The sequence below is a fragment of the Nyctereutes procyonoides genome, unplaced genomic scaffold (assembly GCF_905146905.1).
Source record: "Nyctereutes procyonoides isolate TBG_1078 unplaced genomic scaffold, NYPRO_anot_genome, whole genome shotgun sequence".
NCBI classification, from domain to species: domain Eukaryota; kingdom Metazoa; phylum Chordata; class Mammalia; order Carnivora; family Canidae; genus Nyctereutes; species Nyctereutes procyonoides.
Window position 1 is genome coordinate 26,580,507 of NW_026575049.1, and position 69,356 is coordinate 26,649,862.

At 52.2% G+C, this 69,356-nt stretch overlaps 2 protein-coding genes and 4 non-coding genes across 7 annotated transcripts; 5 read left to right on the forward strand and 1 right to left on the reverse strand.

Moving 5' to 3' along the window:
* Positions 1-1,930: 1,930 nt before the first annotated feature.
* SYNGR1 (synaptogyrin 1) lies at positions 1,931-29,258 on the reverse strand. 2 transcript variants are annotated; one of them, XM_055327890.1, is made up of 4 exons: positions 29,102-29,258; positions 11,436-11,673; positions 9,994-10,139; positions 1,931-5,718 (listed from the first exon to the last, which is right to left on the reverse strand). In XM_055327890.1, exons 1-4 carry the CDS (start codon positions 29,198-29,200, stop codon positions 5,497-5,499), a joined length of 705 nt encoding a protein of 234 aa, XP_055183865.1. In that variant the 5' UTR covers positions 29,201-29,258; the 3' UTR covers positions 1,931-5,496. The 2 variants fall into 2 exon arrangements, with proteins under 2 accessions (XP_055183865.1, XP_055183866.1); XM_055327891.1 differs by lacking the exon at positions 1,931-5,718 and adding an exon at positions 8,006-8,307.
* Positions 29,259-56,275: 27,017 nt separating this feature from the next.
* Positions 56,276-62,787, forward strand: RPL3 (ribosomal protein L3). Its single transcript, XM_055329231.1, has 10 exons — positions 56,276-56,513; positions 57,429-57,621; positions 58,090-58,258; positions 58,794-58,929; positions 59,820-60,006; positions 60,621-60,781; positions 61,275-61,376; positions 61,805-61,900; positions 62,336-62,455; positions 62,687-62,787. Exons 1-10 carry the CDS (start codon positions 56,511-56,513, stop codon positions 62,729-62,731), a joined length of 1,212 nt encoding a protein of 403 aa, XP_055185206.1. The 5' UTR covers positions 56,276-56,510; the 3' UTR covers positions 62,732-62,787.
* On the forward strand, positions 56,953-57,016 carry LOC129512287 (small nucleolar RNA SNORD43). The gene has a single exon (XR_008665019.1). It is a non-coding gene; the product is annotated as a small nucleolar RNA SNORD43 (small nucleolar RNA).
* On the forward strand, positions 58,745-58,793 carry LOC129512242 (small nucleolar RNA U82P). The gene has a single exon (XR_008664986.1). It is a non-coding gene; the product is annotated as a small nucleolar RNA U82P (small nucleolar RNA).
* On the forward strand, positions 60,060-60,152 carry LOC129512240 (small nucleolar RNA U83B). Its single transcript, XR_008664984.1, has one exon. It is a non-coding gene; the product is annotated as a small nucleolar RNA U83B (small nucleolar RNA).
* On the forward strand, positions 61,625-61,718 carry LOC129512239 (small nucleolar RNA U83B). The gene has a single exon (XR_008664983.1). It is a non-coding gene; the product is annotated as a small nucleolar RNA U83B (small nucleolar RNA).
* Positions 62,788-69,356: the final 6,569 nt, after the last annotated feature.

Below are 69,356 nucleotides of genomic sequence, written 5' to 3' on the forward strand. Positions count from 1 at the left end.
CCCACTTCCTAACCACCACTCCCCACGGCAGATCCGAGTCCTTTGGATTCAGATTTTAGTTTTTTAAGTCCTTTGGCAGGTAAGGTATGAGACAAGTACTTTGGTAACTTCAAAGTGGAGGAAATAGGTGAATGATGATGACACAAACAGAAAATGCAAATGGAGGGCGGTGTGACTGTTAAGTAGTAATAGTGATGAGGTGATAAGTCTTGTTAATAGTGATTGCACATGCGCTCAGCTGTCTGGTCGGCTCGCAATTGCGCTGGTCTTCTTGGAGACTGGCGGGGAAGGGGAACGTCGGGGAAGGGCTGTTACGGGTGAGGCAGCCTCCCAGCGGCAGCCGAGCTCATCACTGCAAGCAGTTGCAGCCCCCGGGGCCTCCTTAAAGCAAGAGGAGGGAGGCGGAAGCCAGGAGCACTGCAACTCCCCCTCTGCACTTTCTCCCAGAATCTCAGCTCTTCCGGAGTCTCCTCCAGGCTCCTCCCACTTCCTATGGACCAATCCTTTCGCTCCATCGTGGAGGGAAGCAATCTGATTGGCTTAGTCACGGAGGTGGGTGGGGCCTTTAAGCACCGCCTCGGCACCCGGGGCCTGTGACGCATCAGCCAATGAAGGGGCGCCCCGTAGATCGGATGCTCACCCCTGTCCAGTCGGAGGCCCCGCGGCGGGGACTAAGGCGGGACTTGCCGCCGGCCAGGGCGAGGGGGCGTGGCCTCGCTGTGACTGACAGGCCGTTACGGAGGCCGGGGCTCCTGGACTCCTCCGCGACCCACGCCACGCGGGCTCCCGCGCTTCTGCTGGGGCGTGGACCTCACACCCCGCTCCGCCCTCCTTCCTCAAGCCGTCGCTTACCCATCTGCTCTTGCCTTAAACACATCTAGGTTCCCTCCATTCTCCCTGTGCCCATGGGACCTTCCTGTCTGAACAACGGGCAGCAGCTTCTTGGTTGCCATCTGACCCCAGGAGTGGTCTTTTTCAAACACACACCGGGAGGTCATGTGCCCTCCAGTGGGTTCCACATCGCTGGGTCGGAACCACACCTCCTACGGCAGCCTCGAGGCCCTGCGTGGCAGAGCCCTGAGTCCCCGTGGCCTGTCCCCCCTCCTCTCCTGCCTCCCGCCTTCCACAAGGTCTTCCCGGGCCCGACACCCCCGCATTTCAGCTCCTCTCTTCGGATGGCTCCGCAGCCCACCCCCGTGCCACTGAACACCTGCTCATTGGAGAGAGCTCAGGTGAAGGGCCACCTGCTCGGAGGGTCTGTATCTGAGCCCAGGTCAAAACGGCACCTTCTGACGTTCTCAGCACTCGTCGCAACTGATGTTTTTGTTTGCATGTTGGTTTAACGTCCACGCGGCTGCTGGAAAACCATGTCTGTGAGGACAAGGGCTATCTACCTTACTCAGTGCTGACTCCTAGGGCTCAGTGCAGTGTCTGGATAAACATTGTGCCAGTTTAGGGCCACTACCTGTAAATAGTGTCCTGCAGGGACGCCTGGGTGGCTTGCTGTTGAGCATCTGCCTTCCACTGGGCATGATCCCCGTCCTGGGAAGAAGGCCCGCTTTGGGCTCCTTGCGAGGGATCTGCTTCTCTCTCTGCCTGTGTCTCTGCCTCTCATGAAAAAAAAAAAATCTTAAAAAAAAAAGTGTCCTGCAAACATATGCATACGTGTGGATGGTGGCTTGGGTGCTTCTGGGGATTGAGAGAAGGAGTGGGATAGTGAATGGTGACAGGGTATGTGTGTACATCTGTATGCTTGTGTGCACACACTTAAAGGTGGGGGGGGATCCCAGTGGCTTCAACTGTAGTGATTTTACTTGTATTGAACAATAATGAACAAATAAAGCATGTGACAGATCAGGGGAGGGAGGGAATGGGCCACCCCAAGCCACACGCATGAACAAAAACGTTGCAACACGCCGCAATCAGCTGGTGGGTTTGTCTTCACTTTATTACTATGTCACCAGAAGTCACCACCTTCACTTGGTTCACCACAAATGGACAGATGTCATAAAGGAGGGTGCCGCGGGGCCACTGGATTCACTCTTGAGACTTAACCAGGTGGTGAGGGAGTCCAGAGTAGGGGCCCAGGATGGGGACCACCATTCACTGCACGCACGCACACACACATAGATATAATTATGGAGCCTTATATTATACATCTTATATATAGAAAATATATATATTTATACTATACACAGGCAGTTACGCTGCGGGAGGGCAGGGACACCCAGACAAGGGCTGTGGGCACCAGGGGTTGGGGAGAGTCACACCAAGGGTTCAGCTCTGGGAGATGGCGGGATCAGCCCCTCCTCCCACAAACTCTTGGGAGGGGTGCTTCCCCTTCCTGCTCCTTAGAGAATCAAAGGGGTGTTGGGCCAAGGTTGGGGGGCCCTTCAGGGCTAACAAGTGGGGGCTCTTGGTTACATGGGGAAGCCTTGGGGGACCCCCAAGTCTTTGAAGATCAAAAACCACCAGGGAAGGTTGGAATAGGGGAGCGGATGCCAGTCCCCAGGGAATTAGTCATTGATTGTCACACCGCCAGGTACCAGAGGTCATATCCAGGCAGACAGCGGGTGACTGTGTAGGATGAGTGTTAACTCAGAGGCAGGAGACCTAGATCCCCAACCTCTAACTCGGTGCACGACTGTGGACAAGCGACTGTCTTCCCGGCCGACTCTACCATCTCTAAGGGTCCTTGCCGCTCTGAACTTGTGTGGAACCCAGTTTTCCTGGGCCCTCGCTTGTGCTTGGTGGAAGGAGGGAGCCCAAACTCGGCAAGTCAGGCCATGGGGGAGGGGGAGATTCTCCAAAAAAAGCCTTGGAAGCAAGGGAGAGGCAGAGGGAGGCAGCAGGTAGAGAAAAGAGGACACCATTGGCCCGCGAGCACAGGCTCTAAGTCTGGGGCCCCTGGGGGGCTGTCCTCAGCCAGTGGAAGCAGGACATCCCTACCGGCCGGCCTCCCGGAAGGGGCGTCAGGAGCCCTAGGTCTCAGCCGAATCCTGCCCTCCCACATCTCACACTCTCCGTTTCTCACTCCATCACTGGCTGGCCCCTGCCAACACCCTGCCTGATGGTGGGATCATGTCTGGGCTGTACCCCAGGTAGAGCGAGTAACACAAAGTGAGAAGATTCCGTGCCCCTCACTCCTGGCAGGGGTCCTATAAAGTCTCCGGGTCTGGGGTGGCAGGGAGAGTCTATAAGAAACACCCAGGGGTTGGGGGAAGCGTAAGTGGTACCCTGTCCCCCAGCTCAGTATCACGAGCAGCTGGTCCATTCCCAGGGAGAACCGACGGGCAGCACCCTGGGGTCTCCTGGTGTCCATCAGCAGGGGAGGTGTCTGATAGGGAGTGGGTGAGGGGAAGGACCGCTCTCAGCGTCCTGCGTGGGCACAGAACTCATTTTACCAGCAACACACCCACAACCGCCCACACCCTTCCCTGCTTCCAAAACCTGGTCTGGTACAGGTTCCATCCCATCTCCACCTGGGCCACGGGGGGGGGGGGGGCACCAGACACCACAGAGCCCCTTCCCCAGATGTGGAAAACTGAAGTCAACAACAACCAGCTGTTGCTCAGCTGTCTGGGGTTCTCTCCTGCTGCTGCTGCCCCTCGGGAGTCCTGGAACAGGCGTAAATTCAGATCCATGCTCCACTGCTAGCTCCTTAACACTCACTTCCTGAGCCTCAGTTTCCCCTTCTGTTAAGGGGAGGGATGCTACTTCTCTACCTAGGAAATTCTTTCTCCTTCCCTCACTGCTGTGCTGACTGCTACCCATCCTCCTGGCCCCTCCCAGGGGCGCCTCATCCTCTGCCCTCTGGTGGACCCTGGGTACAGTGGCTGGCATGGGGCTCATCTCTGTATGGCCAGCGAGCATCTCTCCAGAGTCCCTGGCACAGGATAGCTGCTGAGTCAACAGGCAAGTGTGTATCCCTTGCCTCGGAGGGTTCTCGGGGGCGGGGCACGGGGCGCTGGTGGTGGGAACATCCAGCACGGCGCCAAGCCGCGACCCCCTGGGGCTGGACAGTGGACGAGGGGCCCCGTGTCTCCCCACACCTCTCTCTCTAAGGTCTCCCCATCCCTTGAGGCTCAGGAAAGAGCCCACCTGAGCAAGAGTCCCTCCCTGCCCCCAACCGTCCTTGTGCCTTTGGAGACACCTGCTATCATCTCCACTGCAGCCTACCACGAGCCAGGGGCTCTCAGTGTTCATCCTGGGAGCAGTTTGTCTCACGGCAGCGGCTTGAAGGCTGGCCTTGCTGGCTCCAGAGCCCCTGCCCTCTCTGTTCTCATCAGGCCTCCTGGAAGGCCGGTGGAAGGCCCCTCTGCGTCCTTGGCTGTTCCAGCCCCTGAGCCCCCTGGCTACCCCTGACTGGGGGGAAGATGACACAGTGTCCCGGATCAGTTCTGTTTCCTGGGAGGTCACAAGAGCAGGGCAGGGAATTGGGCCACCTGCTGGGTGGCTGGAGCCAAGAAACCCAGGCAGTGAGCCCAGCTCTGCCACTTTGTTGCTCCCTGTTCTGGGCCTCCCCGTCCACCCAGCCCTGGGCAAGGACGATGGTCAGTCCTTTGGGAGGCCAGAAAGAGGGTGCTGAGCTCCCGGTTGGGCACGCACAGCCCGGAGCAAGACATGGGGAGACAAGCGAGTGAGGCAAGTCCCTTTGGCCTCCCACCCTGGAGGGGTTGAGGGAGAGGCTGGGGGGATGTGGGGAGGGGGCCTGGAGGCAGGGCTCTCCCACCATGGGGAGCAGCAGAACAGAACAGGCCCCTGGCTTGCAGCAGAATCAGGGTATCTCATGGGCTGAGGTCCCCAAGCTCTCCCAGAGTGACAGAAGCACTGACAGTGGAGTCCTGGGCTTGGGATGGGGAGGGCAGGGAGGACAGGGGCCAGCAGGTACTCTGCAGTCAGTCTTGGCCCCAACTCTATTACTGGCTGCCTGAGTGACCCTGGGCAAGGGGCCTTGACCTCTCTGGGCCTTGGTGTCCTCAACCATAAAATGGAGACAGCCCCAGCACTCGTAGTAGGACTGGGCAACAGCCCCAGTGTCCTGTACCTGTTCACATCTACCCTGGAGCCAAACCTTCCCAGCATCGTCCCAGTCTATCTTTCACACCAGTTCCCACCTCTGGTACCAGTGGGGCTCCTCTGTACCTCGCCTTCCCCATCCTGGGACCATCTGTCTCTCACCACTGGTGTCAAGCACATAGTGACACACAGTAGGCACTCGATGAATGCTCCATGACACAATCGATGAATGCAAACACCCCCAGCCCCTGCTGGACAGACTTGCACACACATGTAGACGCACCCCCAACACCTTACTGCCCCACCCCATCCTGAGCTGCCCTTGACCCCAGTGGAACAACCCAGAGGCTGCTGAAGAACTGGGCAGGGCAGCTTGGGAGGGAGCAGGGTCTGGGTGTGGGCAGGGGGAAAGGGGGGCTGGCGGGGGGCGGCTGGGACCGGGGCAGGGACAGGCGAGGGGTAGGTGGTCACTGCAGCTCAGTAGCCCTGCGACTGGTAGCCCTGGGGCTCAGTGTCAAAGGCGTTGGCCGGCTGCTGGTAGGTACCGCCCATGCCAGCAGGGTCTGGCCCGGCGCTGGGCTCCACGTAGGGGGCGTAAGGCATGCTGGAGTCCTGGCTGGGGTCCATGTAGTCCTGGGAGAAGAGGGCCGAGTCGGCGCCAATCTGGTACCGCTGGAAAGCCAGCACAGCCTGGCCCGCCTGGGGACGGGGGCCGGCGGAGACAAGGACAGACGGGAGGGGGTGGTTAGAGGAGAGACAAGAAAAGCGGGTTAGTGGCAATTAGTTCACAGGACACAGGCAATAGCGGTTAAATATCCTCGAAGCACCGAAGATGAAACCCAGCGGGACCCAGGGCCAGTCTGTCCTGCAGCCAGCCCTCCACACACCTGGAGCCACCCTGTCCATCCAGCCAGAAGGACCTTCAGAAGTCACCTGCCCCGTGTCCCCCATCCCCAGCAGTCACTACGCATCACTAAAAGTTCTTCGCTGTGGAGTGTAGCCCAAAGGCCACCACATCCTCCTCAAACTGTGTTCTCAGGGCTGTTATGTGGCACGGGGAAAAATATTTCTTGGTGGGACAGAGAATAGGTGGTATCTCCTCAAAGCCGGCCTCTCTTGCAGCTGGGTGTAACCACGTAACTAAGTTCTGGCCAGCAAATCGCCCCCAGTCCTTCGTCCTACCCTTTGGCCTGACGCCTGGAATGCAGATGTGGCAGCTAGAGCTCTAGCTGCCACCAGGGACCACGAGGTCCATGAGCCGAAATGTAGGGACAGAAGAGGCCCGGGTCACTGTAAAGACTTCTGGAGCCACTTGGCCAGTTCTGGGCTGTCTTCTCACACCTGGGCTTCATTTACACCGCAGCTACTTACAATTTCAGTCGCTGCTGAACTTAATTCTAACTGAAACACTTGGTCAAACAAGTTTGGGAGTAAAATAAGTTTTAAGACCATAGGACTTGTCAGAGCCTTGATTGATGCATGCTGGGATCCCCAAGGGAAAACTATGGCAAGCAGCATTTGCCAACCTTATCTGACCTGTAGGGGAAAGACTGGTCTACAGTGTATGTACGTAGGTGGGAAATTCTTTTTGAGGAACATCTACTACATTGTTATTAAGGATGATGATGACCACACCAAGCTAGGGAATAAATTTTAAAGCATAGTTTTTAGGTTTACATTGAAAGCCTTCTCCAAAGATCTTTTCAGCGGGTAATCCAAGATGGAAAGATGCTAATGCTCCACATACCCACTCTTGGGATGGGAGGACTGAGGCTCAGTTAAGGGAGGCCTCACGGCAGACTTAGTGCCAGAACCCAGACCTGAACACAGAGGTCCTGCCTCTTTCCAGGCCACAGCCCTCCTCATCTCCTTCCCTTTCATCAGACCCCTGAGAAGGCAATAAACCAACGAGGAACCCAAAAAGGCCATCTGGTGAGAGGCAGGAGAAGTGGGCTTGGCATTTTAATTCTAGAAAGTTCCAGAAGCCCAGTGACTAGGCACTGGCTTTTTATTTGTGTCGTTGGTAAAAGCTCTGAGCTCAGGCAGCCCTTCCTGAATGGCGGCCGTGTAAAGCAGTGCAGGAGCCCGAGAAAGGCAGATCAGGCGTAAAGGGGTCCAGCTGAGGAAATCAGGCTTCCCTTGGCTAGTCAGTGCAAGAGGCCACAAGAGCCTGGTAGGGGCTGGGGGGCAGGGGACCCTGCTGGACAGGGGTGCAAAGGGGAGGCTGGGAGTTCTGCTCAGAGCCCAGGGACCTGGTGGTGCGCCTGGCCTCGCTTCTTCAGAGCAGGACATACTCCCCCATGCAGCAAGCCGTCTGCACTTGTATGCCTCTAGTGTTAGGAAGCTCACTCTCTTTGTAGGTCGCCCTGGGGGCCTGTTGCTCTCATACCGCCTCAACTCCTGCAGAGAGTGGAGGGATAGGAGCTTCCCGCCCGCCCAGGCAGCTGGAGGCTATGTAGAATTGGGAGGCCAGAGTCTTTTGGAAGAACCAAGACTCATGGCATGAGAATTGCCCCCAGAGTAGGGATTATGGGAGTGTGTCTGACTCCTGGGAATAAATGAATGCATGAAAGAACTACATTTATTGAGCATCTCTGTGCCAAGCCCTGTGCCAGCCTTTGTTTCATCCATGCGATAGCCCAGAGAGGTTGGTCCATCAGGTAGTGGACTGTGCTCAGGGATGTGGGGTTTGCCTAGGGTCACACAGCATATGAGAGCAGAGCCAGGTGAGGAAGCCTCTGACGTCCTCGGCCAGGCCTCCCTTAGCAGCTAGCCTCCATGGGGACCGTAAGGTCAACCTTCACGCTGCAGCAAGGGACTCACACTGTGTCTGCAGTCAGCACCCTGGCAGCCCAGAGATGAGCCACCTCCAACCCTCCAATAGCCCCCGGCAGTCTGTTTGAGGGGAAATTTTGTTTGTCTTCCCCTCTCTGGCCTGTGGGCTCCTGGGGCCAAGGACCCCGTCTGATTCATCACTAGGCACAAAACAGCTCAATAAATGTTTACTGAATGAATGGACAGGTGAAACATAAAGGAGGCAACAGATGAGTAAGTGGCGACTCAGAACTGGCTTCACAGGCCAGCCTTCCCCTGCGCTGCACGCCCTGATTCTGGCTGCTCCAGGCAGCAGGCCACCCCCACACCCTGCCACTGGGCATGATACAGGGCGGCCCTGCCTCTGGAAGCCGGGCAGGCCTATGGCTGTGCCGAGGTGGGAAACAGTGTGCTGTACTCCTCCTGGAAGGTAAGGTCCTTGAATCTCCGTACGGCCAGGGCTGCAGTCAGGCTCTGCCAGGAGAGAGCAGGGGTGAGGCCAGTGGGGAAGGGCTGGGGAGAGGCAGATGTGCCAGCGGGGAGGCTGGGTTCGGTGGCCAGTGGGCTCCTGTCAGGCGGGCTTTGGGACCTGCCCCTGGAAGTCCTGATGTCCAATCACCCACTCCTCCTTTGTGAACCCACCCCCACCTCAGGGCTCACAGCTCCAAACCTGTCCCTGCAGGGCTGGGTGGGCTGGGTGGTCCCCACACAAGGACACCTTCCCTGGTCTGAGATGCCCTGGGGTCACTGGATTCCTCCAGCCCAGCCTTGAGGACACGGGGGTGGGAGGGTGGGGGTGGGGAGGAGGGGTGCTGGTATGACCACAGCTGGTGAGCTGGGGCCTGAACCACAGGTGCTCTCCAGATTCCAGCTCCTAATATTACATGGGGTAGGGGGGTGCCAAGAGAAAATGGATTTTCAGGGGCCCTCAGAAAGAGCAGGAAGTTGGGCAGCCCAGGTGGCTCAGCGGTTTAGCACCGTCTTCAGCCCGGGGCGTGATCCTGGAGACCTGGGATCGAGTCCCACATCCAGCTCCCTGCGTGGAGCCTGCTTCTCTCCCTCTGCCTGCGTCTCTGCCTCTCTCTGTCTCTCTCTCATGAATAAATAAATAAAATCTTTAACAAACAAACAAAAAAGAGCATGAAGTCACTGCAGGGCAAGCCCTGGAGGGCAGGGGGACAGGGAGGGCTGGCTGTAGCTCCCTTTGCAGGATGGGCCCCAGGGGCTCCTCACCACAGGTGGCACCTAGGACTGCCGGAAGGCCTGCAAGGAAGGGGGAAGCCTTGGGATGGGGGCCTGGAGCCAAGGTAACCCCAGATATCTGCAGGAGGGAGATGATAAGAGAATACATCAAGGCGGCCTGGAACCAGTGGGGAAGGGGCCCAGCCTGGTCCGGAGCCTGCAGAGGGGAAGAGGTGCCATCTGGCCAGTTGGGCTCAGAGACATTCTTTGACCCACACAGTATTTTTTTTTTTTTAACTTGAATAAATTACTGATACATAAAGATCAGATTTCACACAGAAATTCAGACTTCTGGCTTCTCTGGAAAACAGGAGACCTGGCCTGTGTGGATCCCCATTTCTGCTTTGGGACAGGGGCCGAGGGTGCCCTTTGTTGGGGTAGGTACCTGCCACCTGGCCCACTCATCATTCCTCATGTGCTGCCCACCTGCCCCGTGGGCATCTGAGTTTGTGACACCCTCCCTCCCCAAATTCAATCTCCTGATTTTACAGATGGGAAGATGGAGGCCACCCCACGATGTGGCCCAGGTTTCCTGACGCCTAGGCCTGGGCTCCTTCCCAGCCTCGGAACTGCAAAGCCATATCTTCCCGTCTGGGTCCCTGCTTGTGTCTGTAACAGGTTATAGAAAACGCCCACGATCCAACTGCCAGAGTGGTTGGGAGGGACGTTCGTGATCACTGGAGGGGTGCTATGTGCCAAAGTGAGGGTCTACTGGCCCTAGGTGACTGTCCTTGCTGGCACTGGCAACAGCCTCCTTCCTTAGGAAGCAGCTCATGTGAGTGTCAAAGAGAGAAACGGGGGCCGTGTGGGCCCCAGGAAGCAGAATGGAGTCCCCAGCTCAGCTACCAGGCCACCAGCTCAGGACCCTAGCTGGGGTGGGCGAGTGCGGGTGTATGGTGGGGCGGGCCGTGTACTCACCCATGTGAAGATGGAGAAGAAGGAGAAGGTGATGGCGGCTCGGGCCGCATCTGTCCCTTCATTCATCGGGTTGTCCTTGGGCTTGGACACCTGCCACTGGTTGGCCAGGAAGCAGAAGCCCACAAACCAGAGGAAGGCCCAGAAGGCTGGGGTGTCCACCGGGCCCAGGCAGAAGGGGCCAGGTGTGAGAGAGGGTGAGTGGGGAGGAACAGGGAGAGGTTCGGGAGCACGTCTCCCATGCTCCCCAAACCCCAAAGGGAGAGGCAAGGGCAGGGATGGGGCAGAGAGGGGAGCAGAGGGAAGGTGGGTCAGACGCAGAGTGGGAGAGACGGCACAGAAAGGGGCCGGCCGTGCAGACAGCAAGGCCAGGAGTAGCCCCGGGGAGAGCCAGAGGCAGTGAGGGGAGGGAAGGCAGGAGAGACAGAGAAAAAAAGTCAGTCAGCTTGGGCGGGCATTTCTGTCATCTCAGCCAAACACAGATTTCCCAGCTGAATCCCTGCCTGGGGACCGCAGACCACCCTGCAGCAGTCTGGGAGGAGCTCAGATCTGAGGCCCCGGCCCACCCACCCACTGCAGCCTTCCAGAGAAGTGGGCAGAAGGAGGCTGCGGGGGGTGGGGGGGTGTCTGAGCACTGCCTTCTGTGCCTGCAGCCTCTCAAAGTCCAAAGCCCGAGGTTAGGGAGGGACCTCTAGAGCCGAGGCCTGGGGAGTTTAGCAGGGGGAGGTTCGTGGCAATATCTGTGGGCACCCAGAGTCTCCCCAGAGCTGCTCAGATAACGTGTGTGCCAAAGGGCTGGGGTGTCTAGGGCCCAACATCTCCCACATGGGCACTGCTGGGGAACCCAGCAGCTCCGTGGAATACACTTTGAGAACCATTCGTGTCATTCTAGCTTTCCAGTCTCAGGGACTGGCCTCACTGTTTACAGTCAGCCAGGCTCATCCTGAGAGTCTCAGGCCCGGTACTGGGGGTGTGTGTGGGGTCCCAGCCAGAGACGTGAGACCCGAGACCTCCCTGCCCCTCAACCAAAGCACCCAGTGATGATCAGACTCTCAGAACTCGCAGGGACAGAGGTCGGGTCATCTCTGCCAAAGGCTGTTTCCGTAGGACAGGGGCAGCAAGTCATGTCAGGTCCCCACCCTCCCTGGGCCTGGACAGCGCAAGGCCAGCAGCCCTGCGTCACTTGTCACGTGGTTCCCCCGAGGTGGCCCAGGCCTCTGAAGGGCAGGAAGCCATGTCCCCTCCCTGCTGGGGAGCCGAGGGCTGTTCCAGGGACTCGGGCCAACCCCCGCTCCCCCCACTCCCTGCTGCCAGCCACGTGACCCCCGCCGGTCCCCTCACCCACCTGCGCCTCCTCATCTGGAAAGCGGGAGAATGCAGGTGGGAGGACAGCCCGCGGCAGGCTCTGCGGGGCCAGGGGGCGCCCACTGGGGCGGGGGACTCACCTGAGACCCCAATGTCAGACAGGACGGCCTTCTTGCGGTCCTTGACACTGCTGATCTGAGGGAAGTACACGTCCAGGGCCAGGTAGAGCAGGCAGGTGAGGAAGGCGAGCACGCCCACGGTCACACCGTAGCTGCAGGCGCTGGGGTTGCGGTTGTAGATGCAGAACGTCTCACCTCCCGAGTTGCTGTTGAGGTAGCCCTCGTTCACGATGGAGCCGAACACCACGATGGAGAACACCTGTCAGGGTGGGGACAGGCCAGGCCGGGCTTGGAGAAGGGTATACGGTTGGGCAGCCTGCTGCCTGCCCTGACCCTTGCCCCAGTGAGCCCTCTTCACCCCACATGGCCACAGGGCTGCAGTTAAGCAGGCATTTCAGCGGGGAGGCTCAGAGAAGGCAGGCGACTCGCTTAGGGTGGCACAGCACAGGAGGGGACGATCACCTCCTTCCTCAGCCTTGGGCACTAAGGACCCTCTGAATACAGGTCCGGCCCTACTGCTCCCCCACCCAGGTCCTGAGAGGTCTTCCTGCACCCTGACACCAAGATTCCTCCGGGACTGGACCTGGCCTCCTGAGTGGTGTCATGCCCTTCTGGGAGATGGACCTGCCCAGCCCCAGCCTGTGCTCCCCACCCCTCTGTGGAGCCTCAGATCCTGTCCCTGGGTCCAACTCTTCCCTGTTGCCCAGGCCCTGCAAATGGAAGGTGTGATAAATGAACAAGTATCACTAGGGATGCCTGGGTGGCTCGGTTGGTTGGGCATCTGACTCTTGATTTCTGGTCATGAGCTCAGGGTTGGGAGATTGAGCCTCACACTGGGCTCCCGGGGGCTCAGCCAAGAGTCTGCTTCAGATTTTCTTCCTCTGCCCCTTCCCTTGCTCATGTAATCTCATGTGCACGCACGCACACTCTCATGCACGTGCATTCTCTAAATAAATAAATAAATAAGTAAGTAAATAAATAAATAAGTCTTTAAAAAAAAAAAGTAAGGGCGCCTGGGTGTCTCAGTTGGTTAAGCCTCGGACTCTTGATTTTGGCTTGGGTCATGATCTCTGGGTCCTGGGATTAAGCCCTGTGGCCAGCTCTATGCTCAGCAGAGAGTATGCATGGAGTTTTCTCCCTCTGCCCCTCCCACCACTCATTCTTGTTCTATCTCAAATAAATACATTAATTTTTTAAAAAAGTAACACCAGTCACAATCCTGCCAATTACAAAGTGACGTGCACTATCCCCACTGCGGTGCAGGTGGGACCTCAGTTAACTCAACAACCCTCTGTGACAGGTCTATTGCAGCTGGGTAGGCAGCCAGACAAGATGGCTCCGGCTCCCAGACTTCACCACCCGGTACTCACACCCTTGTGCAACCTTCTTCCCCTTGAGTGTGAGCTGGGCCTTGTGATTCACTCCTAACCAACAGAATATTGCAAACAAGTGATGGATAACATCTCTGTGAGGAGATTACAAATACTTTGGCTTCCACCTTGCTTACCCTATCTTGCCACTCCCTGGTTGCTCACTCTAATGGAGGAAGTGGCCATGTTTTGAGCCGCCCTATGGAGAGGCATGGAACGTGGCATGGAACTGAGGGAGGCCTCCAGCCAATAGTCAGCAGGGAATGGAGCCCCTCAGCCCATAAGGGATTGAGTCCTGCCAGCACCACATAAGTGAAGTTGAAAACGGATCCACGCTCAGCCTTCAGATAAGACCACAGCTCTGGCTGACAACACCCTGTAACTCATGAGGGACCCTGTGGCAGTCACTGAGCAGGTGCTGACATCAGAAACTAGGAAATGGCAAGTGTTTGTTGTTTTAAGCCACTTCATTTTGGGATGTTTCAATATACAGCAACAGTTAACTAATCCATCAGTATCATCGACATTTGGCAGATAAGACAGTTAAGGTGCAAGTATTGATTAATGTTACCAGAGTCATAAAAACTGGTAAGTTTTTGGAGTCCAGGGCACAGATCCTAAATTTCAGGTTTTGGGGTGCCTAGGTAGGTCAGTCGGTTAAGCCTCTGACTTTGGCTCAGTTCATGATCTCAAGGTCCTGGGATCAAGCCCCATGTTGGGCTCCCTTCTCAGTGGGGAGTCTACTTGTCTCTTTCCCTCTACACCTCCCCCTGCTGTGTGTGCTGATCATAAGAGAGAGAGAGAGAGAGTGCACAAGCAGGGTGGAGGGGCAGAGGGAGAAGCAGACTCCCCACTGAACGGGGAGCCTGACATGGGGCCAAATCCCAGGACCCCAGGATCATGACCTGACCCAAAGGCAGATGTTTAACCAGATGAGCCACCCAGGTGCCCCTAAATAAATAAAATCTTAAAAAAAAAAAAAAAAGTTCATGCTTTCTCCTCCTACCTTTCTCCTCCCCTGAAACTGAGGGTGACGAGGCCCAGACTCAACAAGTGGAGCCTCGGGTGTGTCCTGGGGATTTTTATTGTCTGTTTTCACTTCTTTGTATTTTCCAATTTTGCTAAAGTAAGAAACTACCATTTCAGGCCCATTTTCATCCTCAGCTAATGTTCACGATAGGCAGTAACTCTGTCGCAGGTGTGGGGAAAAAATATGAGAAGCATTATTATTTTTTGAATCTCATCCTCCCAAGATGTCTTTATTTCTTTTTTTTTTTTTTCAGATGTCTGTATTTCATGTGGGTTTTGTAACATACTGGAACTGCTGGTATAGTAGTGACGTATATAAAACAAAAACGTCTATATTTAACACAAGGGTTGATTCAAATGTTTTTTTCCTAAAGTAGACATGACCAAAAGTTTGGAGACCACTGGTTCATGACACTGTATGTTAAGAAGAAGTCTAACACAAATTCAGCACCCACGCTGTCTCATGGCCACCACTGCCCACGCCAACCCAGCCCCTCCTCGTTCCCCTGGGTGCCGCTTAGCCCCCAGTGGGTCTCTCGGCTTTTTTTTTTTTTCTCGGCTTTCAATGTAACCCTCCAAAGAAGAATTCTAACCCAAATGTCCATTGATGGATGAATGGAGAAACAAGTTGTGGTATATCCACATAATAGAATAGTTTTCAATCATTAAAAAACAAACAAACAAACAACAAAACACATGCAAGCTACAACTGGATGAACCTTAAAACAGGTGAAAAAAAAAGAGGCGAAAGGAGTCAAACACACAAGGTGGATGTGACATGACTTCTTTTAAGTACTGTGACTTTAATCGGCAAAACAGAGACAAAAAGCAGACCAGAGGTTTCCAGGGCTGCAGGAGGGGAAAATGGGGAGTGATTACTTAATGAGCATGGGGTGTCTTTTATTGGGTGATGAAAAGTTCTGAAACTAGAGAGGGGATAGTTGCACAACACAAATGCTACTGAGCTGTGCACTCTCAAATGCGTGAATTTTTCTGCGATTAAAAAAAAAAAAAGGTTAAGATTGTGGGGCTGTGTCCTAGTTCAATCACAAGCATGCAGGTGGGCCACGGTGGCCCGAGCCACACTTCTGCCAATCCAGACCTGAGTGTGTACGCACAGCCACAGTCCAGCCCCATGCAGGCATGCTCGCTCTCAGCGTGGCTCCGTCACAGGCTCTGCGTCCTCACAGTCACCCCAGCAAGTGCGGAGGGCAAGTCGTGCAGCTGGGAGTTGCTGGCTGTAGGAAAACTGATTCTCGGAAACAGTAGGTGGCACTGTTGTCAGCTGTACAGGCTGAACTTGAACCCCAGCGCCGGCTCTTGGGCCTGTGCTCTTTCCCACCTGACCTGCTGACGCTCAGCCTTAGGACGTGGGCCCTGAAGGGAGGGTAGTCTTTCCAGCCACCTGAGGGGCCCTGACTTCACAGCAATTGTCTACGGGATTCCTGGGCTCCTGACAATCTGGACGAGCAAGGCAGATGCTGGACACCAGGAGAGGAAGGCAGGCTCTGATGCCCAGTTGCCCGACCTGTGCACAGCACAACTCCCAGACTGCCACTCACGCAGCCCCTTGGACCTGTGCACCAACAGAAGTCCAAGGTTCCTACCAGGAACCTGCTAGGTCAGAAATTTGAGAACCAGCTCCAGGTGTCACCGGACATCCCCAATCCAGCAGAATGGAAAAGCCTCTTGATCAGAGGGCATTCCAGACACTGGAGGAGTCACACAGGGTTGCTGGAGTCAAATCCTAGGCCTGCTGCTTATGCTGTGAGGCCTCATGCAAGTGACAACCTCTCTGAGCCTCAGATTGGTCCTCTGCAAAAATTAACTTTCCCTGCAGGGCCACTGGAAGAACCACAAGCAAGTACCCTGAGCAGTGCAAGGGTTAACTCCTTTTTCAGGAGGCCTCAGGAAAGGAAGAGCACCAGGGAGACCCTCTGAGCAGCACTTTCCGACAGACTTGCTCCATCAGGGTGGGAACAAGCATGGACCCCCCTGCAGGCCAGAGGAGGTGGGAGGGGAGGAAGCAGGCGGGCGGAAGTCAGGGCTTTGGGGACAGCAGAGGAGGAACCATTAAGACAGGGCCCTCTTGGGAGAGAGAGAAGCAGGGAGTCCCTGGAGAGGCCAGGAGGCTCGTGCTGGAGAGAGTGTGTCCCCAGGAGGGTGAGCAACAAGATCGCAACATCCTCCAAGGAATCGGAGGGGCAGGTGTGTGCCAAGGTCAGCACAGAGAGAGGACGCTCTGTGCCAGCTCTGGTTCTCCTCCCCATCCCATGGTTCGGGCACACAGGGCACTCTGTGGTCAGGCACTCCTCGCGGGTCAGTCACCTTGGGCAAGTGACTTGCCTTCTCAGTCCCCTCATCCATAAGGCACGGCAACCAGAGCACCTAAACCACTGGCGTGCTGTGAGGAATGGATGAGGTCACACGTGTGTGGGCCTGCATGCATCAGGGAGTCAGCGTCCCCAAACGCCAGCCTGACACTGAACAAGCGGAACATATAATGAAGCACCGGCAGTGGTGATGCAGGGAGGGAGGAGGCAGTGGTCAGGGAAGGGAGGCGAAGCAGCAGTTTTTGAGCACAGATGAGAAGCAGCCAGCCTTGCCAAGATGAGGGGAAGCGTGTTTTGGGCAGAACAGAAAAGGCCAAAGCCGAAGGTGGAAGAACCCGGCCGGAGCCGGTGACCAAGGAGTGGGGTTGGAGAGGTGCATGACCGGGGAGGGAGGGAGGGAGGGTATGTGGGGGGGTGGGGGACTGGGCAAGGCCGGGTGGACCACAGTGGGCCACAGATACAGTCTGAGCTTCCAGGGCTGGCGGTCAAGGCCCCGGGTGTACGGCCCCCCTGCTTCTCCTGGGCCTCACCTCCCTCCAACTGCCCACCAGTCAGTGCTCCCCCACCCCACGCCCAGGCCTCCCTTGCACCCACCCACCCCTGGCACCATTCCCTCTCTGAACCTGGTTTCCACCTGCACAGGTTATGTTCTGTGGAGGTGGAGGCAGCTGTCACCCAGGTCCGCAGGGCCTGACCCCCAAGGCCTCCAGGGGCAGGGTGAGTTCAGGAGCCACTTTGGGCCTAAGAGCAGGTGGGTGACTTGATAGGACTTAGGTTTGGGTGCGATGGAGAAAAGTGTGTAGGGCCAGGGTGAAAGCCAGGAGACCCCCTGGGGGCTAAGCGGCGCCCAGGGGAGCGAGGAGGGGATGAGCTGGCATGGGCAGTGGTGGCCGTGGCCGTGGGACAGGGTGGATACTGAATTTGTATGGAAGGTAAAGCCACCAGCATCTACTGATGGGTCTGCCGTGGAGGATGAGGAAGGGCAAAGTGGGGCTGGGGGCCGGGACAGAGGAGCACCTGCCACATTCCCTGCAGGCTGCAGGGCTGGGCCAGGGCAGGGGAGCCTCACCTGGCCCTGGCCTGAGAGTCTACACAAGGAGAAGCGTTGCCAAGGACACACAACTGGTCCCTGTGGTCCCCTGACTCCCTCCAGGCTCCTGAAGGCCCAGCTTAACTTGGCCATTTAGCTGCTGTCCCTCCACCCATGTGGGAAGGAGCGCCCCGAGCAGGGATGGGCCTCTGGTTTCTGTTCCCTGGAGCCCCATCCACAGTGGGAGGGCGGGGGGCTCCCTCAGGATCTGTGGGGTGACCAAAATGCAAACCCCTAACTCCATGAGGCTCAATGTCTGGGGGCCTGCCCAGGGCTGCAGGTGGTCAGGGTGGCTGCAGACTCAGACCCAAGTCTCTCTGAGCCCCGAGCCAGTGCTTCCAGGGCTCCCAGTGCTCCCAGTCAGGCAGCCTCCAGGGGGACTCGCTAAGGCTGCATCTGCAGCAGGGAGCACTTGGAGCCGCCGCAGGAGATTATGTGGCTGTGGCCCAACTCCTGGGGCCTAGGGGATCTGCCAGAGGGATGGGACACAGGTCAGTGGCGGCAGAACCAGCGCCCTAGACACAGGACAGGGTGGCCTGGGGGCGGGGGTCCCGGAGAGGCCGCTGGTCTTGGGAAGGCCCAGGAAAAACAACCCCTTTTCCTGGAACTAAAGAAAATGCTAGAAAAAAGATTTTTTTTTTTTTTTTTAAGGCACAAATGTAAACGGGCCAAGGCTGTTTTTTTGCTGCCTTTATAATCCAATCCTGGGTCTTTTTAAAAATGGATTCCAGATGGCCGTTGGAACAGAGCTATGTCAAACTCAAAAAAACAAATCAGGGGTGCCTCAGGATCTCAGGATCTTGGGGGTACTGGATTCAGACAGACAGAAACAGAGACCCCAGAAGTGCCAGACCCCACCCTGGCCTCACCTCTCCCCCTCCCCGACCTGGCTTGGCCATCCCAGGTGGCCAGGACTCGCACAGCCACAGGCCGTTTGATAATTCTGCACCTGCTGTTCCCACCTCGCAGGACACCCTTCCCTACATTTTTCATCTTTCAAATAGGATGGAACTCCTTCTCACCCTTCAAAACTCTCCTCCACCCCGATCCTGCACACACTCCTGCTTGGGACTCACTTCTGGGTCTGTCTCCTCCAGGGGACCCTGAGCTAACCCACAGCCTCTGCAGGGGCTCTGCATCGACTGGGAGTGCCTGACAAAAATCATGTCACCTAATCCTCACCAAAACCTCTAAGGAAGGGCGCCTGGGCCGCTCAGTCGGTTAAGTGGCTGACTCTTGACTTCAGCTCAGGTCATGATCTCACAGTCTTGGGATGGAGCCCTGTGTCAGGCTCCATGCTGGGAGTGGAGGCTATTTAAGATTCTCTCTTGTTCTCCCTCTGCCCCTTTCCCCCTCCAATAAAAATAAAGTATCTTTAAAACCTTTAAGGAGGGGCACCTGGGTGGTTCAGTGGTTGAGCATCTGCCTGTGGCTCAGGGTGTGATCTTGGGGTCCTGGGATCGAGTCCCGCATCGGGCTCCCAGTGGGGAGCCTGCTTCTCCTTCTGCCTATGTCTCTGCCTCTCTCTGTGTCTCTCAAGAATAAAAAAAAAATTAAAAAAAAAAACCTCTAAGGAAAAAATAAATCTAAAAGCATCCCCACAAGTCAGGCTCACTTAGCCCATTTCACAGAGAAGGAAGCTGAGGCTCAGACAGCCCTGGACTCCAGCCGGCCCATACAGGCTGGCACATAGCAGGTAAGCAGGGTGCCAGGCTCTAGCCCAGGCTCTAACCCAGGCCTACCCCCCTCCAGACCTATTCCAGAATCCCTACCTTCAGCTGCCTCCCCAGGAGTGAATTCTACATCCCAAACTCCAGGACAAGCTAAGTCCCAGGACAGACACCTGCCGTGCCACTGCCCCACCACGCAGGAGAGGCTGGGCCCACCGGACTCCACATGCGCTCCCAGAGCTGGCAGGCTGCGTCTGCGCCCCTGCTGGGCGTCAGGCTGACCCGGCTCCACGGGGAGCTGTGCCAGCCGGCATGAGGGCCAGAGGTCGCTGCTATTTGCTGGGTGCTCCCCAGAGGCTGGCTCTAAACATCATTAGGCCTATGCTGGGTTTCCCCCCAGCTAAACTGTAGAGAGGGGAGCCCTTGGGTCTTGCCAGTTCCTTGCACTGTCCATCTCACCCCTACCGGGACATGTTCCCACTGGGCAGCTGGAGGAGCCCCCAGGCCCTGCCGCACCCTGCAGGCAGCCAGCTGACCTGCTCAGTAGCCCTGTGCTCCATGGTCTCGGCTGCTGCCCACCTCCAGGCTGCAACGCTGCCTGACCCAGGACAGCCTCCTCTCGGGCCTCCTTGCCTCCTCCCGTGGCAGCCAGCGGGTGCTCAGCCATCCCAACTCCTACCAGTCCCTCCCAAGGCTGAGGTAAAGTCCAGCCCCCTGGACGGCTCTGAGGTCCCCCTATGTGGGCTGCTGGTCTCACATCAGATCTCTCCAGCCCCAGTGACCTCCAGCACCCCTCCAGCACCAACACACTGGCTCCCACTCAGGAGCTCGAAGTCCAAACTGGGATCATCCTCTAAATGCCATCCAATATGGCGCTGGGCCTCTGGCTTCAACCTGCCCCCAAATAACTCAAATTACCCCATGTTCCCCACACTGGCTCAGGCCACTACCGCCTCTTGTCGTGATGACAACAACTACCCAGTCTCTTTATGTCCACTGCCACCCCCGCACCATCCCCTTTACAGCAGCTGGAGAGATCCCTTTAAACATGTCACTCCGCTGGTCCGTCCCCTGCCCCCCCCCCCCCCAGTGAATCCCCGCCTCACTGCAACCCCAGGGCTCCTGCCTTCCTCAGACTCCTTTTTCACCACTCTCCTTTAGCTCTCTCCCAAGTTCATTCCTGCCTCAGGGCCTTTGCACTTGGCTGTTCCCCCTGCCTGGAATACTCAGAGGTCCCCAGATCTCCCAGGTTGGCTCCTGCTGGTTCCTTCTCAACATCCAAATCTCAGGGCAAGACAACTACTCAGAGAAGCCCCCCGGACCTGACTTCCAGACACACAATATTCTCCAATACTCCGTCTTGTTTTCTTGAGAACACCATTACATGCAGGTGTCCCTACTTTACTGGTTCATTTTTGGGTGAACATCTCCATCCTTGGACCTAGAGGGAGGGTCAGGAAAGGCTCAAGGGGAGCAAAGAGCAAACCTGAAGTGGGCAGAGGCACAGACAGCATGGGAATCAGGAGAAAGGAGTATTCCCTCCTCAACATCCGCAGTTTGGGCCTCGGCTTGCACACCTCTGACCATGCGGAGCTCACTCTCTAAGAAGGGGGTGCTGCTGGGTCCTCTCCCTCACCTGGAGCTGAACCTGCCTCCCCGCTAGTGTCCCTACCAAAGTCCTCGATCCTGCCTCCTGGGCCCCAGGGAAAGGCTGCGAGGAAAGAAGTAGCTGTGCTTTTGAGGGATGAGTCAGGCTGCCAAGGCCCCCCCCTTCAGGGGACTGGGGCCCTGCATTGCGTAGGGTCATGTGAGGAAAATGGCTGGAGCCAACGCAGGGGCACATGACAGGCACTGGGCAGCCACTCTGTTTCCTGAAGAGCCTCCTGCGGAGCCGCAGGGCTGAGGTGGGGTCAGGTGGGGGCACTCCCGGGGTCCCTCCTCTCCTCCCCTCCCGGGCACCCTGTTCTGAAGCCTCAGATGTGACCTGCAGGGGATTAGGCCGTAATCTCCCTCCAAGCCATCCTTCAGGGCTTGGCCGTGGGGGCGGGGAGGGGGCTCTGCTGGGCAGAGCAAGCGGACCGTTGGCCCCGAGGTACTGACTTGCTGATCCGAGGGCTCCCCTCTGTCCCCACTGGCCCTGGCTCCACCGTCCTGTGGCTGTGGAAGTGCAGGGGGCAGGGGGAGACCAAAACCCAGAGCCAAGCTGCTTGACGGGCCTGGGCTGTTGCTGCGGGCCTGGGCTGCTGCTGCTGCTCGGTGGCAGGAGTACCCGCGTGGCCCCTCCCACAATCTGCCACGGCCACATCCTTCCTCACCCAGGCCCTGTCACCTCTGAACTTTCTGAGGTGGGGGGGGGCAGTGCCACCCGTGGAGAAGCACCGTGAACACTGACCACGCGCCGTCTGGGCCCTTCCTGGGCAGGACCCCGCTTATGCCCCAACGGCCCCATGAGGCACGCATTGCTCTCCCCATTTTGCAGATGGGGAAACCAAGGCTCTATGCGGTCTCTGCCTGACAGCATTTCTTTCCCTTGGCGGAATGTCTTCCGGCGGATAATCTGGTCCCAGGGCCTGCCTCAGTTTCTCAAGAAAAAGAAAAGACACAAAGAGGGAAATGCCTTCTGCTTTGAGAGTCTTTTCGGCAGCTCACAAGGGGCACAAAGGAAGCAGGGAGGAGACAGCAAGCCTGGGGGGGAGGGTGGAGGTGAGGGATGGGAGTGGAATCCTGAAAGGCTTCAAGGAGGAGGTGATACCTGAGTTGGGCCTTGAAGGCTGGGTGGGAAACCGTAAATAGGGACGGTGGGTGGAAAGAGGAAGGCAGAGCGGTGCAGTTTCCCACCTCGTTTCCCCACATATGGAGCCCTGACAGGACGCCGCGCACCACCTAGCACTAGGGACACAGTGATGTAATGGACGCAGACTCTGCCCCCCCAGAGCTTACCCCACGGGGGTGGCCACCTCTTCTCTGCTCTGGCGCACCTCTTGGCCTTTCCCACGACGCTCCTTCTGCCTGGAACTCCTCCTCCCCCTTCTCCACCTGGCTGGCCCCATTCTTCTTATCTCAACTATCTGTCACCTCCCAGGTCTGACCTGAGTGGGTGTCCCCTCACTCTGGCGTGCGCTCCTTTCTGTATTTTTTTTTTTTTTTACCGTTTCACCACCACATTTCCCTCCACCATGAGGCAAGGCCTCGGCAAAGGGCAGGCCCCCAGCACACCCCAGTGTGTGCCTTAAACAGAACAAGACAGCGTGTCTGTGTCCTGTGGCTGCTGGGTCCGAGCGGAGGACAGATAAACCCCTCACTGCCGGCCAGGTCAGGCTCAGAGAGCTGGTAATGACAAGTGACCGTGGATTTGGCAAGGAGGAGGTCACAGATGGTGGAGAGGAGGGAGAGAAAGCCTGAGCGGGCTGCAGGTGAGAAACTGAGGGAGAATCCTTGGAGACTGTGACCAGACAGTCTTCTAAAGGCCCCCGGGGGTGAGGAGAGCATTGGGCATCCAGAAGCCCAAGGGCAAGAGCCAGAGCGGCTGGAGGAGGGGGAGAGGGGGCGCTGGTGGCCGCAGTGAGGCGTGCAGGGTCACAAATGGGAGAGAGCCCAGGGGAGGGTGAGTGCCCCACGCAGGAGGCTGGAGCGGGGGCGCGGGTGGGTGAGACTGCGGGGGAGCCCAGATGGAGGGGTACAGGGAGGATGGGGCGAGGGCACAGCCCAAGGGTCCCAGGCCCAGGGCTGCTGGGATCGAGAATGAGAGAGAGCCGGTGAGGTGGCCACTTGAGCGCATGTAGCTGCTGGAAAGGTGGGCTGGGCCTCCTGCACCTGGGGCCTCCTGTGCACCTGGCTACACCTGGCGAGAGGGGCTCAGGCCAGGAGGAGAGGACTGCGGGAGGAGGCGAGGCCAGGGTGGGAGCAAGATCACAGAGTGGGCGCTACCATCACCAGGAATGAAGGCAGTGGCAGTGGTAGAGAGCGTGATGTTGAGGTGTAGGCGCCTTCAAGGAATTGGGGAGTGACCTGGGGCTGGCCCAAGATGAGGGGATCTAGTGTGGGCACAAGAGTCAGAGCTGAATGGTCTGGAAGCAGCCTTGGGAGCCAAGAGGACCCTGTCTCACCTCCAGGCTCAGCAGAGGGAAGGCATGAGAGAAAGAAGAGCCCCCTTAAGAAAGCTGGCAGGGGAGCAGGATCGTGGGGGGGTGTGACAGCAATTTACAATTAGGGGCATTCAGCGTGGGGCTAAAGACTTGGGGACACAGGCCACATCTTCTTGCCCCCTGGACCGTGAGCTGAGAGCCCCTGCTTGTTGGGGTTTCTGGATGACTGTGTTCTAAATAGTTCGGGCCTGGCAGCCAAGGGCGGTGGGAGCCAAACAGCCACCCTTTCCCCCCAGTCCCCTTCACCCCTTGGCTAGGAGGGCTGAGCATGATTCCATCCTGGAGGGGAAGTGTCCTTCAGAAACACAGGAGTATGAGCCGCCGTGCCAGGATCCAACCGACGCTCTGGGGCCCAGGCCCCCCTGCTGCAGGGGCCCCGAAAGCACTGTGGGGGTGTGGTTCATTATATCACTTCTCCAAAGACTAGACTGACCAGTACAAAAGTCCTCAACCTGGAGTCTACTAGGAGTGAGAGTGGGATTTCTTTGAGGATAAAGGTTGGGAAGCACCAGCCCAATCTGACTATCCTTTTCCCATCTGACAGGTGAGGCCCGGACCCCATGGCACCTTGCTCAGGTCACACCACCCATCCAGGTCAGAGGGGTTGCGGAATGTGGCTTCAGGCGTCCAGCCCGTGGGTACTTCCCAATGGCCTGTCCTGCCTCTCCTCCTACCGGACAGCTGGCTCTCCTGGTCTGGATGCCAAGTGTGGCTCCCTTGCCAGCTCTGCCATCTGCCCTTCCTTCCCTCCTGGTTCTTCCTCCTCTCCGCCCCTCCACCCTAGCCTTTGTTCTTTCTCCCCAGGCTGGGGCTTGCCTCCTGGCTTCCCCGTGAACAGGTGGACAGGCACAGGGGTCCCCGTAGGAGCAGGTCATGGGGCACTGCCCCTGTGTGGCTGGGGACTTCCTGAAGTGGGAAGCTGCAGGCTGTGATCCCAGCTACTCCAGTTAACCTCTCTGGGCCTCAGCTTCTCACCTACAGTGAAGTAACAGGGCAGCCTGGGTGGCTCAGCAGTTTAGCGCTGCCTTCGGCCCAGGGCCTGATCCTGGAGACCTGGGATCGAGTCCCACGTCAGGCTCCCTGCATGAAGCCTGCTTCTCCCTCTGTCTCTCTCTCTGTCTCTCAGATAAAAATCTTAAAAAAAAAATAAAGTGAGGTAACAAAATCTGCCCGACCGGGATGACACAGGCCTGGGAGGAGCAGATGTGCAGCAGGCCCTTTCAACTTCCATCTTTGCAAAGCTTCCAGTCAGCCCCAAATCTAACCATTCTAATCACAGGTCAGAGATGAGAGGAGAGGCCAGGATTATCCAAGGCCCTGCTCAGGTGATCCTGCTCCCCACACCAAACCCCAGGCTCCCCCAGGCTGCCACACTCCTGCACTGTGCATGAAGAAGTGCCTAAGATCCAAGGCAGGATCCCATCAATCAACTCCTCCTGAAGACCTCAGCCACCAGCCAGGGCCTCCTGAAGACCTCCTTGCCACTGACTCTGTCCTAGACCTGAGAGAGACGGACCAGCCGAAGGTCAGCCACAGGCAGATGAAAAGATAAAGAAGATTCCAAGCCTGTTAGTGATGAACGCCAAAGGAGCATGTGATCTACCTCCATGGACGTGGCCATGCCAGATGACTGGGAGAGGACAGGCTATATGAGGTCGCGCATTTCCTGCCAGGACACCTGCCCCCCACCCCGGAACCCTCTCAAGCCACACCTCCACCTGACAGTCACCGTGGCTGCCCACGGCCCTCAGATGAAGTCCAGTGTGTGCATCTGCCATCTAAGGCCTTTTGTGAGCCGCCTCCTACCTTACACTCTTGAGCACACTCACAGAGTGTGACGTCATTCTCACGCACCAGGGACCCCCAAGAGCTCACCATCATTTCTAAAGCCCAACCAGACCTCACGCCTCCAGATATTTGCACATGCTGTTCTCTCCACCTGGAATGCCCCTCCCCACTTCTTTATCAGAACCAACTCAGAAGTCACCTCCCCCTGGAAGCCCTCCATGCCCCCTGGCAGAGGCAGCTATTTCTACTGGATTTTCTTCTTGTAGTGTCTCAAGCCTCCCAAAGAGTGTGTGTCACCGGACCAAGAGCGTCTCTGATGGGACATGCAGGCTGATACCAGGCACGGACTTGGCATTTGCAGAATGAATGACTGAATGCCGGCGCTGGCCAGAGGCTCTCTCTCCACTCTGGACCCCTTTCACCCAGCCCACAGCTCCAGAATTTTGATGCAGGATGGCTACGGTACAGTGATCTGGATGGGAGAGGGGACGAGGGGTCTCATCTCGAAGCTGCTTTGTTCCCAAAGCAAGCTCAGGTTTTACGCTCAGCGTTCCCTGGGATGGTTGAGGGTGCTGATAAAAATGAGACCCACCCACCCCCACCTTGGGGCCACAGCGACCTAGACAGTAAGCCACGGAGAGTACACTGAATGTGGACCCCACAGACCTCCAGCCTGTGCCTCATTCTGTTACCTTACCCACCCTACTCACAGAATCCTGGGCCAAGGCCCTTCAGAAATCACCCCTGAAAACGCCAAAAACTCAAACATTTTAGCATTCTGTTTTGCTCAAATTGAACATTATAACAGCAACAACCCTCTCCTCTACCAGCGCCAATATTCCTTTGCCACAGGTCAGATTGACGACCCTCTAGAAGAGTGCAAAGTCCACAGACAAGGTGGTCCTTTACATGAAACCAGTTAGCTCCCTGCCGGAGCTCCATGCCCCCTCGTGGCTCCAGAACAAAGGTGCCCACCGATGGGCTGCAGTCCTGGCATACCTCTGACCAGGCTCAGCCTCCTCACTGCACCGGGGGGACCAAGGCAAGGGGTGGGGAAGCCCAGAGGCAGCCTGTTCCTGGCCCCCAGCCAGCATCACCTGGGTCAGAGGCAGCAGCTCCAAGCTCACCCCAGACACTGCCCCAACTTGGCCATTCCCTCCTGGCTCCAGGCAGGAAAGGTCCCAGTCAGTTGAGCCAGAGGGCTCGCCAGCTCCCTCCCCATGTAACCAACCAAAGCGCTCAATTCCTGCTGTGAATAACCACCCTACCAGGTCTGGGGGTCAGTGGGCAGGGAAGGGGCAGAGAGGGGCAGAGGAAGCCAAGAGGAGGTGCCGGGGGACCTGCTTCTGCCCCGGTGGCTCAGGTTCCAGGGAAGATCCAGGTTTGGAGAGGCCCTGAAGCTTTACAGGATGGGGGTCCCTCTTTCAGAAATGAGATCTGTCTTTCATAAATTCCATGAAATCACAAGCCCACGTGTGCGTGTGGCTAGGGCCACTCCAGGAGAAAGAAACACAGGAGTTGTTCTGGACAGAGTGACCAGTCATCCAGGTTTGTGTGAGATGAAAGGGCTCTTAGGACACAGGACTTTGGGTGCTAAAGCTGAGACAGTTCCAGCAAACCGGGATGAACTGGTCACCCCAGCCCTGGAGCTCAGGCTTTGTTAGCTTGAAGGTGAAGCCTGATGCCTCCCTGACCCCAAGGTGGGGTGCCCAGGGAGCACCAGAGCAAAGGATGGGTCACCAGGTGCATCTTCCGCATGCTCATCAGCGTGTTAAAGCATGTTAGCTCACTACATATTTTTGAAAAAGACTCGAAGGAAGCACTGCGCCTCCCTAAGTGGTGGGATCACACATGGTTTCTTTTTCCTGTTTTTATTGTGTTAAAAATCATATGACATAAAATGTACCATTTTAGTCATTTTTTAGCTGTACGGTGGTATAAGTACGGTATGTTTATGTTGTTGTGCGACCATCAGAAGTGAAGTTTATATTTTCCAAAAGTCATCACGCATTACTTTTGTGACCAGAAAAAAAAAAAAAACAACTATGTTTTGAAGGTGTCAATTGGCCTGTATCAGCAGATTTAGTAAAGCTTCATCAAGCTTTCCTCACACAAAGGTAAAGTCAGCAGAGCTAGAAGGCTGTGGGGGGATTTGGGCCTTAGATGGTGGTTGGCCCGGATGACCTTTATCCTTTCCAATCCTGGATTTCAGGATTGGGAGCAATTGATGTGCTTTTTGGAGACTCCAAGATTTGGGTTCGAACCCTCTGTCTGTCGCCTCCATGCTTGTAACCTCAGGACCCTCTGAGCCTGCTTCCTCAAGGGATGCAGTGGGGGACCTACCTAGGTAACCGTGTGTGGACCCCTGCACATGGTGGGTATTCCAGCAGTTACTTTCCTTCCTTCTGCTTGGGATGTCTCCCCACACCCTGACATGCACATGCAGAAACCCTGCTCATGCTTCAAGGCCCAATTTGATTATCACCTCCACGATGCCTCTCTGATTCCTGCAGCAGGGAGACCCCTAGGCTGGTTCTCATGGCCTGGGGAGACCCCTAGGCTGGCTCTCATGCCTGAGGGAGGCGGGGGGGCGGGGGGTGAACCTGGCTCCCTTCCCAGTGGGACTATAGGATCCCTGAGCACTAACGGCTGGATCTGAGTCATGCCGCCTTCCCTAGGGGCCCAGTGGACTTGATGAAGCTTTACTAAATGAAGCCATCACAGGCAGAAGTGACCCAAGCAGGCAAACTGCCCACACCTCCTCACAAAGCCAGTGGCTTCATCCTCCTGGGCCAGTGGCCCAGGGGCTGGCAAAGGGAAGCAGAGCACACAGCTGGCCCACCTAACCAGACAGGTGCCCCCCAGAGTTCCAGCTCTACCAAGGGCCAGTCGGGGTCTCTGGGGAGCTGGAGACTGGCACAGGTGAATGAATTCAGTGCCACAAAATCTTATGGATGTGCCTGGGGTAGCAGGCCCGCTGCCAGGCCCTGTGGTGCCACTGGGGCTTCCCCCCTCAATGAGCTCCCCATCTGATGGGTACATGAGAAGAAAGGGGTTTACACGAGGCCATGCTTCTTGTAGCACCAGGAGGAGCTTTTAACGTTTTCAAAGGACAGTTAGCTTCCATTCTCTCTGGGAGGCCAGAGATAAACACCCAAGCTGTCCCACCCATCAGACCCTAATATTACCCTGAAAACCCAGGAAATGAGGGACCTTGAGCACCCTGAGACTACAGCTGGCCTCAGGTGTAGCCCCTTGGGGTTGCTGACAGTGACCCTGCCCAGTGTCCCCAGTCCAAACCCTTCTGGTGTGGGCCCACAGGAACAGGCCCCAGGCCTGCAGAGCCTAGACCCTCTAGTGAGGGTGTCTGGGTAATGGCTAGGAAACCCGAGGGAGCCCCAGGCACCCCCTCCCGCAGCAGGCCTTCTTCCCCTGGGGTGCCGTCCAGACCATCTGAACCCCTCCCTCTCTGCTGGCAGTCCTGTCCCAGCTTCCTCCCCCACAACCCCAATTCTGAGCAGGGACCCCCTACTGCTGGGGGAATTCTGACCCCCACCAGGCCTCTCTCCCCTATCTTCCTCCCACAAGCATCCAGGTGTACTTGGGGGGGGCGGGGCGCGGTCATGGCTTGGGCGAAATACCAGAGCCCAAGGTAGCTCCTCCCACCTCTCAACAAATCGGGAAACTGAGGCATGAGAGAGAAGCTGCCGCTCCCCACCTCGGGACGCAGCTCTTCTTCCCCCAGGAACGTTTCTCGGGTGGTTCCCGGCCCAAGGTCACGCAGCTGCCGGGTGGAAGCCAGGTGTCCGGCTCCCGCCGCACCGCTCCATACCTTCCGGGCTAAGCCACCAAACCGGGTTTCCGGCCGTCTCCTCCTCGCGCGTCCACGGCGGGCGCGGCGTGCCCCGGTGAGGATCCACGCCCCGATCCACCCGCCCCCCCAAGGGCCACCTGGACCCCGGGCTCAGTCCCCACGGCCGCCGATCGCCGGGTGGCAGCGCGCAACCCGAGCCGCGAGCTGCAGAGCGCGGCCTGGAGGTCACCGCGATGGGGGGCCGCTCGCGAACCGGGGCGCCGAGCCCGCCCCCGCCCCCGCCCCCCGCCCCGGCCCCGGCCCCGGCCCCGGCAGGAGGGCGCGGCGGCCGCCCGCACCCCGTCCGCAAGGCTCCCCGCCGGCTGCCGCACCTTGGCCTGGGGTCCGCCCGGGCGCGCCACCCGCCACCCGCCACCGCCCGCGCGGCCGGGCCACCCGCCGTCCTTACCCAAGACACGACGCGCAGGATGGTGTGCGGCTGGCGGACCAGGGTGTGGGGGTCGAAGGCGCCCCCGGCTTTGCCCGCTCCGTACGCACCCCCTTCCATCGTGGCTGCACCCGCGCGGTGCCCCCCGCTCGGCGCGCCGCCGGCCCTGCGCGTGCGCGGCGCCCCCGCCCCCTCCCCGCCTCGCGCGGCCGGCGTCGCCCAGGGCCCCCGCCAGGGGGCGTCGTGCGCGAGGGGCGCGGGGCCGCGGGCGGGGGGCGCGCGCTGGTTCGCGGGGGCGCGCGTGCTGCGGGCGGGGGGGGGGCGCGCGCGCTGGTTCGCGGGGGCGCGCTCGTCGCTAGCGCCGCGACCTCCGCGGAGCCGGGGGCGGGGTGGGGAGGGGCGCGCCCCAAATAGCGGCGTCCCAGCCCCTAGGTGCCGACGGCTGTGTGCCCCCCAGCGTAGCAGCAGGGGTCTCGTTTGTCTTCCCGCGCAGCATGCAGATTTCTCGAATGAATGAATGACCCGAGAATGAATAACCCCCCAAAGCGCAGCCCCCACCTCCCCAGGACCTTTCCACCTGGCTTTCAGGCTGACTTCACGTGGGCGCCTGTGTCTGGAGGCATCCCCAGCCTGGAGGGCCCGAGACACCTGGCACAGAGGCGGAGGCTGAGGAAGGGCAGCAGATTTTTTACTGGACGTATGGACCCCCCCCCCCATCCTTTTCTTAATTCACTAATTATGTATTTATTTGTTCATTGTTTTCTTCTGCTCTCCGGTGGGTTCTGTCTCGTTCCCTGTTGGAGCCAATGGTCTGGCACACAGTAGGTTCTCAAGAAGTAGACCCTAGTCCCCAGAACCACATCACAATTTGGGCTAGGCCTCCAGGGGTCATGGAAGCAGACGGGCTAGAGGAGGGCTGGTTACACCCTCTGGGTCTGGCTCTTCCCATGACCTGTAGTCCTAACCGCCTCTCTCGGTGGTCCAGGGACTTTCCTTGGTTCCAGGATCAGGTTGGAGAAGGATGTGTTTTGCTGCTGTCTTGTCATTCTCTCATGAAAGGACACAGGTCTGTGCAGAGGAAGTGTGTGGTGGGTGTGAGGCACTTCTTCCAAGTATCACCCAGGCAAACGTCCATCTTAGGCTCTGTTTACTGAGGGTCAGTTCTGTGCCAGGCCCTGTGCCCCCATTTGATACAGCAACCTCATAACGTAGCTGCTATGATTGTATAAAACTTCTAGAAGAAAACATGAGAGAAATTTGTGTGATTTGGGGTTGGGCAAAGAGTTCTTAGGTATAACGTGGAGCATGATCCATAAGAGAAAACAATTAATCAATTGAGCTTCATCAAAATTAAGAACTGCTTGGGGGATCCCTGGTTGGCTCAGTGGTTTAGCGCCTGCCTTCAGTCCAGGGGGTGTGATCCTGGAGTCCCAGGATCGAGTCCCGCATCTTGCTCCCTGGATGGGGCCTGCTCCTACCTCTGCCTGTGTGTCTGCGCCTCTCTCTCTGTCTCTCATGAATAAATAAATAAAATATTTTTTAAAAAATTAAGAACTGCTCTTCAAAAGTCACTGTTACAAAAATGAATGAAGGCAAACCACGATCAGGAAGAAAATTTTTACAAAGCATACATCTGATAAATAATTTAAATCCCAAAGGCCCTTGGGTGGCACAGTCGGTTAAGCATCCAACTCTTGTTTTGGGATCAGGTCATGACCTCCTCAGGGTCCTGAGATCAAGTTCAGCATTGGGCTTCCAGCTCCGGGAGGAGTTGGCTAAAGTTTTCCCCTCCCTCTGCCCTTCCCTGTGCTTGTGCTCTCTCCCTCCCTAAAATAAATAAATAAATCTTAAAAAAAAAAAGATTTTGCTCCCAAATATATAAAGAACTCTACAAAGTCAACAATAAGAAAAATCTGCTTTTTAGAAAATGGGTGAAAGATTTGAACAGATACATTTCACCAAAAAAGATATACAAAGGGCAACTAAGCACATGAAAAGATGCCCATCATCATGAATTACGGAAATGTAAATTGAAATCAGGATAAGGGACTTCCACATACCTATTAAAATGATTAAAAATTTTAATTTGACACTATCAAGTGCTAAAGATGATTTGGAACAACTGGAACTCTTGTACCTTGCTGGTGAAAATATGAAATGGTATAGCCACTTAGGAGAACAGGTTATCAGCTTCTTCTATAGGTAGCTTATACATTTACCATGTGACCCTGTAACCCCCCTCTCCTAGGTATTTACCCTAGAGAAATTTAAAGTTATGTTCACACAGAAAGACCCTGCATAAGAATGCTTATAGCGGCTTTATCTGTAATAGCTAAAATTTGGAAACAACTCAAATGTCCCTCAACTGGAGAATGTATAAACAAATTGCGGAACACTGCATGCAATGGGATCCTACCCGGGAATAAAAAGGAATGAACAATTGATATGCTCAATGATATGTGTTATATTAAGTAAAAGAGGCCAAGCTCGAAAGGCTACAGACCGTATGGTTCCTTTTATGTGCCCTTTTTGCAAAAGCAAAACTATAGGAACAGAAAACAGATCAATGGTTGCTAGGGACTAGAAGTGTGGCTGGAGGGCATGTTTGAGGATTTACTAGTTAGGAGCATGGGAAAATTGGGGGATGATGGAATCATTTTATATCTTGTTTGTGATGGTTATACATACGATTGACAATATATGTTTGTCCATAAAAAAGGGTGACTTTCACTGTATATGATTTATAGACATTTTTTAAATGGGGAATAAATCTGGGTGTGATGGGTGGAATCACTAAGTAATATTCAATCACTTATTCAGTAAATCTTTTATTTTTTAATTTTTTAAATTTTTTTTTAATTTTTTATGATAGTCACAGAGAGAGAGAGAGAGAGAGAGAGAGGCAGAGACACAGGCAGAGGGAGAAGCAGGCTCCATGCACCGGGAGCCCGACGTGGGATTCGATCCCAGGTCTCCAGGATCGCGCCCTGGGCCAAAGGCAGGCGCCAAACCACTGCGCCACCCAGGGATCCCTATTTTTTAATTTTTTAAAAAATATTTTATTTATGGAGAAAGAGCACATGTGGTCAAGGGAGGGGCCAGGGGAGAGGGAGAAGCAGACTCTCTGCTGAGCAGGGAGCCCCTTGTAGGGCTCCATCTGGGACTCTGGGATCATGACCAGAGCCAAAGGCAGATGCTCAACTGGCTGAGCCACCCAGGCACCTCTCAACAAATCTTTATTTGAAGCCCACCTTATCTAAGGCTTTGTGCTAGGCATGGGAGCGTAAGGAGTGAAAAATTTAGAGACTCTTTCTAACCCTTCCAGCATTAAGATCTGATGACACCAATGGATTTAAATCTCAGAAATGGTGGTATTTAGGAACCTGAGCTGCAGACGGAGATATTCTTGGGTGGAAGTCCTAGTTCCCTCTGATAGTCATTGAGTCACCTTGGGCAAATGGCTTTAGCCCTCTGGGCCTGTTTCCTCATATGAAAAATGGAAATAAGCATAGTACTTTTTTTTTAAGATTTTACTTATTTATTCATGAGAGACACAGTGAGAGAGGCAGAGGGAGAAGCAGGCTCCTTGCAGGGAGCCTAACACAGGACTTGATCCCTGGACCCCGGGATCACTCTCTGAGCTAAAGGCAGACGGCTCAACCACTGAGCCACCCAGGCATCCCAAATAGTACTTTATTATAGGTAAACCTGAGGGGGCACCTGGGTGGCTCAGCCAGTTAAGCTCCCTGCTCAGCAGGGAGTCTGCTTATCCCTCTCCCTCTGTTTTTCCCCTCTGTTAATGCTCTTCTTCCCTCCCTCTCTCTCTCTCAAATAAGTAAATAAGATCTTTAAAAAAAAAACTGAGGATTATTGTCAGGATTAAATGAGAGAATGCACAAAAGGTGCTTAGAATTGTGCCTGATACAAAGAAGGAGCTTAAGTAAACATTGTTGGCCTTCCCGACCCCATTGGTTTTCTAGGGAGGTATGTACAGCAGGTTGTGTAGGCATTTCCTTAGAAGCACAAAGTTATAAATGATGGGTAGGTGTCCAGGGTCCCCCATGAAGCTGCACTTAACACCTAGCATTGCAAAACAAACAAACAAAAACAAAACAAAACACATCAAAAACCATCTAGCAGGTTATAGACACACCCTCCTCTTCTACCATTTGTGTTTATGTGTTCCCTATTAATGGAAGGCCCACAGGAGGAAGCCAGACTGTCTTTGCAGGTCAAGATTTTGCAACCCTAGAGCTGCACAGTAATTTGAGTCCTCAGTCCAGGCTGAGCCAGGACTTGCCTTTGCTCCTTCTCTCCTGCCCCCTTGAGGCTGCTTTGGTACGGGACGTGTTAGGTCTGTTTCCTATGACCGCATGGAGTTGCCTGGGCAGAGAGATCCAATGCATTCATCGGATCTGAGTGTATGAATCCCAGCAGAATTATAATCTTAAAAATTTGCTACTGTGATCTTTCTGGAGGCTTAGCAGTATGCTTCAACTGTCTAAAGAAGGTACACAGCAATCTCATTCTTTTCTCAAGGAAGGGATGAAGGAGATGCCCACAGGTCTAATTAGCTCTGAGCCTATGTCCTGAATTCATCTAGCTGTTCGTTCAACACACATGTGACACCACTCTGTGTCAGGTCTCTAAAACTCCTTGGGATCCAATAGCACATGGTCTCTCACCTAAAGGATCTCACTGCCGAGGAGCAAAAATAAATTAGGGTGGCAGATGAACTAGGGCCACAAATTCTTTGACCCTCCTCTCATAGGTAGTAGGTGCCTATGTCTCCTCCCCTTGAATATGGGCAGGCCTGTGATGGTTCATCAATAGAATGATATGCTGGCATTTTTGTGGGCCAGGCCTTAAAAAAAGATCACTTTTCCCATCTCCTGGAACACAGCCCTGAGCTGTCACATTAAGAAGTCTGATATGTTGAGACCACCAAGATCTCATGTATCTACACAGGGTGAGAGTCCCAGCTGAGCCCGTCCTTCTAGTCATTGCCCCCACTGTCCCAAACCCTCTAGACTGACTCAGGTACCAACTGAATACCACCACATGACCTCACTTAGTGCCACATGGGAAAAAAGAATCACTCAGCTGAGCCCTGCCCAAATTCCTAAAGCAAAGTTTCACGACATAATAATAACATGGCTGTTGTTTGGGATTGCCAAGTTTTGGGCTAATTTGCTGTACAGCAGTAGATAACGACCATAAAAAGCCAAGAAAAACTGCTGCACCATACATAGAGCAATGGTTAACAAAGCATAAGAAGGTAAAATTAAATAGGCCAATCCCCAGGCTCAAAGATAAACAACCCCATGCAGTAAAAATACAAAATGGGGACAGGGCCAAAGCCAAGGGCACGTGGACTCTAGATCCAAGTAGCTACCGAAGTTTTGGCTTTTGTAGGGTAATAGAATCTAAAATGATCTGCAAGAGACAGAACCTGAGCCAGGCTCCTGCATGAAGCCAGCAACCAGGGTGCCCTCTGCCACCAGGAAAGGAAGCAAAAGCTCTAACTGGGAGGATCCTGGCATGGGACTCTGACTTAGAGAAAGTGGACGGTTCAGAGAGGGAGGATGAAGATTTAGTTTGCCCCCCTATATGCCAAAGCAAGCCCCCCACTGGTGCCTCAACTGTGGTTTCAGTGTCTCCCCAATATGTCCATAGAAGGAGCCCTAAAATATCATGAGATCTGCTTCTGGATTGTGCATCCGGAAGCCTGGTAGAGGCAACAGCAACTCTCTGGGTCCCAGAGGGTAAGAAAGGAAAAGAAAAAAGGCAGGATAAAGAAAACAAAACCCTCCCACTCCAAATGAGGCTGCAAACCAAAAATCCAGAAGCCTGGCTGAAATCCTGCAGGCAACAAATTCACCACTCCCCGGCAGAAAATGAAGTCACTGAAGATGAGAAAGATTTATGGAAAGATGAAAGACTTTATCTTTAAAATGAGTGTTTGGGAGTCACCTGGGTGGCTCAGTTGGTTAAGCATCTGCCTTCAGCTCACATCATCATGATTCCAGGGTCCTGGGATGGAGCCCCTTATCTGGCTTGCAGTTCTGAGGGGAGTCTGCTCCTCCCTCTCCCTCTACTCCTCCCCTTGCGTGTACTCTCTCTTGGTCACTTTCAAATAAATAAAATCCTAAAAAATAAATAAATAAAATGAGTGCTTGGAATCCTCAAAGAAAGAATCTTTATTTAAATAATAAAAAATTTAAAAAAAATAAATAATAAAAAATTTTAAAAAGAGCAAGACTAGCAATATGGAAGTCTGGATAGTTAAAAACTTAAAATGAAAGAAAAGAAACAAATGAACAAACAATGAACAACAGGAATAGATCATTAAAAACACAAAAAAGGGGATCCCTGGGTGGCGCAGCGGTTTGGCGCCTGCCTTTGGCCCAGGGCGCGATCCTGGAGACCCGGGATCGAATCCCACGTCAGGCTCCCGGTGCATGGAGCCTGCTTCTCCCTCTGCCTGTGTCTCTGCCTCTCTCTCTCTCCCTCTGTGACTGTCATAAATAAATAAAAAAAAAATTAAAAAAAAAAAAAAAAGATTTAAAAACACAAAAAAGAAGGAAGGTTGAACCCAGAGTGATGAGCAGCAGGTCTGAAGTCAGAGCTTCCCTAACACAGCTCTGGCACCCTGAAGTTTTAACAGGCTTGAGGGGGGGCACTGGAGACCGGGAGAGTGGAAGATTGATTTGGATCCCACATGAAGCTCTGATGCTCAGAGGGATGTCCTCTCTCTGGAAGGGTGAACCAGAGGGCAGAGGGTTGTAGGCTGGCTGTTGGGGGCTTCCCACAGGTACAGGACAGAGAGGGATTGCCAGTAGGACCCTGACATTACCCAGTTGGCCCTCCTGCCCAAATTCACTCTTTCCTCATTGTCTGAAGAATCCCAAATTGAACATTTAGTTTCTAATGGTGCTGGGTCGGTGGCACCATCAGGCACCAGGAAGATGCACATCTTCTCAATCCAAGCCTCAGAGAACTCCTGCAGGTAAAATACCACTAAATAAGAACTCAGAAGCAAGACTCACAAAACACATGAATACATAAGATAGCAAGATAGGGTGCCTGGGTGGCTCCATGGTTGAACATCTGCCTTTGGCTCAGTTCGTTATCCTGGGGTCCTGGGATCGAGTGCCACATTGGGCTCTCCATGGGGAGCCTGCTTCTCCCTCTGCCTATGTCTCTTCCTCTCTCTCTGTGTCTCTCATGAATAAACAAATAAAATATTTTTTTTAAAAAAAGCGAGATAAAGTCAACTGAAATAATAGACAGCAGAATCAGACCAGCTAAGGGTTCAGCTTTGGAACACTGAATGATCATAATATAAAATGGGAATATTTCATGTATTTAAAAACTAAAGAAGAGGGGCACCTGGGCGGCTCAGTCAGTTAGGCATCTGCCTTTGGCTGGGGTCATTATCCCAGGGTCCTGGGATCAAGCCCTGAATTGGACTCCCTATTCAGTGGGGAGCCTGCTTCTCCCTCTCCCTCTGCCTCTCTCCCCACTCATGCTCTCTCTCTCTCAGAGAAAGAAATAAAATCCTTAAAAAAAAAAAAAACTAAAGAAAGTATCAAATGTATGAGAAAGAGATAGGGGATTATCAAAAACAATCAGATAGATATAATAAGGAACCAAATAAAAATTTCAAAGCCAAAGGAAGGGAAAATATATAGCAGGCAAATATTAACCAAAAGGTGGCTAAGGAGGGTACCTGGCTGGCTCAATCAGTAGAGCATGTTACTCTTGATCTCGGGGTTGTGAGTTTGAGCCCCACATTGGATATAGTTTACTTAAAAATAAAATATTAAGAAAAAAATGGCTTGTGGCACCTGGGTGGCTCAGTGGTTGAGCGTCTGCCTTTGGCTCAGGTCGTGGTCCCAGGGTTCTAGGATTGAATTCCATGTCAGGCTGCTTCTCTCTCTGCCTATGTCTCTGCCTCTCTCTGTGTGTCTCTCATGAATAAATAAAATCTTAAAAAAAAAGAAAGAAAAAGATGGCTAGCATATCTATGGGAATATTAGACAAAATAGAATGTAGGGGGAAAAGTATTCCTAGTGATAAAGAGCATGACTATATAATGCAATATAAAGTTCAATTCACCAAGAAAATACAAGTCTAAAGTTGTGTATATCATTCATACATATAAAATAAAATAGGCACGAACCATATTCAATTAAAAAAGAACCATTAGGAGATAACTGACACATTCTGCATCATAGTAAATGTACATATGTCTCATTGAAATGGATAAATCAAAGAGAAAAATGTCACTAAATTTAGAAAAGATATAAACATACAATGAACCAACTTAATATGATGGACATGTACAGAACAATGTACTCAACAATTGGAAAATAAAAATTATTTTAGGGCAGCCTGGGTGGCTCAGCAATTTAGTGCTGCCTTCAGCCCAGGGCCTGATCCCGGAGACCCGGGATCAAGTCCCATGTCAGGCTCCCGGCATGGAGCTTGCTTCTCCCTCTGCCTGTGTCTGTGCCTCTCTCTCTGTGTGTGTCTCCCATGAATAAATAAATAAAATCTTAAAAAAATAAATAAATAAAAATTATTTTATACCAAAGTGACCTTCAAACACTTCTCATCCAATTTCTTTTTCTTTTTTTTTTTTAAGATTTTATTTATTTATTCATGAGAGACACAGAGAGAAAGGCAGAGACACAGGCAGAGAGAGAAGCAGGTTCCATGCAGGGAGCCTGATGCAGGACTCAATCCCGGGTCTCCAGGATCACACCCTGAGCTGAAGGCAGAAGCTCAACTGCTGAGCGACTCAGGTGCCTCATCTTGTCCAATTTCTAAGAATTAGTAACATATAGATCATTTTTCCTGACAATACAATTGAGTTAGAAATAATTAGTAATAGGAGTGGCTAGTGGCTCAGTTGGTCAAGCATCTGACTCTTGATTTTGGCGCAGGTCACGATCTCAGGGGCATGAGATTGAGCCCCATGTGGGGCTCTGTGCTAGGCATGGAGCCTGCTTAGGATCCTCTCTCCTCCCTCTGCCCCTGTACATGTGCTCTCTCTGTCTCTTAAAAAAAAAAAAACAAACAAACAAACTTAAAAAAACCCAAGAAATAATTAACAACAAAAACTACTTAAAACATTATATATTGGGATCCCTGGGTGGCGCAGCGGTTTAGCGCCTGCCTTTAGCCCAGGGCAAGATCCTGGAGACCCGGGATCGAATCCCACGTCGGGCTCCCGGTGCATGGAGCCTGCTTCTCCCTCTGCCTGTGTCTCTGCCTGTCTCTCTCTCTCTGTGACTATCATAAAAAAAAAAAAAAAAAACATTATATATTAAAATTTTAAAACATACTACTAAATAACCCATGGAGCAAGGAAAAAATTATAATGAAAATTAGGAAATACTTAAGACTGCAAAGTAACTAAAGTGAAAATTTGGGGGGCTGCAGATAAAGTAGTGTGCAAGAGGAAATGTTTTAAAATTTTAAATGCTTAATTTAGAAGTCTGACAATTAATGAACTAGGCAACCAACTTAGGGAATCAGATAAAGATCAACAGGATGAGCCCTGCACCTTGGAACCAAAGAAATTATTTTTTAAAAACCCCAGAAATTAATGAATAGAAACCATTAGGATAAAAATAATCCATGAAGCCAAAAATTGGTTCTCTAAAAAGACCAAAAACCTAACATATTTTTTTGCAACACTGGTCAATAAAATTGAAGACTGGAATAACAGTATTAGAGATTGGAGCTCATATCTACAGATGAAGCAGATATTTTAAATAATTATAATAAAAAGATAGCAAGAGAATATTATAAACAACTTTATACCAGTAAATTTGAAAATAAACACACATGGGCAATTCCTCTCATAGAAAAATATAACTTACTAAAATGGATTAAACATCAAAATCAAAGATATTACAAGAAAGGAAAAGTTTTGGCCAATTTCACTCATGAATATCGTTGCAAACAACATTGAAAAACTGCTGGCAAACAATCTTGCAATTCATAAGATAATACACAAACAAGATGGGTTTATCCTAGGAATGCAGACTCGGTTTATTATTAGAAAATCGAGGAATGTGATTTTTCCATATTAGCAGATTAAAAGCACAAGGTCATCTTCACAGATACAGTGAAACCAGCCAATAAAACCAACACCCATTCAATATAAAATCTTTTACCAACCTAAAAATAGAATGTCCTTAACTTAATAAAAATTATCTACAAAAATCTTACAGGATGGGTAAATTTCTTTTTTTTATTACATTTTTTAAAAATTTTTATTTATTTATGATAGTCACACAGAGAGAGAGAGAGAGAGAGAGAGAGAGAGAGAGAGAGGGCAGAGACACAGGCAGAGGGAGAAGCAGGTTCCATGCACCGGGAGCCCGACGTGGGATTCGATTCCGGGTCTCCAGGATCGCGCCCTGGGCCAAAGGCAGGCGCTAAACCGCTGCACACCCAGGGATCCCCTGGATGGGTAAATTTCATGGATGAAACATTAAAAGCATTCATTTTAGAGGCGCGTGGCTGGCTCAGTCTATAGAGCATGTGACTCTTGATCTCAGGGTCATGAGTTCAAGCCCCATGTTGGGCACAAAGCCTACTTTAAAAAAAATGTAGAAAAAAAAGCATTCCTTTTAAAAACTGGAAAATAAACAAGAATGCCAGAAATCACTACATTCAATATGGCTCTGGAGGTCCCAGCTAGCATACATAGTAAGACAAGAAAAAAAAATTATATAAGGTATGAAGATTGGAAAGGAAAAAACAAATACTTATTATTTTCATATGATATAATTGCTCTACATAGAAAACTCTAAAGAGTACACAAATTATCAGAATTGATAAGAGTTTTGTAAGTTCGCTGATCAGAATATCAATATGCCAAAAGCAATTGTACTTTTATATTCCCACAGCCAGTACTTAGATAATGTAAATATAAAAAGGGTGCCATCTATAATACATTTTTTAAAAAGCAACTAGGAATAATTTAAAAGGAGGCAGGGGTGCTTGGCTGGCTCATTGGAATTGCATGCTACTCTTGATCTTGGGGTCATGAGTTTTAGCCCCAGGTTGGGTGTAGATATTACATAAATAAATAAATAAATAAATAAATAAATAAATAAATAAATAAATCTTTAAAAGGAGGGGGTGGGCAAATCTTTAGAAAGAAAACTCTAGGGTGCCTGGGTGACTCTGTTGGTTAAGAGCCTGCTTTCAGCTCAGGTGGTGATCCCAGAGTGCTGGTATCGAGCCCCACATCCAGCTCCCTGCTTGGTGGGGAATCTGCTTCTCTCTTTCTCTCAAAAGTAAAGAAATAAAATTTTTTTAAAAAATAAAGAAAACTCTAAAATTTAAGGAAACAAAGAAGGGCACCCTTCTTTGGTGGTTCAGCGGATTAAGCATCTGCCTTCGGCTCAAGTCACAGTCTCAGCATCCTGGGATTGAGCCCCACATCAGGCTCTCTGCTCAGCAGTGATTCTGCTTCTCCCTCTGCCCCTTCCTCTGTGATTTCTCTGGCTCTCACTCTCTCTCAAATAAATAAATAAAATCTTAAACAAACAGACAAGGAAGACCTAAAGAAATGGGAGAGATAATCTGAGATAACTGTGTGTAAAGATCTCAATTCTTCCCAAATTGATCTGTAGAGTCAGTGCATTCCAATCCAAATATTAAGATTTTCAATGGAATTTGATAATCTGTTTCTAAATTCTTATTTTATTTTATTTTTTAATTCTTTTTTTAAACAAATATGTATTTATTTCTTTTTAATATTTTATTTAATTATTCATGAAAGACACAGAGAGAGAAAGAGGCAGAGACACAGGCAGAGGGAGAAGCAGGCTCCATGCAGGGAACCTGACGTGGGACTTGATCCTGGGACTCCAGGATCACACCCTGGGCCGAAGGTAGACGCTACACCACTGAGCCACCCAGGGATTCCCTATTATCATTATTTAAAGCTTTAATTTAAATTCCAGTTAGTTAACATACAGCATAATAGTAGTTTCAGGTGTATTCAGTGATTCAACACTTCCGTACAACACCCAGTGCTCATCTGGGCAAGTGCCTCCTTAATCCCCATCACCCATAACCCCCATCCCTCACCCACCTCTCCTCCTGTAACTATCAGTTTGTTCTCTATAGTTAGGAGTCCATTTCTTGGTTTTCCTCTCTTTTATCCTACCATGTTCTTTTGTTTGATTTCTTAAGTTCCACACATGAGTGAAATCATATGGTATCTGTCTTTCTCTGACTGACTGATTTTGCTTAGAAACTGATTCTAAAATTATAATGGAAAAGGAAAGGGCCAAGAATTGCCAATCCCAATTTTGAGGAAGAAGAGCAAGTTCTACCAGATAGACGTAGCAGATGTAAAGGTTCATTATAAAGCTGTAGTAAATCAGATGATAGACAAAAAGAACAATGGAACAGAATGCAGAGCCCAGAATTAGAAAGGGAACATTTGGAAATGTGATATATAGAAGTGACATTGCAAACGGAAGGATGGGCCATTTAGTAAGTGAGCAGTGCCAGGAACATTGGCTATCCATATGGGGAAAGAAATGAGGTTGGGTTCCTACCTCACACCATTCATGCAAATTAATTCCATGTGCTGGTTGGAAATCAAAGACAGTGGCGCTTAGGATTCATTCATGCACCTGCCCCTCCAAAGTAGCAGGACTCAGGATGCCAACTAGGAGACTGCTAAAGCTGGTTCAAGGTGAAATCATGATTAGCTGGAGACAGTGTCAGCCAGAGGGAGCACTTGCAGCTGTCTGGTGGACCCTAGAGCTTTCATCCTCCCCTCTAGTCAAATTTCTTGGGACTAACACACACCAGGAACTGGCCTTTTTCCTCTCTCAATACACACACCAGACTGAATAATTGAGATCCTTGTGCAGAGGTGAAAGGAGCCCACATCTCCCTGAAGATAAAGTCAATAAACTGCCTGACGTATGCCATTTGATGAAGGTGTATTAGGACAAACAAACCAAGAATTTGAAATAAGCATGACGTGGAGATAAGGGACGACATTCACAGTATCAAAGAGGAACAAGAAATAAGGAAAGTGAATCAAGCAGAAGTATTAGAAATGAAAAATATAAATGTTGAAATAAAGGTGGAGAAAACAGAAGTGGGGATATAGCTAAAAAATGAATTAGATGGATGGTCAGAATGAGTAAATGCCTGGTACAGTTTATTGATGGGTATGGTGCCCAGCTGTTCCATCAAACACTGGTTTAGATACTGCTGTGAAAGCACTTTGTAGAAGTGTTCGATGTGCACAATCTATTTACTAAATAAAGGAGATGACTTGCAGGAATGTGGGTGGGCCTCACCTGACTAGTTGAAGGCTTAAAGACAGAAAATGGAGTCTTCCCAGAACAGAGAGAATTTGGATTCCAGACTACAATGACATCAACTCCTTTCTGAGTTTCCAGTCTGTCAGTGTGCCCTGCAGATTTTGGACCCAAGACTCCAAAATCAACTCTTTTTTTTCCTTTTAAAAAGATTTTATTTATTTATTCATGAGAAATTCAGAGAAAGAGGCAAAGACATAGGCAGAAGGAGAAGCAGGCTCCCCACTGGGAGCCCGATGGGGGATTCAACCCCAGGACTCCGGGGTCACAACCTAAGCCAAAGGTGGCTCAGCCACTGAGCCACCCAGGCATCCCTGCAGCATCAACTCTTGCCTGAGTTTCAGACTTGCTGGCGTGCCTTATGGATTTCAGACTTGCCAACCCCCACAATTACATGAACTAAATTCTTAAATCATATCACACACACACACACACACACACACACACACACACACTGGTTCTGCTGGTTCTGTTTCTCTGGAGAGCCCTGACATACAGTGGAAAACGAAATCTCCCTGCACCCTCCTGCTTTATGTTGTAGTTGTATGTACCCTGGAAACCCCAGTTGTGGGAGTTGCAATAAATCAAGAGGGGCTGAAAGGGACAGTTGGAGGAGGGACAGGGTGAAAGTAGAGGCCAGAGAGACCTGATTGGTCTGTTTCTTCATGATTGTACTTACACAGAACATTGGGACCTTAGTAGTTCGCGATGATGTCGTGTACTTCAGAGTGTGCCCCATCGGGAGGGACACCATGCCAGGGTGTCCCTCTCTGAGTGTTGCTGCTTGCTTAGTTTCCCCGTTGTTGAAGTACATTTTCTCTTTGGGACTAGTTAGTAATCGGTATGTGTTACTTTGCACGACTATACTGTTCTCTATGTTTCACCCAATGCTTTTAACCTCTCTTGGAGATCCCTGCCTGGCTCAATTAGGGATGACAAAGGGGTGATTTTCTACTTTTATTCTATATTCTGTAGCAGGACAGTTATCTGGTGTTTTGTTTTTAACAGCACAGTAGTAGATCTTGGTTGGTTGGATTAGAAACACGGCCCACCTGGAATCCTAAAAGGTAAGTGGAGGGGACCTGAGACCATCCATTAAAGAGATTCTGGTCCAACCTCCTCATTTTCCAAAAGAAGAGACTCAGACCTAGAGATGGAAAGGGATTTGCTCAGAGCCTTCCAACATGAGCTTTGTAATGACCCAGAGAAGCTTTTCGGCACACAGAAAAGATTTTTACAATTACTTGGATTTCAAGTTTAAGTGATTTGCCTGAACTCAGCCCAGCTGAGTGGTGCTTAAGGGGGTGTGCCCATCAGAATTATCTGGGGTTCATTTCTGGAATGGCTGTGCTTCCCCTTCCCCCAGCCTCTGATTCAGCAGGCCCCAGGGTGGTATCTATATTTTGAAAAAGTCCAGATGATTCCTGTTTTGTTTCTTCTCAGAAGTTCACTTTTTTATTTTTAAAAATTGCCCAAGTAATTAACAATGAGTACATTCTTGTGAAGAACACAGCAGGCTATACTGAACCATCTGGGAAAGCCGCCTGCACACCCAGCCCTTAGGCCCACCACACTCCTCAAAAGTATCCACAGTTTAAGCCACCTTCTGGTTGGCTGTCTATGAATTTACTCATTTTGCATGTGCGGACATGTATCTAACTTTTAAATAAATAGGATTAAAGCATTTGTGTTGTTCCATGACTTGCTTTTTTTACTTGACGACGTGTCTTGAAAGTTTTTTTCATGTCACTATATATAAACCTACCTAATTCTGGTTAACAGACTGCAAACTATTTCACTGTACAGAAATATCATTGAAGGAAACCAGAATATGACACCCCAAAATATGCTTCTTTGACATAAGAATTATTTCGAGCCAAAGGCAATTAAAATAGCAAATGCAGGAAAAGCTCTCTTTCCCTTCTCCTTTTCTAGGGTTTAAATTTTCCTTTGCTGGAGACCACTCTAGGCTCTTATGAGCCCAGTGGCAGCAGCAGAGGAATCTGAAAACAAACTGCATTTTGTTAGTTTCCTCCATATATTTACTTTCCCACAGTTTGCCACCCTTGGAAGTCTAAAACGGTTTCCTTTGCCCTGTCATTCTCTACAAATGTGTTGTTCTTTGCTGAAGATGCCAAATAACCCCAAGTTTTAGCCACCCCTTTGAGCCACTCATCCCTGGATTTCTCCCATGTGTATATGAGATATACAGTGTTAACAGACTTCTGTCTGTTTTTCTCTGGTTAATTTGTCATTTCTTACAGAGATCCAGCTGAGAACTTAAAAGCGTAGATAAAAGGAAAAATGATCTTTTCCCCTACAATTATTATGGTTATATATATTTAAATTTTATTTATTTATTTTTAAATATTTTATTTATTAGAGAGAGAGAGCATAAGTAGGAGAAAGGCAGAGGGAGAAGCAGACTCCCCACTGAGCAGGGAGTCTGATGCAGGGCTCAGTCCCAGGACCCTGGGATCCTGACCTGAGTCGAAGGCATTTAAGCAACTGAGCCACCCAGGTGCCCCTATCATGGTAATATTATTGTTTTTGTGCACAAGTGCAAATGGCTGAGTTTATCGGCCTCCTCAGCTTGAAACCCGTTAATGATCTTCAGACTGGGTCAAATGCCCTCTCTTGTCTCCTTTTCTGTCTTCCCTCTCCCTTGCCCCTCATTCCCAGGCCCCTCCTCACGACAGTTTTGAAAGCAGAGGTCCACACACTTGGTGTTCATCAGCCTCCCAGAGACAGCTCAGAAAGAACATGGAAGCCCAGTATGATAACAGGTGGGGCCCCGCAGGTCCCATTTGTGTTCCTGCCATGCTCCCCACCTGATTCCGCTGCCCATTGCTCTAATATAGCATACATAGGTCTGTCTGAATGTACATACACCCTTGTAAATTATGTATGCCTTTGTGTTGGCATTATTTTTTAATACATTTACTTCTTAAGATTTATTTATTTATTTAAGTAATCTCTGGGGTTGACTGAGTGGCTCAGTCAGTTGAGTGTCTGACTCTTGATTTCAGCTCAGGTCCTGATCTCAGAATCGTGAGATCAAGCCCAGCACCAGGCTCCATGCTCAGTGCAGCGGTCTGCTTCAGATTTTCTCCCTCGCCCTCTGCCCCACTTCCTTTGTTCATGGACTCTCTTTCTCTCTCTCTCTAAAAAACAAACAAAAAAAAAAAAAAAAAAAAAAAAACAAAAACAAAAAAACATTATGTAACCTTTCTACCCAACATAGAGCTGAAACTCATGACCCCAAGATAAAGAGTCACATGCTCTATTGACTGAGCCAGCCAGGGCCCTATTTGTGTTTGTAAATAGCATGAATGGCATTGGGCTATAAACATTGCTGTGTCTTCCTTTTCTCAACTCAACACTACAGTGTTAAAACTTATTCACGTTGATAGGAACATCTTGCTTGTTCATGCCCAATGGTGCCCATCGGACACATGCCCACATCTTATTACCCATCCCAAGGATGATGGACATGAGCTAATTCCTGCTCCATTCCCACTGTTCTAATTTGCTTCAAGAACCACCGAATTAAAGGGGAAAAAGATAAGTATTTCCATATCCACCTGTTAAGGGGATAAGGAGCAGGAAGAAAGGGCTCCTAGGGAAGAGCAAATAGAAGGTGTGACAGTTTCAGATAAAGTTGGTTTGAGTAATTATTCAGATTACAATGTTTATCTCCTTTTTGGCTGTGAGTTACCCAGACTGGGGATTTATGGTGGCTGTATCTTTCAGGAAGTCCTTTGTAAGGCAGCAAAGTGGTTTAGCCAAGTTTTTTCTTTCTTTCTTTTTTTTCTAAGATTTATTTGTTTGTTTGCTTATTTATTTATTTATTTATTTACAAGAGACACACAGAGATAGGTAGAGACACAGCAGAGAGAGAAGCAGGCCCCATGCAGGAAGCCTGAAGCGGGACTTGATCCCAGGTCTCCAGGATCACACCCTGGGCTGAAGGTGGCGCTAAGCCGCTGAACCATCTGGGCTGCCCGGCAAGTTTTTTTCTTTTTTGTGGCTGATGTCTGCTTAGGTGTTTTTAGCTTAAAACAGCCCCAATGCCATTGAAGTGGACTTTGGATCCCTATCATTGTATGGTCCACAGAGCCAAAATACGTACTTTCTGGCCCTTTACAGACAGCAGAAACTGTAGTCCCTTGGCTAAGAGCTTGGACTTTGGTCGCTGACTGCTTGAGCTTGAATCATTCTCACCACTTTCAAGTGTACCTTTTTCTGTAGCTCTGTTCTCCCTTGCAAACACAGAGAACAGCGCCAGGCACCTAGCGAGTACCCTCTGAGGGTTAATTAGTGATACTATCCTCAACTGAAAAGCGGTCCTTAATTTTGACATGACCTTGTTTTGTGTTTCTGCGGCCTTATTTTAAGATTTTCAGCATCTGTAGGTCAGAGATTTTTCTCCTATATTTTTACATTATCTTTATAGTCTTAAATTACCTAGAATCTGCCTTCATATCTGGTGTGTGTAGGAGATGCAATTTTCCCCCCTAGAGTAAGTTGGTTCTCCCTACACTATACACATTACTCATCAACCCAACTGCCCCATGGCCTTGTGGCTCTTCAATCACGGATCAGGTCCTGGTGTGTATGGAAATCTGCTTCTGTGTTCTTTAGTTTCTTTGGTTTATTTGTCTGTGCCAGCCTCTTTTCCATGCTGTTTTTCTCACTAAGGTTGGAATGTAAGCTTCCAGAGGGCAGGGAACATTGTTTTATTCACTGATGTATCCCACATGCCTAGAACAGTGCCCAGCAAGTAACAGATACACAACAAATATGTAGTGAATGAATGACTCTGGAATGTTTTAATGTCACATAAAGTGAGTCATGACTAATGTGCATTTATTATTTTTCGGGAGATTCTGTGCTCAAGAAACACACGGGGGTCACCCTAGGTCCAAGAGACCTACCCCAACAGAAGTGCCCCAGCCCAGGAGCCTGTAGGGCAGGCCAGAGAAAGCTTCTCACTTCAGAGGAGAGCTGCCTCCTTCTAGAAGACATGCCTCACCTTCTCTTCCATCTCCAGCCCTCTCTCACCTTTCCAGGTACCTTGAATGAACGCCAAATGGACTCATCTCCAAATTCCCAACCCCCAGGGCAGAACCTGGCACACACTGCAAACCTAGAAGAGATTGGTTGGGTGAGTGAACATTGAAACCTACCAACTCGACTCTCATATAGAATTCTTTAGTTCTGTAGCTCTCAATTTTGGCTACATTTGAGTCATCTGGAGAACTTTTCAAAATGTTTGATGTCTGGGTTTCACTCCCAGAAATTGCAATTTATTGTTTTAAAAACCAAAAATTCAATTGAGTAAATTTGAGGATCTAATTGGTTTTATTAAACAATTCATGAAACGGGCAGCAAGCAGAAGGGAACTCCAAGGAGCTGTACAAAGTGGAAGGGTTTTATAGGAAGGTGGGAAGCAAGGAAGTTACTAGCAAAAGAAATGGAAGGATTGTTCCAGGCAAGGTCACTTCCTTGATGATCAGAAAATCCCTGACTAGTGAAGACTGCATTTCTGGGGGAGGTTGAAACTGCATGAGGTTAGGTATTAAGCTCCAGTTTGATGGCTTGGCCTAAGGACACCATTTTGGAACTATGGTGTTTTGTTTTGTTTTGTTTTTTTTAACAGTTCTGAGATTCAGCCTGGGAGTCAGGATTTCTGAAACCGCCCCCAGGGTGATTCGAATGCCCAGCCAATGCTGAAGAACCTCTGCTTTACTCTGTCCCTGAAACCCCTCTCAAAGTCTGCCAGCTTTGGGACCCTCAGTCTCTCAGAGCCTCAGTCATCTGGGCTATAAAATGGGTGGTTAATAAGATGGTTTAGGGGGAAAAAATGTGTTTAGGGCCTTGCTGTTTAACGGGTACTCCGTGGACCAGCAGCAGATCCAGTCTTCATGAATCTGGACCCACATTCTGATAAGCTGCCTGGTGATTTGTTTGAAAATCGACTGAGATAAAGTTCATTAGCATATGTAATTACATAATGAATTATATGTCAAGACTATAACTGATGAGAGAAAAACTGTCTGAAGGCCTGAAATATGAGACAAGTTATTTTAACTTTCCTTCTAAGCCAACATGACTGTATATAAACTTTGTTCAGACCAGAAGCCTGATTTATGGTCCGCCACACATGCATTGTACATCTGCATTGTGAATGAAGAGCCTGAAGGAAAACCATCTTACCCTTGAGATATCCATCAATGTTCCCCTACTCCCTGCATTCCTTTCTGATAAAATTCGTGATTCCTGCCTATATGCTAACCTATACTCTTTTGAGCTTTTACAAGATGTATGTAACCCTGTAAAAACTGTTCATTCTCTGAAACATTCTCTTCCCTGTGAGAAGCCTGTTTCCTTGGCAGCTGTCCTAACTTGGGCTCAAATAAAATTCTTACTTTTAGAGATTTTAAAAGGTTTGTTTGATTTGCGTTGACATAACAGTCTTGTGTGTGACAGGCAATCCTACACATTCACTGAGTGAATGAATGAGTGGCCCCTTGATTCAGATGTGATTGTTACTTTACACCTAAGGAAAGAAAGGCTCAGGTGGCTATTATGTCAGCTGGTCAAACTAGGAAAATGCTGAGGGCAGGGTGTTTGCAGGGAAAGCAAGAGGAGAAGGTTCCCAGGGACATGAAGTCCAAGACACCGAATTGCACCTTTGGTTCTGGGAGGAGGGGCTTTTCATCTTCATATTCCCTCAGGGAAGAGAAACACATTTTGGTTAGAGAGACCCAGGAGGTCTAATCCTGAGGCTCCACTGACAACTTTTACATATCCCCCAAATAAACAGGTTTACCCTCATATTCATCCACAAATATTTATGAAACCTGCCTATGTGCTTAGTGCCATGCAAAATGGAGTTGCCCCTTCTTTAAAGCAATTGACATTGACAATTTAAAATCCACAATGGGGTGACGCCTGGGTGGCACAGGGTGTGATCCTGGAGTCCCAGGATCGAGTTCTGGAGTCCCACATTGGGCTCCCTGTGAGGAGTCTGCTTCTCCCTCTGTGTCTCTGCTTCTGTCTGTGTCTCTCAGGAATAAATAAATAAAATCTTTAAAAATCAAATCAAATCCACAGTGGGGAAGAGGGGGTGCCTGGCTGGCTCAGCCAGTATAGTATGCAACTTTTGGTTTCTGGGCTATGAGTTCTCACCTTGGACATAATGCTGACATACATACATACATACATACATATATACATACATATATATGTACATACATAAAATCCCAATGGGGGATAAGGTCTGAGGAGGGGAGGAGACCAGTTTGCACTATTATGTGATTGAGGAAGGCTTCCCCAAGAGGTAATATATTATAAGGTTTTGGGACGGAAGAATAAGGAAGTATAAGGAAGAAAAATTTAAAGATTTTGGAAGAAGGAAAAGAGCCCTCTGGTTGTCCTTTTGCTGACATGCTGGAGCCTTGGGGATTATCTGGTTTGATGTAGTTTAAAAGGTTCTTCTTTGCCCTTAAACTGTTTTACAGCTTGCTGGATTATAGATAAAGTGTAGCTACACAAATAATCCTAATCTATACATATGCAAATAAATCCTGTCTAGTGGAAGGACACATTCCACCACAAAGGAAAAAGCCAGTTTTATATCTATTTGTAAATTCATTTTGACGTTTCTTTACTCCATATAAACGTGTGGCTCTGTATCTTTTCTTTTGAACCAGCTGTGGCAACTGTCTGGTTCCCCCATTAATTAATGAGCTAAATAAAATATTTGACATATGTTCATTTGTTATCTATACAAGAGTTGTGATTTTTATCATCTCTCAACATTTATGCTTTAACAAGAACAAGTAGAAGTCAGCCCGTGGTCTAGGCAGGGAGAGAAGCAGGGGCAAAGGCTCTGCCACAAGGAGAGCTCCACGTGGAAGAAGAGGGGTCTTCATGGAGGGTCCCCTGAGGGACCCAGGGATATGCTGGGACCCTGCTTGCAGTTCCCTCAGAGCCTCATACTATAGGAAGCCATTGGAGGGAGGTCTTAGTCAGTGGAATAACTTGGGTCTAATTCATGGTTTGAGATCTTACCCTGCTGCCAGGTGGAGAATGGATCTCAAGGGCAGGACAGGGACAAAAGAATGCTTTTGGAGGCTGCTTCAGCAATCCAGGCAGGAGGGGACTGTTGCCTTGGCTTGTGGGTTGAGGAGGCAAAAAGTCCCTATGAACGGCAAACAAATGGGGATAGCACAGGCAAAAGTCTAAAAGGGGACACTGACATCTGATGTCATTCATAGGATCTATATATGCTCTGGCCTGGGGACACAACAGGGAATTCAGCAGGGCCTGTCTTTCTGACACCTCCGTGCTAGTGGGGCCAGTGAAGGAGGTGCCAGAGAAATCCTGGAAAGAGCTCATTCTGAGCAGGGACGTGAGGGCTGGTGGTTGAAGGCGTGAATTCTGTGGTGTGACCTCAGGAAGTTACTCAATTCTTTTGAGAGTTTCTTTAGCTATAAAATGGAGTTGATAAAAGAGTGCTTTCCTCAAAGCGTTGATTAGACGACTGAATGAAATAAAATATTGTCTGCCCTCAATAAAGGGCAGCTAAGATTATTTCCCAAAGAATAATAAATGCATGGGGCACATACAGATCATTGTAATAATATAAATAACACCAATCTGCATTGGTATAGCACTTCAAATGTTTTTGGACCTTAGGGATAGAGCTGAGACATTAAGTAAGATCTGTATTCGTTTCTTGTGGCTGCTGTAGCAAATTACCAAAAGCTTGGTGGCCTCAAACAACAGAGATTTTTCTCTCTCACAGTTCAGAAGTATGAAATCAGGGTGTTGGCAGGGTTGGTTCCTTACGGAGGCTCTCAGGGAAAAACTGTTCATGCTTCTCTCCAAGGATATCTTCTTCTGGTGGCTGCTTGCAATCCTTGGCTAATCTGTGTCCCTCTTCACATGGCCTTTTCTGTGTTTCTCTTCCCCTAAGTGTCTCTTAGAAAGACATTTGTCATTGGGGGCGCCTGAGTCACTTAGTCGGTTAAGCGTCTGCCTTCAGCTTGAGTCATGATCCCAGAGTCCTGGGATGGAATCCCAGGATCGAGTCCCAGGATCAAGCCCCACATTGGGCTCCCTGCTCAGCGGGGAGTCTGCTTCTCCCTCTGTCCCTCACCCAGCTCGTTTTTTTTTTCTCTCTCTCTCTCTTTCTCTCAAATAAATAAATAAAATCTAAAAAAAAAAAAAAATAAAGACATTTGTCACTGGGTTTAGAGCCCATCCTAATTCAGGATGATCTAATCTCAAGATCCTTGGTTCAAAGAATCCTTTGCAAAGGTCTTTTCCCCCAAATAAGGCCACTTTGACAGGTTCTAGGTGGACATATCTTTAGGGAACACCTTCAATCCACTACAGCACCCATATGTATTTATTTTCTCATGTCGTGAATCAATTTCTCCAACCCCGTCTGCTAATAAGTCCATGCTCTCGCCCTGGTTTGGGATGCCACTTTTTTCCTGTATTGTTTCTATCTGTAGCCAGCCTATGTCTAGGGTTCTGCATTCTATTTATTCATCTGCATGTTTCTCTTGCCACTACCACATTGTTTTTACTGCTGGGCTTTTGTAATATGTCTTAATATTTGGTAGAGTAAGTCCCCACCTTGACTCCATTTTTTTCAAAGATACCTTAAGTTTTCAAGGACCTTGATTTTCCATATATATCTTAGAATCAGTTTCTGAGTATGTCCTGCCACAATCCCTTGGGATAGTAGCTGGAATCCTAATGACTTTATAGATTAACTTGGAGACAATTGACATTTCTTAGACATTAAGGTCAGTCAATCCATGAATTGACTATGTCCCTCCATTTATTCAGGTCTTCTTTTTATACCCTTTACTAGAATATGAATGGGCTCTCCAAGGAGGTCTTATATACTCTCTTAGGGTAATTACAGAAGGAAGAGCACTCTACCATTTACAAATGGCATGATTATATATTTCCCCTCTCCCTGAAGTCCTATTATCTACAAATTACAAAAAAGGAAACTGAGGCTAAGAAAGATTAAAGGAATCTCCCCAGGGACACACAGTGGTGACAGAGCTGAGACCGGGTCCCCCAGCCTAGTCCCTAGTATGCATATGGCTTACCACCCACCCTTGCCCCCAGCCCAGCAAAGGTCTAGGTGGACAGATCTGATACCATTCGATCTCTCACTGACAAAGCAAAGCTGGGGACATAGCAGAGGCTGGCTCCCACTTGATCATTTATTTTAAGATCTGCACGAAGAGAGACGTGGCATAGATATAGAGAAGAATGATGAGAACACAGATGGCCTTGACTTGCTGGGCGAGGGCCTGCTTGGATGAACACCTGAAGGCCATCTTGCTTGTCCTGTTGCTCTGGAACCTGGCACTAATGGGCACCTTGGTGGCCCCAAAGCCACAGCCTCCTTCTTGCTTCCTGGCATCCTTATTCCTAACTACGAGGCACAGGCTGATAGAGGCTGGTGTGAGCCTGCTCAGGGTGGCTGAGTCAGGTCCAGGGAGGCACTGGCTAAAAGGGACAGCAGTGGCTGGAAGGGTGGTGGTGACTGCATCTAGGTCTTTGGAGTCTGCCCAGCACAGCTTGGCCCACTCCAGGGGTTTTAGGCCATTGCCCCGCATGGCCTGGGCTACCCGTCACATGGCCATCCACAGCTTATCCAGGCAGCAGAGCAGGAGGGACACTGCCACCTGCTGCAGTACGGCTCGCAGCAGCAGCTCCACTGTCTTGCTGTTCTTGTGGTGGAAGCTGGATGGGCTGCAGTAGGCCCACTGGGCCATGGAGAGCAAGAATAGGTTTCCCTCCCACTTCATGTGCCACAGGAGCTGCAGGATGCAGTAGTGGGCTCCATGCATCAGGGTGGCGAGCTGCTGAAGACCCCAGCCCCATGCGATGGTCAGTGGCTGCCATAAGACCTGTTGGATGGGCAGCAGCATCTCTACGCACAGCTTCCTGGCCAGGATGAGGGTGAGCCCTCTGCCTACCTGCAGACTGCTGCACCACGGGATACAGAGGCCCAGCATGTAGACTGAGAGGCAATGGGCGGCCATATTTGCTATGGTCGCCTGTAACCCCAACAGAGGGGCAGAGAATTTCACCAGGCCTGGGCCACACAGGAGCAGGAGCAAGAGCTGCTGTGCACCCCTGGCCTGTTGGCTCCCGTTCTGTGGGGCATCATCCTGGTAGCTGGTAGTGGAGCAGCAGAGATGGGGTGCCTTCATGACCCAGAGGCTCTGTGCCCAGGCTCCTGCCCCAGGGCCATTGGGCTGTGCTCATGCCACAAGCTCACATTAACTGATCCTCTGGCCCAAATACTCTGTTATCTGGGCCAGGTGGTTTTGCAACAATCAATGACAGCACAAAAGATCAAGATGTGAGCTCATGTCAAAGAGGGGGCATTACTGCTTCAAAGGGAAAAAAGGAGGCAGCCTTTGAAAGTAAAACTGTGATGTTCCAGTTTGGGTCCCCTGTGTTCATGCCCTCATGACAAATGTGACCCAGACCTCTGTGCTAGGCCCTGTACTGGGTGTTGAGCATGTAGGAAAGGACATGGTCTCTGCCTACAGGAAGCTTTCAGTCTCATAAAAGAGATGAATGCTGAAATGTCCTCATGTCATTCCCCATTCAGCTCCTCCTCAGGTCCTCCTAACCTTCCACACCTAGGGTTTTACCTGGCTGTAGAGAATATCTGCTCTTTAGGTACCTGAGCAAAGCCTAGGACCCTGTTTTGCTCCTTACTAGAAGTTCTATTTTATTTTTTTCATTTTTTAAAAGATCTTATTTTAGAGAGAGCACGTGTGTACACAAGCTAGGGAGGGGCGGAGGGAGAGGAAGAGAGGATCTCAACCAGGCTCCTGCTGAACATGAAGCCTGACGTGGGGCTCGATTGCAGGACCCTAAGATCATAACCTGATGCTTAACCCACTAAGCCACCCAGGCAGCCCTCTCTTTTCTCTTGATGGTAAAGAGGGAGTTTCTTTTAGGGAGAATAGTCTGTCTAGCACCTTCAGCGATGTTGTCAAACCTTTTAAAAACTCTCCTTATGGTTTTAAATAGTCTTATTTGGCGTGTGATGGTGGCTGTCTTGTTCCTCTGTCCTTCACTGATTGTGTGACTTTCGTCAGATTATTTCCTCTTGGCCTAAAACTTAGTTTTCTCTGTGAGAGGGGACAGACAATACGGGTCATAATCCCTTGTTTGCAATTCTGAAATTAAAAACTTCTTAAGTCATTGGATAGCAAAAACCAAACTGATCTGAATTCTTTAGGCAGCAAAGTCAGCCTTGAACTGATGTGAAGACATTTATATTTATCCCACTCCATGAGAATATTCTCTCTTTTTTAAAACAGAATTAATGTGTTTCATTAAAGAGTTTGGGGAGGATTACATAAGTGTGCACCATATTGCGTGATTTATTTAAAACATGAAAAAATGCTGAGTTTGGAAACACATCTGGCCCCAAAAAGTTCCAATAAGGGACTGAAGACCTGTCAGCGCTGCCCCTCAAGGGATGGTGTGAAGATTAAATGAATTTTTTTTTTTAAAAGAACGATGTGAGCAATGGCCAGGCCCAAGAATCAAATAAAAGGGGGGGATGGAGGTGCAAGGTGATAGGTGGGAAAGAGTGTGTGCACGCGTGCTCTCCTACATGAAAAAGGGTGGAGGGGTAGCCAGTTAGGACAGAGCCCAGGTGATCCTGGAGACCCGGGATCGAGTCCCACGTCGGGCTCTCAACAGGGAGCCTGCTTCTCCCTCTGCCTGAGTCTCTGCCTCTCTCGCTCTCTCTCATGAATAAATAATTAAGTCTTATAAAAAATAAAATAAAATAAAGGACAGAGCCCAGGGTGGCAGCCTCAGGAGTTAATGCCTCATCCCAAGGAAACGACAGGGAGCCATGCGAAGTAACAAGATGACATTTGATTCTTTTTTTTTTAAATTTTTATTTATTTATGATAGTCACACAGAGAGAGAGTGAGAGGCAGAGACACAGGCAGAGGGAGAAGCAGGCTCCATGCACCGGGAGCCCGACGTGGGACTTGATCCCGGGTCTCCAGGATCGCGCCCTGGGCCAAAGGCAGGCGCCAAACCGCTGCGCCACCCAGGGATCCCGACATTTGATTCTTAAAAAGATTTGGAAAGGCAAGCCTGGGGGCAGGGAGAACGCCTAGGAGCCTCCTGGGCCACGCGGGTGGGAGAGCGTGGGGGCGGGCGCGCAAGCGACACCTGCGAGGGTCCCTGGGGCTGCAGGGCCAGGCTCCGGGGCTGGGCAGCTGGACCCGTCACCGCAGGTCCTGAGGTCGTTTAGGCGCCACAGCGACCCCAGAAGCAGGACCACAGCAGCTGGACACCGGGAGCAGCGGCCGAGATGGGGCTCCGGGGCGCACGTCCGAAATCAGAACGCACTGAAGGCAGGTTGGGTGTCGGGGAAGCAGCTTTGGGCTGGGAGCCAGGAAACCGGGCTTTCGCTCTTTTCTTTCCAACTTTGAGCAGGTGGCAGCGGGGCAGCTCGCCCCAGCTCAGCGTGCCCGCCAAACGGCAACACCGCAGATCTGCTGCGTGGGACGGAAACGCGAGAGGCGTGTGCGGGCGCTTTGGCACTGAAACCCGCAGCCCGGTTATCCAATCCTAGAGGTGACTGCATCTCACGGGAAAAAAGACGCAGCCGCGTAGCTTCAGCGTAACGGCGTCTTCGACCAAATTTGGCAGCTACCCAGACCCCTACAGTCGTCGCGCTCCAAAGCTCTGCCGGCGTTTCCGCGACGCTTCGCGAAGTTTGAACCCAGCCGCTTGCCGTAGTTTCTAATCCCCGCCCCCCGCGGACGGCGTCCCGCTCTGAAACAAACGCTAGGCGACGAGCGCGGACGAGCGAGCGTGGAAATGGCGGCCTGCACCCGCCCCCCGACCCAGCGTCCCCCGCGGGCGCGCGCTCGTACGCCGGAAGGGGCGGGCCCAGGCCGGGCTATATAAATGACTGGTCGTTCGTGGCCCGACCTCTACCGGCTGCACTTGGCGGCAGGATGGTACGTTTCATGGCGGTTTCCTCCTCGTTGGCGCGGCGGTGGGGCTCAATCCGCGGTGCAGCGCCGCCATCTCACCTCGGCGGCGGCCGGGGGCCTGCTCCAGGAGCACTGGGCGCTTAGCGCGATCCTCAGTGAGGCCTATTTTCTGAAAACGCGTGAGGCTTGTGGTTGGTTTGGGCCCGCCAGGCGGCTGGCGAAAGCCCGCGGGGCGGGCTCCGGTATGGAGGCCTCGAGTCCCGGATAGTGCCTGGGGCTCGAGCTCACTGACTTGGTGCTAGTGTAAGCTGGAGTTCGTAGGTGGCGGGCCGGGAGGACCTTGAGTCGGGGCGCTGGGCTTGTGTCGGCACGTGGGAGGGGAGCCCGGGCTGGGGTTGCCGCGGCCCCGCGCTGACCTGCGTGGGAGGCTGGTACCACCCGTGAGGCCTCGAGTCCTAGGAGCCACAGATGATGAACTTTCTGACGGGCGGACAGACCCTCTGTGCTGATTGTCACGTTCTGATTTGGCTCTGTCGAGTTGTGGTGGCCTTCGTGTCTGGGGCGGCGGGGAGCCTGTGGTGCCCTCTGCTGCCCTCCTCTTGGTCCCCGCAGCCCCCTTGTCAGGATCTGGGCTGACTCGACGGCAGAGGCACCTGTGATTTAATGACCTCACCTGGTGTGCTTTTGACCCATTTGGAGAAGGGGAGGTTCCATCTTAAAGTTACAAAATGAGGTTTTGAGGTAAAGATTCAGTTTAGGCCGCACGGCCTTGTACAAGGTGAACCCAGTCCAGCACGTAAGCACACTTGTTAGCTGGGGCGCAGGGCCTCTGGCGCGGGCTCGGCATTGGGGAGAACCCTTCGCCACTGAGGCAAGCCGGGCATCAGGAGGGAGCTACATAAGAGGGGTTGGGAGTGCTCATGTTCTCTTTTCTCCCAGTCCCACAGGAAGTTCTCCGCTCCCAGGCACGGGTCCCTGGGCTTCTTGCCTCGGAAACGCAGCAGCCGCCACCGTGGGAAGGTGAAGAGCTTCCCCAAGGATGACTCTTCCAAGCCTGTCCACCTCACAGCCTTCCTGGGCTACAAGGCCGGCATGACTCACATCGTGCGGGAGGTGGACCGGCCAGGATCCAGTGAGTACAAGCGGGATCCTTCACGCTGGTTGGGGGTGGCCTGGACGGTAGTCCGGAGAGGGCAGACTTGACGGGATGGGAATCTCCATGGGGTTTGATTAACACTAAAGACTGCAGGTGGCTGGCGTTGTTGCTTTAGGTGGGGGGATGTGCCGAAATCAGCGTTACGAGTAAATTTTTTAACCCTTTGAAAGAGTGCTCAGAGTGAGCAGGGGGAGAGATAAAGCAGACTCCCCACTGACGAGGGAGCCCAATCCCCGGACCCTGGGATCATGACTTCTAATGTATGGAGTAAGGGCAAGCCTGGGAGTCTAGATGGCCTGTAAGGACCCCATTTCTGAAAAGTCCCCTGCTAGCTGAAGCTGGTGGCACTCTTGACCCAGATGGGGATTTCACACTTCTGCAAAACGCTTATTGCTTGTTGGGGATTTAGCCGTCCCACTCAAGTCTGACCACTCTTTTTGGCAGAGGTGAACAAGAAGGAAGTGGTGGAGGCTGTGACCATTGTGGAGACCCCACCCATGGTGGTTGTGGGCATCGTGGGCTATGTGGAAACCCCTCGAGGCCTCCGTACCTTTAAGACCATCTTTGCTGAGCACATCAGTGACGAATGCAAAAGGCGCTTCTATAAGAACTGGTAAGGGACAAGGAGGCCGTGCACTCTGGATGAGGAGAGTGAGTACGCTGTGCTGGGCTTCACTCTGGTGGGGAAGAGCTGCTCTGGTGTCTGGTTTAGTTGCCAGAACAAATCGTGAGGGCAGACCTTGAGCAGCACCTCTAGACCTTCACGTTCAGCTTAGTGTTAGGTGTTGGGTGAGGACTCTTGGTATTCAGTGTTCTTAGTTGCTGGGAGGTGTTTAGAAACTGAGGGGTGCAGTGTAACACTCCCCAGTCCTTCTGTCCAGGAGTGTGGTTGGGTTAATGGCTAAGCCGGAGCAAGAATTAGTGTGTATTTGAACACTTGTGACTTGCATTAATTTTGTGGACCTCTGCTCAGCTCCGCTCGGCTCTGCCCGATGAGCTCCATCCAGGCTCCGCTTGCCGGTGGAAAAGGCTCCTTAGAAGCCGGCAATGAGCCCCATCCCCATGTGGTGCCAGTGTGCCTTCCGCTCGCCCCTTTGGAGGGGTGATGAAGGCCTGCACCCGTCCCCAACTCTGCTCTGCTCCTGAAGGCATAAGTCTAAGAAGAAGGCCTTCACCAAATATTGCAAGAAGTGGCAGGATGACGATGGCAAGAAGCAGCTGGAGAAGGACTTCAACAGCATGAAGAAGTATTGCCAGGTGATCCGTGTCATCGCCCACACCCAGGTGAGCACTCCACAAGGTGCACAGAAGGAAGGTGACTGCCCCACAGCTTGGGGTATCAGATGGCACCTTGTTACCTGCTGTGAATTGATCCCTTTTCTCACACCTTGTGTGGTCTTGGGATTTAAAGTCTGGATGCGTGGGCCAGTAAGCAGCCTGGGGGTTGCTCAAAGTTCCACAGCAGCACAGTGCAGCACCTGCCCTGCCCCTGATTTCTGGGGCCGGGTTAAGACAGTTGGTCTGAGAAGGAAGCCTGTGGTGCCTCCAGGCTTGTGGGTTGGTTTTTCTAATGCCAGCAGAGGGCAGTGTGTCTCTAGTCTTGAAGCCGTGCCCCATTTTAGGAAAAGTGGTTGAAGGAACGCAGAATTCCTTAACTGTAAAATGCATAGCTGAGAGGAGTCCGGAGGAGGACACTTGTCATTTCCCCCTGAAAATCTTATTTGCTATGAACTGAATAAGTCTTTGCCTGACTGGGTTAGAATGACTATTTCTTCCTGTACAGTTGATCTGAGCTGTCATTCTAGGTTTACATCTTTTTCCCAAGGATTCAGTTTCCCTGGGGTTAGCAATGACTGAATCAGCTCAGATTTGTAATATGACCATTTCTGAAGAAAATCCTATAGAACAGCACTGGGCCACCTTTAATGAAAAGCTTTAGGCTTGAATATTTTTCCCTTAATCTTTGCAGTTTCTATTCTGACCGAGGTGCTATTCCACTTTCCCACAGTGTATGAGTTGGAAAGGGGACTTGTACCCAATGGGGAGTTAACACAGGAAGGCGGCTTCATTTTTGCCAATGGGGAAACATGAGGTTCAAGGTTGCCAAACTGTTCTGCCCACCCTGAGGAAGATCTCGAAGCTCAGGGATCTGAGCTGTATTGGTTCCCTCCTAGATGCGCCTGCTTCCTCTGCGCCAGAAGAAGGCCCACCTCATGGAGATCCAGGTGAACGGAGGCACAGTGGCCGAGAAGCTCGACTGGGCCCGTAAGAGGCTGGAGCAGCAGGTGCCTGTGAACCAGGTGTTTGGGCAAGATGAGATGATTGATGTCATCGGTGTCACCAAGGGCAAAGGCTACAAAGGTGAGTTTGTGATGGCCCAGGTTGCCATAAAACTCAGGGCTTTCATGTCTGGAGCTTTGGTGATGAGGCTCTGGGATAAGCACTGGCACATGGCTGGAGTAAGATTGTGCAGGAATTTGTCTCCTTGCCTGCCTTCTGAGAACAGCCTTGTGGCCAGGTGGGAGGGAAATACAGAGGGCTGGGAGAGAATTCTGGCCATACTTAAGAACCCTTTTGCCACATGCAGCCCACTGCAGAAGGCAGAGGGGACCTGGAAATTGGGTCCCCCTCACTGGCTTCTGCTAGTGAGGAACTTGCTGGATGCTGTGAAGTGCACGTGTTCCCATTCTAGTTCTGGGCTAATTCTCCCAAGACCTTTTGTTACAGGTTTGAGAACAGGTTTATGTCTAGGCAGGCGATAAACCTGAGGAAATGTGAGAGGAGGGGAAGGACATGGGTATTTGAGGGTAACGTATGTTAGACCCACCTGTCCCTCCAACTGATCTAGTTAGTAGGTGTTGAATGTTCATATACAAGCACCACAAATGCATGAACTCACATTGGGTGCTTATGACAGGAAAGAGGCCAATGGCACAAGTGCCAGACAGCCTGAAACAAGCTTGTGTTTCTTTCAGGGGTCACCAGCCGCTGGCACACCAAGAAGCTACCCCGCAAAACCCACCGGGGCCTGCGCAAGGTTGCCTGTATTGGAGCTTGGCATCCTGCCCGAGTGGCCTTCTCTGTGGCTCGAGCTGGGCAGAAAGGCTACCATCACCGCACTGAGATCAACAAGAAGGTGAGGTGCCAAGGAGGGAGTTCCCCTTGACGCTGAGAAGGGAAAGACTAGGCCGGTGTTGGGAATAGCACTCCTCAGTTGGTAGGGGAGCTTCTGGAATGCATATGCACTTGAGCTGCTCATCTTTTCTGATGGGCATGGTTTTTGGTTCCTGGGTGTGATCTGTAAGGTGCAGTTTATTGAAGGTGGCTCTGGTGTAGCTGACCTCCGGAGTGCCCTGGGTTGAGAGCCTTTGCCACGGAGGGTTTGGGGAGACCCCTGGGCTTTGTTTCCATCAGATGGTAGTGTCTCAGCCCAGCTGGTTTGCTCTCTGCCCCAAGCCTGGGGTACTCCGTCATTAGGACTGGTAGATATTTTCCAGAGTCCTTGGCAGATTAGCCTGCTGCTGGGTTTGATGCCACTTGTCTGCATTGGTTGTCCTTTCCTGCAGCTAGCCTGCCTAGGGACACCTGAGTATTCCCCCTTCCAGTGTGAAAACGTTCCTTTCCTTTAGATATACAAGATTGGCCAGGGCTATCTCATCAAGGATGGCAAGCTGATCAAGAACAACGCTTCCACCGATTATGATCTGTCTGACAAGAGCATCAACCCCCTGGTGAGTAGCCTGCGCGGTCTTCTGAGCCCCCAAAGCCCTGGCTCTTGTGGGGGAATTCCCCCTCATTCCTAGGGACTAATTGCTCTGTGTCTCACCTGTGAGGTGCGACCCTGGTGCTCTCAGGTCCTGGGTAGCGCATGGAGGCTGTGTTAACTGATCCCTGGTCCTGTGCGCAGATCTCTTCCAACTGTTTGTCCCTTGTAAACGGCAAGACTTGGGTCAACTGGTTGTGGGAGGTCTCTGACCCAGCTGTTCGGTGATGAGGCTCTGGAATGAGCGCTGGGCGCAGCGCCCGAGTCAGACTGCGGAAACATTCCTTGCTGCCTTCCTTCTGAGAACAGCCCCATGGTCATCAGGGGCGGCATGTGTAGTGTCGGACTGACCTCTACCCCCGTGCATGACCTGACCTGACGCCTTGGTTTCTCCAGGGTGGCTTTGTCCACTACGGTGAAGTGACCAATGACTTTGTGATGCTGAAAGGCTGTGTGGTGGGCACCAAGAAGCGAGTGCTGACTCTGCGTAAGGTGAGGCTGCGGCCCCTTCCTGGTGGGTGGGGTGTAGGCAAGCAGTGCTCAGCCATCCTGAAGAGGGAGCATGGAGCGTTCCCAGACATGGAGCATAGCACCACACTCGGGAGGGGAGTTCAAAGGAAAAGGGGATTTGCCATTCCTCGGAAAGCAGCTTTGAAGTCCTCGGAGGAGGAAGTTCCCAGTCTGGCTTGGCATAGCTGTCTGCCTCTGCTTTTTCGTGTTTCCTGCTCAGTCGTCAGGCAGGGGTCATCTTGGGCAAACCAGCTGGCCTAGAGGTGTTGCGGGAGGGGGTTGCTCTAGGCTTTGGAGGGCCCAATGGAGACCCACTGTTGGTCCTCTCTGGGCTCTGTTGAGGGGCCTGCAAGCCAAGATGTGTGGGGAAGGAAGGCCTGGCACTTCGTAATTAAGCTTTGCTTTTTTGGCCTATAGTCCTTGCTGGTGCAGACCAAACGGCGTGCCCTAGAGAAGATTGACCTGAAATTCATTGACACCACCTCCAAGTTTGGCCACGGCCGATTCCAGACTGTGGAGGAGAAGAAAGCATTCATGGTAAGCACCTCTCCCTTGCCACCCTTGGCCTGGGGTTGGGATGACTCCTGGGCAGTGGGCCCCATCAGCTTGCCACCTGCCCATCTGGTTGCTAGTGCGGAAGGCAAAGCTGGGCTGGCTCCTGGGGGTCCTGAGCTTGTTTATGTCTGCACCAGGGAGCCAATTGGGGGTGGGGTATTTGTGCCCAGGTGCTCTCTCCCTCTCACCTTGCCGACTGTGCTTTCTCTGCAGGGACCACTTAAGAAAGATCGAATTGCAAAGGAAGAAGGAGCTTAATGTCAGGACCAGATTGTGCAGCTGGTGGGATCTCAATAAAAATTATTTTCCAGCGACTTCTGCCTCTAATTTGCTTCCCAGTTCTGTTTGCTTTCACTGTGACCATAGGAGCGTGTATTTACTCTGAGATGTTCCCTTTGGCCTCTGGGCTTAGCTAAGGGTTTCCTTTTTCCCATAGCACTTGTCTGGTTCTGTGCCTAGAGCAGATTGGGTGTACTGGGAGCTAAAATCTGAGCTGGGGTCTGCCCCATGGCTGTCAGAGTACACCCCAGGGCAGCAGGCTTGGCAGCTGTGTCACCCAGGTGAGGCAGCTGGCTCTCTGCTGTAGAGGTCGTCAGTTGTGTTTGCACAGCTTGGGTGGTAGCACAGTAGGAAGCAGGCTGTGAGGATTTAATGTTCCCTGTTGCCTTTGGAGTTGCTGATGGGCATGGCAGGGCCAACCCTGGCAGTATTGAGTGTAAGAATAATGTCACTAATCCACATAGGATTGGGTTCCAGTTGTGGCCTGTTGAGTGAGGTTCTTTTCTAACCTGTAGCCGCCATCAACACATTAGGGGGTGGGTACCATGCAGAAGCACCTGGATCTGTGGGACACAGTACACTGAGGAAGGTGCTGCTTCATCACTCCTGTGAACACACACTGAGCTCAGGTGGTGAAGCCATTGGGCCCCTTTATTCTGGAGTTGTGTGGTTCAGCCTTCACCCTCTGCTGTTGACCAGGTTGGGCACCTATAACGCTGCTGAGCAGCTCAGCCACTCCAAGTTCTGAGCTTCCAGGCCTCTGGTTTCTGACTGACCCCACTAATTGAGTGACAAGACCTTGACCCTGGCGTTCCAGGTGTGCCAGTGCTCTCCTGGGCTCCCTGATAGGCTCCTTCCCTCCTAGAGCTGCTGCACAGCCTTGGGCCAAGTAGATTTTTGCCTCTGACCTCTTGAGGCCCCTGGAGCCCAGCTGGGGCAGCTCTGGGTGCTCCCTGCTGTCCACCTGGGATCTAGTGACCTCTGGGAACTGGTAGTGCTAGCTGGGGACAGCCTGGTGCCATGTGTGTGGTGCTATGCCAAGTGAGTTTGAGGTGGCCCATGCCCCTCAGGTTCCCAGTTCGCATGGTGTCCACACGAGTGGGGTGAGGTCCCCAAATTCCCAGGTGGGAGGCCAGAACAGGTGGCTGAAGTTCTGTAAGAGTCTTGACAGTGAGGTTTGGGGTGCACAGACGAGTTCCAAGCCTGGGGCCCTTCTGTGACGTCTGCCAAGCATTTCTGGAGCCCCATCTGAGCTCTGGGGGAGCAGGCCTCAAAGACCCTGTGGGCTGCCCGGGACCATCTGGCGTGGGGTTCTCCAGGTCCTGGCTCCCCGGTGGCTGGAGCTGTACTTCAGGCCCGGGCCGCCAGGGGGTGAGTGGGCCGCATCCTGCTGGACCCCCCCAGGGCTTCATTCTCAGCTTCTGAGGGCAGGGACGCCTCTCCCTCTTCCTACCGGGGTCTCCTCTCCAGGGTTCCCCATGGCCTTGGGGGGTCAAGCCCACAGAAGGTCAGGACCTGGTCCAAGGCCACCAGGCCCCTCCAGCTGGGCCTGCCATGGGATCTGGGCTCTGTCTCTGGGGGATTCTCTTTAGATTCTGGAGAGGACGCTGTGCTGGGCAGGAGCCGCGCCCTCATGCCTCAGCCTCAGCTGGGGGCCTCCCCACTACCCTTAGACCAGCCCTGGAGCCCAGCTGCCCCCAGCCCTGGTAGGATGGGTTTTGCTGGCCTGAGACGGCCTGGCTGGGCCTGGCTCCCCGTCCAGAGCTCTGCTCAGTTGTGGGCATGGCCAGAATGACGGGATGTGGGGTCCAGCGAACAAAGGCTCGCCCCTAAGGCCCGGAAAGAGTACTCTGTGTGCTCTGCGGCTGAGGACATGTATACAGGCATCCAGCATCACAGATACACCTCCAGGTGATGGGGGTCACCACACCCTCTGTGTCCCCGCACATGTGACACACAGAAAGCCCTTTTCAGGGGCAGGCTTACCTGATAGGTGCTGAGCCCTTGGCTGTTGGCCATCCCCTCCCATTCCCATCCTCTTGATCTCTGCCTGCCCCTGGCCGGTGAGTGACCTTGAGCACATCCCACAGCAGTTCCAGGCCTCAGCCTCATCGGCTGGGGACTCTCCTCCTCAGTGATGACAGTGGGACCAAGTGAGCAAGACCACTCCAGTGGTTGCACAGAACAGCTGGGGTTGTTAGGACAAATAATAGGGTTTCCTGGGGGGCAGTGGGAAAGGCCGACCACCCATGTGTGGGGTCAGAGGCACTCACTGAAATCCTGAGCACCTACTATGGACACAGCCCTCCTCCAGGCCCTGAGGGAGCAGGGGGGACACAACAGCCTTCTCTCCAGAAGCTGATCGAGGTGGGTGTGCAGACAGCAAACACCAGTAAACAAGACAGTTTCAGAAGTGAGGGTGCAGGGCGCCTGGGTGGCTCAATCTGTCTCCGGCTCAGGTAATGATCCCGGGATCCTGGGATCGAGCCGAGTCAGGCTCCCTGCTCAGTGGGGAGTCTGCTTGTCCCTTTCTGATCCTCCACCCTGCTTGGTGCTAGCTCTCTCTCTGTCAAAATAAAATAATAAAATAAATAAAATAAAATAAAATAAAATAAAATAAAATAAAATAAAATAAAATAAAATAAAATAAAATAAATAAAATAAATAAAATAAAATAAAATAAATAAAATAAAATAATAAAATAAGTGATGGAGGCTGTGAGGAACTAAAACAGGCCAATGGGCTACAGTGATGGGCATGGGGGAGGCTGCTCTGAGAGCATAAAGGATCCAGCCCGAGTGAGTGAGCAAGCGCTGCACAGCGAGCACTGCAGAGAGACCCCTGCAGAGAGATCCCCGCCCCCCCCAGAGCAGAACAATAAAGGCCGTGAGATGGAGGAGGCTTCCATGCTCCGATCTGAACTCCCAAAGGAGGTGGGTCTGTGAAGGCGGGACCCCACAGGCTGCCTAGCTGGGGCGTGGGATATGGTAGGTGCTCAGTAAACGTTCCCTGCGTCTCGGGGTCCCCAGGCATTGCTGTGGGCCCCTGGTGGGTGGGGCAGCCATCTCTGCCTCCCGCGATCTGTGCCTGCACATGTCACTGACGGTGCTTCTCTGACTGCCTGTCGCTGTGCACTTCCTGTCACCAGAACCCTCAGACAGGCCTCCCTGGAATCCTGCGGTGACAGAACAAGGAGTCTCATTCCAATCCTCATGAAAAAAAAAAAAGAAAAGAAAAGAAAAAGAAAAAATACCTGCTGGGAATTTCTGAGCAAGTGGGAACAAGGAGGTGGCGGGAGCCACCATTGCCTTAAAAGGCATGACAGAGCCAGTGGCTTGGCTGAGCTCACCTGGGGATGGCCTTGGAGGGGGGGGTAGCTGGCTGCACCTCCCACGCCCGCCCCCAGTGGACTCTGCCCCCCTCCCTGGCTCCCGTACTGCCAGGCCCTGTGGCCTCTTGTCCTCAAGCCACGACCCCAGCCCAGGGAGCCCAGCCCTGCGCTCCCAGGGCCTCGCCCTCCTCCCATCGGCTCTCAGCACGCAGCTACTTGTCTGAAGCTCCGAGCCCGCCCTCCATGCGGTGTCGCACCGCAGAGGCTGGTGCTCAGGGCCTGCCAACCCCTCCAGCATCACGTCCCCTCCCCCGGGGCCAGGCTCCTGGCCTGTTCCCAGGAGCCCAGGGAGCTTTCCCTGCTCTTTCAGCAGCAGGCTCAGAAGCCCGGGCTGGGGCCGGCCTCAGACTCCAGAGGGGCAGGAAATAACAGCCCTGGGCTTGGAAGTCGGGGAGGCGGCATCCTCTCTGGAACCTTCCAGGGCCTACTGACACATCGGAACTAAGAACATGTCTCGTCTGCCAGTCCCCGGGGTCTGCCCGCCACGCTGCCCAGGCCCGAGCCCGCCACCCTCGGCCTGGTGAGGCCGCCTGCAGAGGGCACTGGCCGGCAGGCAGGTGGAGGAGCTGTGCGTACCTTCCTCCTCCAGGCACCGTCCTGAGTACTTGATGCGCCATCCCGGGCTCCAGGACCCCCTTGCGGCGGCCCCTCTTCTTACCCCATTTTGCAGAGAAGAACCTGAGACTCAGAGAGGATGTGCAGTCTGTCCACGGGCACACAGTGGATAACTGGGGTAGGGTGGTGGAGGGGGTGGGGGGCCTTGAGGCCTGGCATCTCTTCGCCCTGCCCCTAGGCCACTAGGAGCCTGTCAAGCATGTTGGCTTCAGAGAAGGCATGGAGTGCCCATTTGTTGAGCACCTACTCTGTGCCGAGGCTTGTTGGTGGTAGACACCCCCTCAGGTTACTTCAATCCTCACAACCATGATTCCCATTTTACAGATGGGAAACTGGGGGTCCAGAGAGAGATGCAGAGAATCCTGTGAGGGCACAGAGCTGGACTATGTTAGGGCCAGGCATCTTTTTTTTTTTTTTTTTTTTAGGATTTTGTTTATTTATTCATGAGACACAGAGCGAGAGGCAGAGACACAGGCAGAGGGAGACGCAGGCTCCCTGTGGGAAGCCCACGCGGGACTCGATCCCAAGACCCCAGAATCATGCCCTGAGCCTAAGGCAGACGCTCAACTGCTGAGCCACCCAGGCGCCCCTGCCAGGTATCTTGTATGCTGTCTCCCTGAGGGCTCATCACAGCCCCGGGAGCCGGTGCTCCGTTGTCACCCCTGTCTTCACAATGAAAATGTACAAGTTGGGTAGTGGCCCCTTGCACAGGACTCTCCAGATGCTGAAGCAGGGATTCAAATCCAGGTGCCAGGGCAGCCCGGGTGGCTCAGCGGTTTAGCGCCGCCTGCAGCCCAGGGCGTGATCCTGGAGACCTGGGATCAAGTCCCATGTCGAGCTCCTTGCATGGAGCCTGCTTCTCCCTCTGCCTGTGTCTCTGCCTCTCGCTCTCTGTGTCTCTCATGAACAAATAAATGAAATCTTAAAAAAAAAAAAATCCAGGTGCCAGAAACTGAGCGCCAAGCCCTGCACCGCGCTGCCCTCCCGGAGTAGGTGCCTGGAGGCTGCAGGTGGGCCAGGGGAGGGGCGGCGTTTCCCAGCAGTGCCTGCAGCGCACCCAGTCCCTTTGCCCTCTGCCCTTCGCAGGCTCCCAGCATGGTCCTTGACAGATGGGTGCTGTGGGGGATGCTTCCTGCAGGGCTGCGGCAGACAGGTGGGGGCCCTGGCCCCACAGCCGGCCTCCAGGCCACCAGGCTTCACATGACTATGGAGAAGTGACCCTCCACGCTGGCTGTCGCCTGGCCCCAGCAACAGGCAGAGGAAAGGGCTATGAGAGAAGGCACTAAAGATAGCCGGCTCACCACTTCCCCATCCTCACCGGCCACCACCTCGTCCCCGATGGCTCCCAGCAGGCCCCCGCCCCATGCCAGGGCACTCTTCAGAGCCTGGTCACCAGGCCGGGGGCACAACATGGGGACTCAGGCAATGGTCACTATGGGAAGACTCTCCGAGCACGGGCGCCGGGCCAGGCAGGGATGTGCCTCGTGCCACTCAGACAATACCCTTCAAGGAGGCACGAGTGCTGTCGTCACCCCACTTGAACCATAGACACACCTCCATACTGACACGACCGCACCGTTCCCATCACGGCCGGGGCCCGTGACCACGCTGGCATGACAACACAAACCTTCACCAGCACACCACCGTCCTCAACATGTGGGTCTCCTGCCGGCCGAACCCCAGAAGCCAGCAAAGAAGCTGAATTGAGGCCGTCCGACCCCAGAGCAGGGGTGGAGGGTGGACAGAGGTTCCGGAGGGACAAGCCCAGGGATCGGGCGCTGCACCGAGCACTTTGCTCCCTGGGACCAGCACTGGCTAAAGCCCTGAACGTTTATGTTCAGTCAAAAGCAGGCCTTCCCCTGCTCAAGAGCCTTCGACAGCTCCACACGGCACATTCGCTTATTCATATGTCCAAATCGTTCATCAAGCACCACGCGGCGGGCACCTTGGTGTGGCATTCAGGACTCCTCGCTCTTTGGTCCCCGTCTGCCTTCCAGCTTGTCGCAGGCCGCTGTGTCTCGGCCACGCGGGACCACCAGAGTCGTGTGACCCAGGCCTCTTGGCTGAGCTGGGATGGCCCCGCATGGGACCTGGGAAAGAGCTGGCTGGGGCCGGATCCTGGCTCTTTCTTCCCACGGTGGTGACAGCCCTCTGAGGGCCACAGTGGAGGTTCCACAGGATCAGGTGGACGATGTGGCCCGCTTGGCTCCTGGCGCAGAGTCCTGGCTCAACATCTGGCCCCCACTCCCCATAAGCAAATACTGAATGTGTGGACACCCCAGTGAATAGGCAATATTACTCCCATTTCACAGATGGTAAAACCAGGGCTCAGAGAGGGCAGCTGGCCCACCGGGCTCACACAGCCAGCACGCGGCTCTGTGCCTGGTCTGGGACCCAAGGCCCGCTGAGCCCTGCCCAGGGGCCGACTCGGCCCACAGCTGTTTGGTTTGGCCCTCAGAGTGAGCGTGCTTCACGTGAGGCTTCGGAGCCTGGAGTTCACAGCTTTGCTTTTATCTTTAAAGTCCTGATCAATAGCACAAACCTGGAAGCGACCCAGAGGTCCAGCGGCCCGGGAGGTGTTCGAGGGAATCGTGGCCT

Excerpts from the sequence above, each read along its gene's own strand:
- SYNGR1 (XM_055327890.1), bottom strand. The coding sequence starts at position 29,200 with ATGGAAGGGGGTGCGTACGGAGCGGGCAAAGCCGGGGGCGCCTTCGAC. Across the intron at positions 10,140-11,435 it reads GTCTGACATTGGGGTCTCAG|CCTTCTGGGCCTTCCTCTGG; the intron begins GTGAGTCCCCCG and ends TGGACACCCCAG. Across the intron at positions 5,719-9,993 it reads TCTTCTCCATCTTCACATGG|GCGGGCCAGGCTGTGCTGGC; the intron begins GTGAGTACACGG and ends CCCCGTCCCCAG.
- RPL3 (XM_055329231.1), top strand. Across the intron at positions 60,007-60,620 it reads CAAGGGCAAAGGCTACAAAG|GGGTCACCAGCCGCTGGCAC; the intron begins GTGAGTTTGTGA and ends TGTTTCTTTCAG. Across the intron at positions 61,901-62,335 it reads GAGTGCTGACTCTGCGTAAG|TCCTTGCTGGTGCAGACCAA; the intron begins GTGAGGCTGCGG and ends TTTGGCCTATAG.